Source organism: Argentina anserina, chromosome 1, assembly GCF_933775445.1.
Source record: "Argentina anserina chromosome 1, drPotAnse1.1, whole genome shotgun sequence".
Lineage (NCBI taxonomy): Eukaryota > Viridiplantae > Streptophyta > Magnoliopsida > Rosales > Rosaceae > Argentina > Argentina anserina.
In genome coordinates, this window is record NC_065872.1 from 24,069,980 (window position 1) to 24,141,115 (window position 71,136).

Genomic DNA, 71,136 nt, shown 5'->3' on the forward strand with positions numbered 1-71,136 from the left:
GGTGACTCCACAGCACCTTGACTAGCTCAACTTCTTTTCTCCAAAGTTGCTTTGTGGGTCTATCCAAATTTCCGACCGGCTTAATAACAAAAGTAGCATTTTTCTTCACCTCCATGATGCTATGATCGATCACATGCGACTCATTTGGTACCTATTTTCTTAACATGGAAATGTGGATGGTGTTGTGAATGCCCAACATGTTAGTAGGCAAGGCTAGTCGATATGCTAGTTCTCCTACCTTCTCGAGACTTTCAAGGGCCCAAGAGATAGGTGATCGACACTGTCTACCATAAAGAGTCCCATAAGGTGCCCTGTCGACGCTAGAATGGTAACGGTTGTTGTAAGCAACTCAATCGATCCTCGAATGATCTTCCCAGTTACCTATAATATCCAGCATAAATGCTCTCAGCATGTCCTCCATTGCCTCAACTCTCCTCCAAACACCCAATCTGTCACGTGTTCTAACATTAACCGCCACATGTGAGTCACCAAAATATAATGGTGGTCTCGGTAGAGATGTCAACATACCCCTTTGTCTAATTCACCCCTCCCTTGCGGTTATCAGACAATTCTCCCGTCATGAGCTTGCCCACCCACTATGCATGGTCAAGACTCTCAATATCTAACACGAGTCAAAATAAATTTTTAACACATACCTACTACTTGCATCACACACATCGATTTCCAAGGAAATCGTACTTATATCCACAACAGTACCGTTATGATTTCACCTCAACCCATCACTAGAACCATGAATCTACAAATCCTTCCAATCTACAAACAATCTCCGTTCATGATTATCTTTTACAATCCTCAAAGGTTGTTGTGCATGTTACTCATCCAGCACCTCCTTTGTAATGGTAACTCAATAAGGGTCTTAACTCACTGAGTCCACGACCACAACATAACCCTACCTTTGACTAAGAATTACTCTCGAACAGTTCACCAGGGATTTGACTACTATTCTCACAAGCCAGTAGAGAATCACCTTCGTTATCACAAGAGCGACGCATCATGCATCCTATCATCCTCACCAAAACTCCCGTCGAAGAGAAGTTACAACTATCTGCTTCAAGTCGCAGGACAGGTAAGAAAATATTTATCTCCCGATAGTGGAACATTAAAATTAGATGGAATTACTGTGCAAAATAAACACAACCACAACTAAGATATACCATACCCCTTGGTTCATGCATACCTCAAATGTATGACCCATGGTCCCACACAACGCCCCAGTGGCATCATCCATAGTATTGATTTTTCCCACAGTCGTAATACAATAAATTCAGTAACCAATTCAACAACTGAATCCTGATATTGGGTCCACCATCTCCTCCAGACTAACCCAAGATGATCGCTATACCACCACTCTAAACAGTTGTTTCTTTACTTTCATTAAGAACTCTCATGGCCGACACATTCGGCCAACATAACTTCTCCGCAAACAGCAATATAATCGATTACTCTTTATCGTAGAATTATCCCTTATTGAACACTTCAGTCAACTTCGCCTTATCCAACAATAATAATCTGATGCATAGAGGGAAGAAGAGCATCTAAGTCTCCCCATACTAACACCACTTGCACTTGAAAAGAAAATTTGATTCTCAACCATTTCTTTACCGGTTGGAATGTGCTTGTCACGAAAAATTCGTCAAAACACCTTTAAGCTAAGGTCATCTCATACCTTACCTTCAATAGAGTTACTTCACCGCCATTGCGTCTCATTTGGACTTGTGGCATTGTGAAGTTCCAATCCCCAACACCAAATTAATTAAATCCTGAAAGGCCAGCGTTCTCATTTAAATGCTCATCTAGCAAATAATTAATTCATATCGCCACATTGAGATTTCTCCATCACCTTATATTTCTTGCTCAACCAAGAACAATGCGTAACATCAATTGTCTATAGTCGAACCAAAACAAGTTTGGAATGTCACGTCGACAAAAAGTGAATCTCAATTCAATAATTGTATTACCACTTTATGGACGTATCATACGCCCTACCACTCTGTTACCAATAGCGTTAGAGATGCTAGTCATGAAAATTTTCGTTAACCACCTCCAACCTATGGTCTACACATCTCTAGATTAGTTGCATAACTAAAATCTAGTCCTCAACATTTAAACACTGAACCTCCCTCAACATAGGGTCAACGTTCTCCATCGAGTCTCCTTGACAGTTCTCTGCCCTGATAGGAAACTATATACTTAAACCTGTTAGCATTCCAGTATCTGGATCGCTTGTCAAACTCAGAGAGTATTGTAGCCTCTCTAAACTGATTGCACCAGTCATTTAGTCTTGAAATTCATTTGTCCCATCCATACGGCGTCTTCGTTATAGGTGCTAGAACACAGTGTCTCCGGAACGTCTCACTTTACTCAGACATCACAACGATCTGTGATAGTTACTTCAGATCCACATACTCAACATATGCTATGACTCAAGCTCTCATGGCATTATCCGACTCGAGTCAGAGATACGACACTCTGGTTTCCTGGGTCTACGAAAGAACCCACCATGTCAAAACAAACAATCACTGTGTACTGCGGCCTCAACCAATCGATTCCTCAGACCACATCATCACCGAGTTCTGCGGCCTCAACCAATCGATTCCTCAGATCACATCACAGGGTGGTCCGGAATCACTATCAAATAAGCAGAGAACTCTCTACTTCCAATCACAAGAGGATAAGCCTTTCATTGTCTCCAATTTCGAGGAACACTCCAAAAGTGAAGTGACACGTAAAGAGTTCCCATAGGCGTAGGAATCAATCCTAACCCCTCCACTGCCAACTATCAATAAATGAATGTGGCTATCATCGTCTTCTCTCACTCAGAGTACTCAGTCATTACCAAGTAAGTCCCAATACTCTCGATCCGATGGTCCGCTACCACATGATCCAAGCGTTATGAAATGACAGCGCTAGCAGCTCACTCATGTCCTTGATCAACCTCAACCCACGACTATCGTTTCTAACGATAGCAACAAGATCAACTCGTCTTTCCAGTGGAGCAGCCTCCTCATAAAGGTTCTCCACATTGCGGACTCGGCCTGCAGCCCTAACTCGGCCTCGACCTCTCGTCCGTCATCGACCCTGACCACGTCCATTTTCTAAATTCTTCACCATTCAACAATTAACACTCAGTTATACATGTGAAGTCTCGAATTCAATAAAATAGATCCAACCAATATCAATCATGAAATTTCAGAAGAAGGTGAATCATCGGAGTATTGTCACAATACTTTCTACAGGACCAAACCATAAGGTGTGGCTCCTAACACTCTCGCGTACCCGACGACATATCAATACCGAGGAGCATGTGATGGGTGCCCGCCTGCAGTCGGATCATCGCTCCCGGATGGTATAGATAATCGCCAAATGCGCACTTAGGCTCTGATACCAACTGTAACGACCCCAAAATTTCGAGCTTAGAAACTCAAAATTTTAAAGTCGTTAAACACCAAATAATCTCAAATAAATCGAAATCATTAAAGCGTAACAGCGGATCACATCTGAGTTTAAAATATAACTCAGTCAAGCCGATTATTACAAACCCAAATGATAATTCAACATATAACAAATGGAATTGTATAATCCTCACAACAACCTCACAAATAAAATCACACCAAATCACACACACAATCCACGCTGGAACCTCACCACGACTGGATGCGATCGACTTCGAGTCTTCGGAGTCGTCACTCAATCACCACTACTCAGCACCTGCGGAAGTATCCCCTACACCATTGAAATTGGTGCACCGGGATTGCAACACAAACCCGGTAAGCTTTGCAGCTCGTATGAGTAAAATATTAAAATAACTCTCGTCTCATAAAAGATACAACTCCACATCAACACAGTATAATGAAAATCATGAGAAAACGAGCAACCCATCTGGTTACTCTAATACTTTCACAAAATGGTAACTAATGAGCGCTGGTACACATCCGTTACCCCTCACTTAGTATACCGCTGATGTTGGGTAACCACCCGCCACCCAACATCCAAAACAAGCTGAGTACCCATGAGCAGATAACCACCCGTTACCTCCATGCAGTACTATGGCAGACAGACTAGAGCTCTAACTGTATCGTAACTTTCGCCCGGCCAAAGGCTAGGTTCCGACTTGCCTCACATGTACAATAATCTCACATCATATTGTACCACACATCACGTCCGAAGACAAATCACAATATTTCACATTTTCCGTGATAAAATCATGTACAATAATCACTCATCATATTGTACGTTTTAAAACTTTCACAATATATCATAATAAAAATCATAACAGTATATTATATAGCAAACCATATATATTCGTATTTATTTACCATTTATACAATATATACATAGTCCACTATATCATATACATGTCATATTTCATAAACACCTGAAAAATTACGTACAATAATCCCACATCATATCGTACCATTAAAATCACACATGCACAATTTTTCTGTCACCGAAATGACTATTTTTAATGAATTAATAACAGTATGTAATTTAATGAACTATATATATATATATGTATTTATTACCATTATACTATATATATATACGTAGTCCACTAAGTTATATACATGTTGTAATTCATTAAATAAACACACTTGCAAAAATGTTGAATCACCACGAGGGTAGATTCGTAATTCAGTGAGATTTTACTCACCTTATTGACTTGAGCGTGAATCCCACAATTTCCGAAGATAATTTCCTTCCCTCGCTAATAGATCACCTTGAAAAGATAAGAAAGGAGTTTAGAATCGTTTCGTTAAACCTTTAAATGCCAAAACAGTAATAAACGGTTACTGTTCAGCAATTTTGGTTTATACGAAGTTACTGTTCACTGTTCACTATTCACGGTTACTGTACAATACTCAATTAATACGTATTTCTGTACGTATAAGTACTATATACGTATTTCTGTACGTATAAATACTATATACGTATTTCTGTACGTATAAATATTAATACGTATTTCTGTACGTATAAATATTAATACGTATTTCTGTACGTATAAATATTAATACGTATTTCTGTACGTATAAATATTATATACGTATTTCTGTACGTATAATTATTAAATACGTATTTCTGTACGTATAAATATTAATACGTATTTCTGTACGTATAAATATTAATACGTATTTCTGTACGTATACGTACGATTTAAATGTGAATACAATTCAGTAAATAAAATTTACTAAATTACCCTTTTACAAAATTACTTTTTACATTTACTGAAAGTAATTTATATTTACATTTACCGTAGGTAAAATTTAATTACATTTACCGTAGTAAATAAAAATTACATTTACATTTACCGTACACAGTAAATTACCAAAATACCCTTCTGTCAAAACCGTTCCCACCGCTGCACGTGGCGGCGCGTGTGGCACACGCGCCACCTCCGGCGGGCCGCGCGTGGGGCCCACGCGCCGAGGCTAACCACGGCGCGTATCGCGCCACCGCCGCCTCTAAAACCACCCTCTTCCTTCCCTCTGCCTTCCCACAGCCTCACACCGTGCCTAGCCCCCTCTACTCGCCCACACGTGCCGCCTAAGGCGGCGGCATCTCACCCAAAACTTCATCCTCCGATCTCCCTCTAAACAACTCAAAACAACCACAAAAATCTCAACAAGCATCACCACAATCATCCTAGGCTAACCCTCACCTCAATCGCGTTCTTGGATCGTCGGATTGTCGCCGGAGAGCTCGCGAAGGTTTCGGTGGATTGCAGGACCTTGACGCCGTGGTGGAGCTCCGACGCTGCGTGCGTGAGTGTGTCGACCTCTGGGTCAGCACGGTGCTCTCTGCGTCGGCGGTGGTCGACACGCCGGCTGGAGGTGGGGGTCGGGGGAGAGAACGATTCGGAAGGGAGAGAAAGAGAGAGGAGGGTCGGGTGAGAGAGAGAGAGAACCGAGGGAGGCGGGGGAGAGAGTGAAACGAAAGGGTTTCCAATTATGGGAACCCTAACTAAAACAATTTCCTTTTATACCCCCTCCCAAAATCGGAAACTAACTTCCGTCGTTAAAAACTTTTACGTACGTCGTCCGATTAGAACGCGTCACATACTCTCGAACTCGTATCGACGAGCTCTACAACTTTCGTGAAGGAAGTTTTCACAACCGAGCAACGGAATAAAAGTCGATAATTGCGTTCGGAAACGTAACGTTTTACTTATTAAACGTTCCGAAGACGTTTCCGTTTTCGATTCCCGATGTTACAAAACGGAACAAACACGATTTAAATCATTTCTAAAACTCAAAACTTTAGAAATAGTCGATTAACTCGTCCCGAAAAATCGGGTTATTACAGATTCGAGTTTTATACATCATGATGAGCTATGTTAATAGGGAAATACCTATATTCTAATTTCAGGATAAATAGACTTTTCTACTTTTTTGATTATTTTTTTCAGTTCCTTTCTAAAAATCTATATTCTCGCTTTTGTTTTTGTTATGATTCTGTATACGTACAGTTGATTGACTTGATTCACATTCACTCATGTTCAGTGCTAGAGCTATGTAGTTCCTTCCCTTATTAATGGCATTTGATGCTTCATTAGCGATTCTAGAGTTTCATACTTTTCCTTTTCCATTTTAGGTTATACTATGTGTTGTTCTATAGTGACAGGAGTAATCAGATTCAATGAGAAATTAATGAGGTACAACATTGATCAGTAATGAACTTAGGATGATAGTGAACAAAGCTTTGATGTTATATTATTTGATTGCTACTCTGTCCATCCCTCTTCCCTATATACAAAGAAGGTTCAGATTTACAATTTTCAGTTTTTGGGTGTAGGGTTGTTGATGGGATAATCTTGGTGAAAATTTTGGTTGATTCAGAATTGAACCGACATGAAGCATATGATGATTTTGGTAGTGCGTGAATCCTGAGAATCAAAGATCCAGTTTTGAGCTTGATTCGAATCGGGATCAGAATAACTCTCTTGAGCGGATTGTGTCGTCTAACACGCAAGGGCCTTGCTTCTTTAGGGTAAAAGCCATTCTGGACCACAATTTTTAAGGAGTTTGATACGTATCTATTTGTATACAAGTTGTCAATATTGATAATTTGGAACATATTTGAAATCAAATATCGTCCATTTATAATTTGGAAAATTTGATTTTAATAATTATGTTTTGGATTGATCGGCGTGTAGTTACAATTTCAAAAAGAAAGATTAGAAAATACAAATTCGCACGTGCGAGAGCGGCTTTCCGCAAGTGCATCGCATGTGCAGAAAGACTAGTATTTATTAATTAAAATAATTTGGCATATGGAATTGTCAAGGTGCCAATTCATTTTTTTGCCCTTAATTTATTAAACAACTTAATTTCAGAAATTTCATAAACAAGAGGTAAAAACAAGAAAAAATCATTGAAATTTCTCACGCATATAATTCTTCACCTTTTAGAATTGTTTTTGACAAACTCACCTTTTAGAATTTGAGATCTCCTCTTATCCAAAAAATTTACTGAATCACGTTTTCACGAACATGAAAAAAGGAGTAACCGACTTTCACTTAAACTCCATTAATAACTTCTCTGTTCTGAGAGAATTATTATTCTACCATTGTGTGTGTCTTAGCCTTATTAGGTTTCCTGTTAGAGATAGATTTGCATCTCTGTAATAGATTAGGACTCCGAATCCAGCGAGATTCAGGTGATGTAATACCTATATATAGGCCCCCTATCATTCAATAATACACAATTTTTCATCCTGAAACACGTTATCAACACGTAGTTCTAACCCTGTGTTCCTAGGTCTAGAACCCTAATTTCTGGAAAATTTCGACATAAGATGAAGAAAATTTTCCTTCTGCTAAAAAAAAATCACAGAAAAAAAAAATCAGAAATCGGAATTACTGTGGGCACCCCATCTTCTCCATCGACTTACGTCGACCGTCCCCGCGCTGGCGACCTGCTGCCATGCCGCTCCGACCTACGCATCGCTACCCAGACGCGCAACCAACGACGAAATAGCATAGAGAAACCCAGAGCTCCGTCGACGCCTCCCTCATCCCCGTCTCACTCCGACATCGACGACGTTCGTCCGACATCTTCCCGACCTATGTGTCGTCCCGGCCTGGCGTCGCCGCTCTTGCCCCGTCCGTCCACCCAACCGACGCCCCATGCTTGCAGATCCGACGTCTAGTTTTGCTAGACCCGACGCTGCCAAGATTCGGTGAAGACATCCAGACATCAAGATTGACCACCCCAGTCCGGCCCGGCGTCGCTTGCATCCTTTGACTGTCGTCAACCCTAGTCCGGCCTTCCCGGCACTCCGATGAAAAATGTTCAATTGTTGTACCACTGTGATGACATGCATGCCTAAGACGGACGTTACTCATGCGCAATTTATGACATCAATACGAAGATCAAAAAGGAATTCATCAAGCAACTTCTTGCATGACGATCGATTTACAGAGCAATTTAATTATATGTGGTCTATTTAGCAGACCAACAAGTATGTTTTTTCGTAAAGTTGCTGCTTTTGAACATATATATAAAAATTATTGGGCGCTATTAGTCTTTTTCATGTCTTCTTTCCGGCATTTCTTATAACGCCGATGAGACCAAAGAGGGATATGATTCCCCTCTTAGTTGACGTTTTTCGTGTGACGGTCCTAGGGGAGTCACGTTATTATTTAAAGGGAAGAAATCGATTTCGTGTGGTCGCCTGAGTGCACCGCTGTTTTGGGTGCGATCATGAGAATCGCCGATATGCATCGATTATTTTGTGACCATATACATCACAACTCTTTTAATTCCGGTTACATACTCGAATCGTTTCGATTATTCGAAACCTATACAGCCCTCGTTTCTTATGGATGCGTCGTCCTCGCGACTGTTATTTGAATGTTTGAGTTTTCTTAAACTCATGTCTATAAACAATAATCTCAAGGTCTATGTACTCATTTATTTGAGTTGAAATTTATTACTCTGAAGCAGTACTATTTGCTGACAAAAGATCCCAAAAATAACGAATTCTATAGGACACACTGAAAGTGATTCAATAAACGTCTATGACGTTGTATTATCAGAGTTGACCTTGAACCATGCTCCACATCCGAGAAACACATGTCATTTTTGGCACCTGTATCTATTTTTTGAGGGAATTTTAGAGATGGAAACGTAACATTCTTTCATTCTCAAGTAAGCACTTTTTTTGGCCTCAGGCTAAGGCTCCGCCCGATCCGATATGCAAGATTTTGTTGCTACGGACTTTTGATTAGTCAATTTATTTTGACTATGTTTTCTGCTTACTATTTTTCAAGTATGACATTGGCATTGCCATGATTCTTGCTAGACTTTAGCTTAAGTCGTTTATTAGAATTGAAAGCTTGTTTGTGTTATATTAAATATTGGCATATTCAATAAAATTTCTCATATTTCTTGTAAGCTGAACTCGTGAGAACTTTATTTTCTTTAAACCTATCATGAATGGTCAACGTTTGCAACTCACGTGGTTTTTAAATTGGCCACTTTTGGATTACATGAGACTCTAATAGTACTGCATTGTGATTTTGGACTTTGAAATTTGAAAAACGGACCTCGAAACGTCAAAATTGATGTCATTTTTCCCGGTTACTGTTCTGGCGTTACCGGAACGTTTTCTGGCATTTTGGCCGCCTTCAGGCCACTTGCCGGCATTTCCGGCACCACCTTCCGGTTCTTGCTGGCGTCCCGTGTCGGACAGCAGCCCCAGCCTCCTTGCCGGCCAGCTCCGATTGCCGCCAACCGGTTTTCCGACAATGGGCGCTGTCGGTTCCGGCAAGTTTTCAACGATTTTTTTGTCATTTCTCATCATTTTTCCGGCATATTTCCACGTTTTTTAGTCTAAATTTCAACCGGTTTTGAGTTATTTTGACATGGTTTTCAGGTTTTCTCCAAATCGTTTCATAGCTCAAACGATTTTATTATTATTGGTGACCACCCACACCAAATGGATGGTTTTCCACTCTAATTGTTTGGTATTCAACTGCTCCAACACCATGTTTTTCCAACTCTTAAGTTGAAGAATGTAGTTCTATTGCCATGTGATACACTCGATGGGATTGCACATTTGTTTCAATCTCCTCTCTTACAATATCCTATGGCGTATTGTCTAGAGAAGTTCATCGTGTCGTTGACTCTCTTAATTTTATTTTGAGCATGTCCCGCCGTGAAATCGAGTGTCCTGCTAATTGCGTAACTACCCACACTGTTCTACGACACATGTAGTTGTTTTACGGATCTCATGCGGAGATTGTGTTTTATATCTTCGTACCTTGCTAAGTTTCAGAGGCCCTACATGCCAATGATGAATTTACATCTTAATATTTGTGTTAAAAATGGAGAGGAATAAATCTGTCAGATTTCATTTACAGTACCTTTTTCAAGCTTAGACAGTAGCTTTATGTAACTTAAGATTCTTTGAATCATGGGTTCGGTTTTACTGTCTTCTCGGTTTTGACATGATCATTTTTTGGTCATTCTGGACTATGATGATTAGAATTCTTAAGAATTCACATGGTCATCCATTTTTCAAATCCCGGAAGCGATTGGAGGATCACCTCACCTCTGCTCCATGGCATTCAGGCCGTCGGTGGCGGCATCCCCTCCTTCAGAGGAGCTTGTGATGCCTCCCGTGTTTTCTAATGCCTTCATGAGAATCTCTGATGCCCATCGCTCATTTTGCAAAGATTTTTATCTTGCTAGATTTCAAGGAAGTCCTTATTTGCTAAGGCTCTAACCAAGAACATTCCATTCGTACAAAGTATTTAAGGTGACATTAGTGGACCCTATCCAACCGAATGCGGACATTTTTCGGTATTTTTATGGTATAGGTTAAGAGTATTGACATGTTGGTCACACGTCGCTTTGCTTTCCACAAGAAACGCTGCATTTGCTAAAGTTTTAGCTATGATTATCATACTAAGGGCTCACCACCCTTCCCATCCTCTCGAATCTATTTGATTGGATATCGTTGGAGAGTTCACCTCCACGACTTTGATGATTTCATTTTGCATGTCTACTGGGATTGTCGTTGAACATATTATTCCTCATGTTCATTCACTGCACGATCTAGCAGAGCTTAGACTTGGTAATGGGTACTAACCTGCCGATTTTTGCATGGGGATATGTAATGATGTTGCATGCAGCGACACTTATTCGTTTCAGACCCACAACTTGCCAAGCATTTTTTCCTGATTAAATTTCCTGCGCTTCTAGCGAATTGGCCTAGAGCCTTCTAGGATGTTGAGCTTGTGGGAGATGAAGTCGGTAGAGATCCCTGGCATGTCTACATAGGACCAAGCAAACACATGTTGATGGCTCTAGAGGTATGCCACTAATTGGGCCAGGAGTTCTGGCTCCAATCCGGTCCCGATCCAGGCCTTCCTATCCGAGAGCATGTCAGAGAGACTTATCAACTACTATCGGCTGTGCCCGTACGGTACTAGTTTAACTTCCTAACCCGGACCAACTCTTCTATGGCAGACCTCAGTGTGTAACAAACATCTGTGTTGTGCCCCAAATCAGCGTAATAAGCACAATACTTCCAAGTGTTGGTTCCAGATAGGCCTCTTGTCATACTTCCACCTCGAGGATTGCGGCAAGAGGTCTTTGTGGCGCTCATATATCTCGGCATAGGACATGGTGAGATTTGTGAAGACCTCGTTCCGAGGGGGTCAGCCTGCCTGTATCCTATCAGGGATATGTGACTCTTGGTCAGATACATGTCGGTACGACCTCGATTATCCCAGCGATCTCGGCGCCTATCTTTCTATTTCCATCCCGGGCGTTTTGTCCGCTAGTCCCATGGGGTGGGTCTAACTTGTCCTAGGTGGAGCGATGTGTAGCCTGCGCTGAAGTACCTGCTCCATAAGTGCGGTACTCAGCCTGCGCCCACCGAGTGGCCGCTTTAATCAACTCCTCGTATATCCTCGAAGGGTGTTCGTTGATCCGATGGAGAAATGTCCCTGACTTGATTGCTTGCCGGAATGCCGCCTCGGTGATAACACAATCCAGGTCATGGCACCACACCGTGGGGGTCTGCCATCGACAAGAAGTCCCGGAGATTATCATCTCTCTGCTATTGTATTTTGAACATGGAGTTGGTGTCGTGGTGCACATTGGCTTGCAGGATGAAGCTACTGAAAACTTCTCTATAAGCTGTGTGAAACTGTCAACTGAGCCCGGGGGTAGGCTGAACCAGCTCAGGGCCTGATATGCTAGTGTTTCTTGGATAGCATGGCACGACTGGGTGTACATGTACCGTGTACTTGCCAATGCCGACTGGAAGTTTTTCAAGTGCGTGTACTGGTTAGAACGCCCGTTATACTTCGTGACCTTGAGAGGCTTATCTCCTGATGGGCGCCGCTTTGCCTGTACCTGGGGGGTGAATGAGCTAGTACGGCCTCCATACCCCTCATGCAGTGGGCGAGGGACGTTTTATTTCTCAATTTCATCTACCCTGGTGGTTAAACTTTCAAAGGTTTTGTTCATCTGGAGCAGGGGTCGAGTTTGGAGTTCTTGTACCGATTGTGACTCCACTAGGGCCTCCTGGACATTCTCATTCACCCCGGGATCCTTTAGGTCAAAGTCCATCATATATTGGGGAGGCGGCGATGGCCCATCCAAAAACGTGGAGAGCAGCGGTTGAGTGATCTGCTATGTTCTTCATTGCAGCCGCAACCATAGCGGCGCCTCAGGAGCTTTTCTGGCGGGCACAATCTGCGGCGTTAGGGTGAGAAACCGCCATCGTACCATTTCCAGAGCTTTGTATGTCTCGATCTAGCTTTTGAGCGCAGTTCGGAGGAGTTGTTGTTCCTTCTCAAGTTCAGCCGTTCATGCCATGGCGGCCCAGGTCACCCGACGTTCTTCCTTTTTTTTCGACCTAGAGCCTTACAACATCCCGCAGTGCTCTCTCCAGTATCGTCTGGGAATCAATAAATGGGACCCGGGACAGCCCTCTGGTCGTTGGTTCCGAATCAGGGAACAACCTTAGCAAGAGCGAGGTGTACGCCTCCCGAGGAGGGAATCGGCGGGGGGACGGGTGTAAATTAATGACAGCCATTTGTCGCTCAATCTGGAAGAATCGTGCTGATGAGGACCCTCCTTCTAGCGCCAAATGTTACGAGTGCTAAATTTGGGGCGACTTAACTTCTCGTAGCCTTGTATTCCGATGTGTCAACTTAGTGGGACTTGCACACAACACGTGTCAAGTTAAAGGGCCAGCGGTGTGTCAGCCTTTGACCTTCCAAAGCTTAAGTTAGGATCCGCAATGAAATTTAAGTTCGAGAGTTAAAGACTTTGGAATGTGTCACATTTTTCTGGTGGTCTACGTGGACCTTTTATAGGCGCATTTGGAGACATGATAGGTTCTTCCTCCAATGTGGGAATGTGAACTAGCACAAGATGTATTTATTGTTCAGGTGTGCCACTTTGGGCGGCGTCAATGGCAAGGTTCAGATCGGAGGTGTTGCTATCATGGCTTCCGGTGTTACCGGGTTGCTGGTTACCGGTCTGGCGACTGGAATTAGAGGAAGTTTGGCATGGAATTACCACGTTCATGGGGAGGTGTTAACAATGGGGACACTAGAAAAATTAGGGCAGACAGAATGGAGAAGAGGGCTTGGATGACCATGGTATCAGGGGCAGTTTTGGAAGAAAAGGAAGATAAGATCTAGTGAAGCAATGAGCGGGTGGCGTCCATGTAAGTGAGGGGCGTCAGAGTCACCGCCGTGGGCGATTCCAAGAATGATTCTGCGGATTTCTTGTGATCCTTACGAGTTGGATCGGTGAAGCGCATCAGGATGGCGCTACTGACACTCAATTCGTCAGAGATTAGGGTTTCCATCCCCGGTTGATTTTGTTAAGAGAACCAGAAAAGGAAAATGAGAATCGGTTTGTTGAGATCAAGAGAGAATCGCATAGAGGAAGAAAGAAGAAGAGTATTTTTCCCGATTTTAGATCTCGGCAAGAGTTTATATAAGGATTAGGGAAGCCGCATCATACTTCCAGGCTGTAAAGTAAATTCCACGAAGGATCCAGGTAGGCACAAATGCCAGCTAGGACTGTTGACTAAATGACTGCTTGACACGCTATTCACACGTTTTTTTTCTTTTAAATACCAAAATTACCCTCTGTTCTATTGTATATATTAATTAAGAACTATTAAATACATACCTCAAATCTTCAAATACACACTCATACTTAATACGCCAGCAATCTGTATATATTAAAGCAATTTGTCATATGGAACTGCCAAGTTGCTAATTTTATTTTTTTCCCTTGATCTATTAAACAACTTAATTTCAAAAATTTCATAAATAAAGGGTAAATATGAGAAAAGAAAAAGACTAAATATTGTAATAATTTTCCTACGCAATAGAATTCTAATCTTTTGGAATTTGAACTCTCCTCTTATCTAGAAAATTTAGAGGCCTATTGTAGGAGAATTATCTATGTAATCTTCTGGTGTATCTTGTCCTAATTACTATAGGTTAGTCTATATAAGGAATTATATATAATCTCTTATTTTACATGATACTCAATGTAATGCCTATATATAAGGTCTCCTTATCAATTAATAAAGATAATGTTTCTCCCTTTTTTGATGCGTATTACATTCTTCTGTAGCAAGACCATGTTTTTAGGAACATGAAGAGGAGTAACTCACTCCCAAACAAACTCAATTAATAGCGTCTCAGAAATATGACTTTTTCTGAAGAAACAAATTCTACACACATCGTGTGTAGTAAAAATGCTAGTTTAAATTATAGAAAATTACAAATTAGTACCAGACAATATTTAAATTAATTAAAAACTTATTTCTCATATTTTTTATATAAATTAGGACATAAACACAGACCCAAAATGGAGTGGACCCAAAACTAACTCAAAACTCATTACGAGGACCGAGTGGATATCAACTATGCCAAAAGCATATGGATAAGGTCTAAGAATGTGTGTCACTGAGTTACTATTTTCTTCTTAGCATCGAAACCTAACTCGGATTCCAGGTAGGGTCTCTTGGGGAATCTCTCTTTAGTTTGATGATTAAATTATAATTGAATTCAATAATTTGAGTGATCTTGTTTGATAACTCTTGTTTGTTATCGTTTTCGATAAAAGCATGTGTAATCAATATGTCTTATTTGGCAATAACATTGTTTTCCATAAAAGCATTAGTATTTAAATTGGCATGCATAGTGCATTGTGAGATACTCTGACTATATGCATTTGAGAGATGAGAACGTGAGCTGAGAAATTAGATTGAGAGAAAAGAATGTCTTTTGCATAGTTAAATTTTCTCATGGGGGTATGTCATGATCTTTACTCAGCCCAACGTGTACAAATGTGGGAAATGTATGCCCCACCATAGGAGTTGATAAAAATCAAACGCTCGTGTTTCTCCCAGGTTGATACAAGTCATGAACACATCATCATGGTAAATTCTCAAGCAACCACTCTTCGATGTGCATATTAGGCATTGACGCACATATTAGGGAGAAGGGAGTTTGGTGATCAAAAGCATTCTAGCAAAACAGTGTTTGGTTATCAAATTGTATATGACTGTCTCACATTTTTTCCACAAATATATTATTTTCCTGTTCGGATAGTTAGCTTGCGAATGTGCATGTGACAATGTCATTTTTCTCTTGGATCAATCGGGTGGAAAACCAACAAATTTCTTCCTCATCCTAAACACTGAAATTGAAAATTAAAGTCATATGGGAATGATCGGATATTCAGAAATATTCAAAAGCCAAACCGAATTTCTTGATCTCTTGTTAACATATAATTAATAAGATATATAAGATAATTGGGAGATTCAATTTTCAGAGAGTGATTTGGGTAGTTGATATATTCCTATCAAGCTTCATCAAACCCTATATTAAGTACATTTTTCACCTTGAGATTTGAGAAGGCTCCCTCAGAGCTAAATCAATCAAATCACATCATTATATTATATAGGGTTTAAATTTCTGGCGTATTAAACGAGCTAGGATGCAATGATGATTTGGTTCTCGAAAATTGTAAGATAAACACAAAAGTCCCCATTAATTACTTTGCACTGTTTATGGGTGCTCCCCTCCTGTTTAATCTTCCTCAGTTCATCACTTCTCTCTCTCTCTCCCTTTTACTCTCTACTCTTTTGTTTGTACTGTTCTCCCAGCTCTCCCATATTTCTCCTAGCTCTGAAATCTCTCTACCAATGGCTCGTGGACAACGTAACCGCCCTTCTCCACTAAAAGTCCCACCATTTTCCTCTTCATCGGAGGAAGCGCCGACCGACTCCGGTTCCGAGTCCGCCACCGAGCAGCCCGACAACACTACTACTGTGGTGGTCACTCCCCACAAGAACTCCAAGCCTGATCAGAAGAAGAAGACGGAAGCTTCCCCATCAAAGCCCCCCATGCAGCAGGAAGCCCCCAAAAGTACTAGGTCAAGGTTCGCTGCAGAACCCGGCACCAAGTGTGTATCAGAGCCTGATCTGCACGCCAGGAAAAGGAAGAGAGATCAGGAAGAAAAGGAGAGAAGAGGAAAGAAGAGGAAAGAAGAGAGAGAAGAAGAAGGTTATTGTACCTCCTCCTGCTCTGTAAACTCAAAACAGGTTAGTAATGCAAGCAGGTTTCTATTTACTTCGCCAACTGAGCTAGATACGGAGGAAAACGTGATTTAGGAGGAAGAATGTTCGTTGTTAGTTTGTATCTTAATAATGCATCAAATAGACCTGAATAACAATAACGAGCACCCAAAATCATGATTCTGATCCATGAAGTGGAAATAACAATACGTTTTTCAATAGGTAACATGATCGAGATATAATATTGTATTTCTTGTTATTTATCTCAAATTTAATCAAATATTTGTCTTAATGAATATGGATAATGTAAAGTCCAATATCAGAGTGTAACTGAAAAGATGTTTCATCATCAGTTGCCTAGAAATCACATATCACCAACATTGAGTGCTACCCTTGTCAGTAAGACTCATGATCTTAACTGAGCCAAAACAAATAAAAAAATTAACCAAATTACATGTAAACTTCATTAGCTGAATCAGATCGATCAGGACTAAAATTTTCATATTTTCGCACCAAAACAAGAGAATATACGAAATACAACCTCTATCAGGCAAAACTGGGAGTTTCAACAAATAGAAGACAAGTAAAACATTTTACTCCCACTGTTTCCTACTCTCAATCTATACTGAACAAACAGAGAAAACAAAAAGAATATGTTTGTCCATATACAGTGACAAGTATTGAGAATAAAACAAATTGAGTTGCAGGTTTTAGAAGACTGCAATCACATTTGTGAGGATCAATTTCAAGTCTGAAGTACAGTAAAACAAGATACACCAATATGACAAGGCCAAAAAAAAACTGCAATTGATTAAATCTGCAAATCACTAAAATTTTACTAGAAATTTTGAATAGATCCTGATTTACATACTACTTGAAACATAGATATGTCGCAGAAATAGGCTCAATCCTTTTCTTAATTTTCCATATAGTGACATATAACCTGAAGCTCAATAGGCTGACCAAACTTGCCTGTAGCTAAATCTTGATAAAATTTTCTGCATTTCAATACATTAAAAGCATGAGTAACCTCTTTGTAACAAAAGTGTCATTACCTACTTTTCATAACAATGAGATGCATTTAAACAGTTAAAACCAATTAAACTGGTTAGATCATAGTGTTTTATGCTACTCTAGAGCTCAACGTTTTACATTGAAATAACACCAAAAAGAGGAACATCTCAGTCTTATAAAGTCAATGTCAGCATGCATAGAAGGCAAAAAACTTTAATATTAATTCTCGTACGTTAATTCAAGTTTTGCTGAAGTCATTTCTAACTCACCAGCCCTTTAATTTAGCCACAATCATGTGTATATGTTGACTACAGATGCTATGCAACTTGACAAAAGCCAAAATACTGAAACTAGTTTTCCTTCCCTTGAAGCCATAATTAACAAGTTTATGCATGTATAAGATATATACGTACACACACATATAACTGCTTGATGCATCACCTTTTGACATGTGTAAATGCTATGCCTATATGAATGATTGTGCATATAATGAAGACTAATTATAAAGGTTTTCAAAACAGCACACAAGTATATGGAAGGGACCAATTAGATAATGTAGAACGATCTTTTACATCGCATTACAGAGACTCTGTAATATGAAACTTCTGTAACTCTCTTTATATGTATATGAACTAAAGGTTGTCTAGTAGTCATAATAAAATTAATTCACTGAAAACAAGTGATCAAGCCAAATACCGAAAACATCAATACATATATACAGTACTCCATACATCAACAATGCGGCCTAAAGTGGCATGAAACAATTCCGTGTTAAATTATTTTCATGTGTTATTTGAAAACAAGAGTTTTGTGCTCAGCTAAAAGTTCAAAATGAAGTAAGCGATCAGTCAATATAGTTTTAAAAGTTTCAATAGCATAAGCACAAACAAAATAAGATCATACATCTAAAGATAATGCTAAGCAATGCCTTACTTGCATTGATGTTCTGCACACATAATAATAACACCTTACTTGCATCAGCAAAGCAGATTACTACATTACAAGGAACTAGTGAGCGTTTTCACATACCAAATTGTATTAATTGCCTGAAAATAAATATAGGATTGAGAATCTTTTGATGACAGGTTGCAATCAGAAGGCATGAAATGGGTTCTGCCGCTGACCCAGATGCGTTGGATGTCGCCGAAGTTCGAATACATCAATTATGTCTTGCGAAGTCACTGCCTAGGAAATTCTATGTTATGGCTGTTGATTTTTTGACGGGAAACTTGCGTGAGTGCTCATGGGTTTCAGGGCTGGACGATTTAGAAATTGCTGAATGGCTGAGGTACCGAGTGCAACATTTGTTGCCTAATGGGCTTCCAAAAATCAATCATTGGTTCGCTGAAAATTTTAAGTAAGGGTAACTGCATTTCTGTTAGTTCCTCTGTGCGAACAAATTTTAATTCCAGAACATTGTTATTTCTGTTCTTAATTTGTATGAGCAAATTATGTTTGAATGTGGTGGGGCATTTTAATTTCTGCATTTTCTTGCATTTTAATTTTATGTTTCATGTTACTGATCTTTATTATTTGGTTTTGTGACATTCTGATGGAATTTTCGGTGTATAAGAGGTTTATGCAGTAGATGTTTGAATGTGATTGGAGTTGTTACTGATCTCTATTATTTGGTGTTGTGGCATTCTGATGGAGTCTTATACAGGTTTATGCAGTTTGGGATTATGTTCAAATATTGCTTACTCCTCTTGTTAATTCTTCTTTTTCTTGACTGATAAAGAAGATCCATCTACTCGAATAATTGCATATGCTGGTGCTGAGAAAGTGTTTTGCTTCTTGCCTTTTGAGTTTCAATTTTCCTAGTTTTCGAAAGAATCATATGAGTCGATTACAGTCGATCCTTGCACTGTTATCTAGATTCTATTTGTTCATGGCATCATGATCATTTTGGTTATTACATTTGCTACTTTAGTTAAGAGTTTCTTAAACTGTTACAGTATAAACCTACTAGATCCTCCCAGTTTGATATTTGCAATAAAAAGAAAGAGTGGGAGGAAAGAAGACGAGAGAAAATGGAAGGCAAGGTCCCAGAAATAAGGAGAGACTGGGTCACTAACCGGTGGGTGATATTCTCTCCGGCCAGAGCCAAGCGTCCTTCGGACTTCAAATCCAAATCCCCGGTCATATTCTTGCTTCCTGAGATTTGAGGTACCATCACACTTCCTCATTGGGTCAGGTCATTACTGGGTTCGCGATCGAGACCCCTCTTCACTCCGACCTTTCCCCACCTCAGATCGCCCAGGTTCTTCTCGCCTATACAACCAGAATCCACCAGTTCATCACTTACCCTTGCATCAAATACTCACTCTCTCTTTACCAAACACACACTTAATTGTTATTGGTTAGATTTACATGTTTGTTCCAACAACACTGTACTGTGTGTTGAAGGTGTTTAAAAACAATGGGGCTTGAGCCGGGGCATCAATGACGCACTATCACAGTCAGATGATGGCTCTCCCTATTGTTCCTACTGCTGTTGCTGCTCGACTCGACTGTATGAGAGAAGACTATTTCAACCGTACTGGCAAGTGTAGTATCTATGAATCAAAATCAAAGGACCTTTTGATCCATGAATCACCCCATTTCGTTTCGATTGTGCCTTATGCTGCTACTTATCCCTTTGAGATGTGGATCATTCCTCTCACTCACTCTCCTCATTTCCATCAAGTTGATGAGGAGATGATGCCATCTGCCCGTATCAACTGAATCCATTCAACTTCTGTGACAATAATTTCATACGGGGATTATGTTTATTTCAAAATATCACATGAAAGCTTTTGTAAAATTTGAATATTGAAAATGGTGACAAACATTGGTTTACCTGTCTGGTGAGAAAGGAAACGCAAGTATGTGTTTTGTTACTTTTGTATCAGGCCATTTTAGATTGCAGTGTGAATGACTTCCTAGGTTGGTTTCTTGTTGTGCCAGTTGCTTGACTTAAAGATGCTTTCTGTGTTATGGTATGTTCGGATTTGTATAAATCTTGAATTTATATTCCTAAGAAGAAATGACTTTCTATTATAAGAAAAAACAAACAATTAGTTGTTTGAAAGTTGTTTGAAAGGGGACTTGGCCCAATCAGTTCTGAAGATTTAAAGACTGGACAGAGATAAATCATAAAGTCATAAACAATAGGCACACAACTCTAAATGACTTGGTTTAGATCTTTGGCATGCATCTACAATCATGTTAACCATAAAGATTAGCTGATCCAATGATGGTTCACTTAGATTGCTTTCTTATTAGTTACTGTGTAATTTTGCAGGCAGTTGACCATGGGGGCATCCTGAAACTCATGCTTGAGAAAATGGCTCTGCAGTTGAATAATCCACCATTTAATTTCATGATTCAGACTTCTCCTCTTCGGGACAGTGCTTCAGAGTTACCTCACTCCCATTGGTTCTTGCAAATAATACCCCAGTTAAGTGTTGCAGCTGGTTTTGAAATTGGAACTAGCTGTTACATAAATCCAATCTTTCCAGAAGATGCAGCAAAAGTTTTGAGGGAATTAGTAAATGTTTTACCTTCAGAAGAAGATGATCAAATAACACAGTAGCATATCACGTCTTATAAATTACCAAAAACAAAAATTATACTGTTAGAATAATCCTTACTTGTATAAGAAAACCAATGTGCTCATATTGTTTTATCATGAAATCTCCCATGAGTTTTGATGCTTGAAACAAGTTATCCGACCACAGCACATAAATGAGTACCTGTTAATCTGTTTTGTCCATTGATGTGGATGCGTGTAATATCTGGATCTGTTCCACTGTTTCATCTCAACTCCTTCCATCGCTTGCTTTCATCTTTCGTTTCTTTTGCACATCTGCTTTTCCCCTATATATCTGTTCAATTCCTTTGGTGTGAATCAGTAGCGAAGTTATTATAAAGCATTAACCATGAGCATAGCTCTATAGTCTATACATCTCCAATTTTCACGGGAAGGCGGGAAGGTTACATATTTTATTACAAATGGGGGGGGGAGCCATCTGTTCTTTAGGTGTGTGTCTGGTTTTCTTATTCGTCCTTATTAACATTAGTAGTAGAGTTGTTAGTGAAGGAGAAGGGTTTTTGTGATCAATTTTCCCTTAGAATTTGTTACCAGAAAGAATCATCAAAAGGCTGAAGACAGGTGCATCGTCTGAAGATCGAAGGAAGGAAGAAGATTCAGAGATCAAAGGTTAAGCAAGCTTTGCCTTCATCTTCCTCAGCTTGAGTAAGAAGAGATCACAAAGGAAATGCCGGGAATATCCAGTTTGTCCTGAAAATGCACCGATTGTAGTTTAGATGATTTCTTTTTCGGACTACAAAGAGCATGCAACACGAGGAAGTCGTAAAATGACAAATCATACCATTATGTCCCACGTTGGGCCTTACTTTTATATCTTGAAATGGGCCTTCTCCATTGAAATCTTACAGGAAATGTGTCTTGTAGCAAGAACATAAATATCTCCAAGCTGTATCATTATCCTACCAATTGCATCTTATATATCATTGATTGGTATTTCATGTAGAAGAAGGGAAAGAATGGCAATGGCCACCATGGCTTCCAGTCCAATTTTCTTCTCCAAATCCAGGTCTTGCTCTTCTACTAGTTACAACAAAAGGGTACTCCCACAACGAGTTGCAGCTGTGGCCTCAATCCCATTTCAGCAACCCATCAACGTGGACTACCTGGAGCAAGAGTTCAGTGGCCATGGAGTCATATTCAAAGGCATTGGTGATGATTGTGTCGCCAAGATGAGCCTCGACAATGGCAGTAAAGCCATCTTGATGCTACAAAGTGGCCTCATCGCTTCCTATAAGGCCTCCATGTGGCATGGTGGCACAGTTGAGTTGCTCCAGTCCTCAGTCTCCCAAGAAGCCAATGCCATCCAAGGAGGGGTGTCTGTGGCTTTGGAATGTCTCACTCTCAATCTTGGTGAAGAACAAGTTTCATGGTCTCCAAGTAAATGGGGTCTTCATAACATCATAGGAAATCCTCAGGACTCTATCCAGGTACTTCCATCACTCATGACTTGTCTGATTACTTGGAGAAAAAAAAACACCACTTCATACAAGCATGTCAATGCAGGTAGAACTGATCAGCACTGATTCCCATGACATGGTTCAAGTGAAGTACATTGTGACTCTACAAGACGATGCCCTAATCTCACAGCTCATGGTCTCTAATAACTCTGATTCATCGTCACTCCAACTAAGTGGGTGCATTTTAAGCCATCTGACAGTGAGCTCACCTGATGCTACTTTCGCAGTTGGTTTGGAGAGGTCAGATTTCTTTGGCAGGTTACCCATTTTGACAAGTTCAGCTATAGTCCCTCCAGAGTATGGCCAGAAAAGTGAATCTCAATTCAGCCAACTATGGAAACAATTGGCATGGGGTCCTAGGAATGGCCACCAAACAGAAACTGAACGACAAGAAGAAGAAGAAGAAGAAGGAGAAATGGAGGAAGGGGAGGAACATGACAATTATAAGAACTTGAGGGAGCAAATGTGTCGAATATACACCAGTGCGCCTCGAGACTTCACAATTATTGACAGGGTGAGTACTTTTACAAACTTAAAGAAACAATTGCGCTATGTTCCCACAAAATCAATCCTCTGTAAAAAAATCTCCTAATTTATAGGATGATTGTTAACTGTTTTCTTGGCCATTGAATTGAACAGGGTAGACGAAACTCAGTGGTGATTGGAAGAGATGGGTTTGAAGAGCTGTACATGTTCAGCCCTGGCTCAAGTCATGAATACTATGGTGAATATGCTTATGTCTGCATTGGCCAGTCGGCGGTGCTTAATCCAATAATCTTGGGGCCTAAGGAATCATGGACAGGTGGACAACGTTTGCACAATCCAAATCCGTAACTGTGGTTGTGAGAACATAAACGTCATAGCTATGAGATTATTAATGTAAAGATAAACTAGCTCTTCATTATATGGATGCAAAACTTGTTCCAATGTTGCTATATTAGCAGGCTGAAAAACACACCAGAGAATGTTACCAGTTGTTAATGTAGAAACCTCACCATTTTCAGGTAACTGTAATATTGCAGACGTAGTTGACCATCCATAAGATTCCTTATATAAGTTCCACAAGACATAGTAAATGATAAACAATCAGATCTCAACAACCTTGTTCTTAAACTGCTCAAAACAGACTGCATTCTTCTATCAAGGCAAGTTCCTTAAACATCAATTCAACAACTTGTTCTTAAAATGCTTTTAAGGAAAACCACATTCTTCCAGCATAATCAGCATCCGAATCTATTTCAGATAGTCAAGTTCTAGTATTACAACATACATAGCTAGTTCTTACCGTTGTTTTCTCCATCAGGACACTAAGTTGGGACAAGATACATTTCATAGCCTGGACCTTGATCAGTAATCAAAGTTAATGGAACACCTACTGCAAGTATTGCAAAAGAAATACCACAGAACAATTTTAGTCCAGCCTTGCAAAGGGGTTTTCTGATGCTAGGTTCTTGAATTTCTGATTTTATTTCAGGAACCACATTTTGAAACGCTTGCAAATCACCATCTTTAGGACCGTCTGTTGATGATACAGATTCAGGGCCACCTTGTAACTGCTCACCACCACCATTATAGAAGCTACCATTGCATTCACAAGTCACACCATGTAAGAAAACATTTTGATTGTACCTGCCATTTGGGCTACAATCTTCCAAGAATAAACTTCTAAATCTTCTAGTTTGCTTCTCAGAGAAGTCTGAGTTGGCATTATTAGGATCCTGAAGAGAATGAACAAGCCTCCTCGGAGTTTTGAAGATGATGTTATCAACATCCATTGGAGTTCGTGACCCCTGAAGCACAACATGAAAATAGTTGTCAGAATCCATACCAAATCAATACACAAAAACATCAAGAAGTTTGCAAGTTTAGTTCAAATTGAAGCTTCAATGGACTGAACAGAACATTATAAATTCAATACCATCCCAAGATTTGTAATCCATGGATCAGAGATAACAGAACTTAAGGGCAAATAATTTTGCCGACAATAGAATCTGTTCAGCTGTTGCAAGCTAAGTAGCAGCCTTATTGGCAGACTGCATGCATAACTTTCAGATCACCTTCTGACTCATAATCTAATAGCTAATTTGATGAAGCTAGTAGCCCCATCTAAATGAACACATTCAATAAAGTAAAAAATAAATTGATATCAAAGAATAACACTAAAATTCTACTGGAGCAACTTACCAGGGGACTAGTTGTGGCACTTCCTGATACTCCATTTCTATGATTTCTTTGAAGGAAACCTGACAATTCTTCTGTGCACTCTCCTTCATTGTTCATGAACTGATTATTTCCAGAGTCTGAATGTGCAATGGAGTAGCCATTTTCATGAGAGATCCCTGAGAACAAACCATCTTTGAGAGAAATATCAACTCCTCCACGCTCATGACTCCAAAGTTTCCGGTTGACACTCCTGCTATCATAATTTGAATTGTGAGAAACCTGTCCCACTGCAACAGGGGATTCAACCCATGATTCATATTCTCTGAAGGAATCAAGGGTTTGCGACTCAGGTGACACTGAGGAAGGAGACTGATCGCCAGCACTGGATAGATTTTGCCTCCTGCTATTGTCCCTCCTACTAAAGTTTGAGCCACTGACCGAATGAGACTTTTCAAGTTTTGGGCCTTTATCTGCAGCTATTCTCCTTGCAGTCTGTAGAGCTTCAAAGGCAGCCCCAGCTACATAAGCCATCTGATCTGACTGGCTCTTGTCCATTTCTTCAATTACCATATCAAGCTCTGATAAAATACTCCAAGGATCTAAGCATTTCATCAAGAAGTTCACCATTTGAATAGCTTCCAACCGTTTCTGAGAATTCCCTTCTATTAAACCATTGTTTAATATCTGCAGTCCAGCATGAATCAACAACCTAGCATATGGCTCAACAATTATAGAATTGCGCTTTGCAAGTGACATGACCAGACCCATGTGTGCATTTGACTGAGTAGATTTCTCCTCCAAAGCCCCAGAGACATTCTGACAGACCTTATTAACCATCTCATCTGAAGCAAAACGCCAATTATCCGAATCCACAAGAGCCTTCAAGCAAAGAGCAGCTCCAGAAGTCAAGCTCTCTTGAGAACCCAAGAGGGAATCCGCAAGGGGATTGCAAAGTGAATGAATAATATGCCGCTTCTTGTCTTCAGCGGTAGTTGAGTCAATCCCATATCTAGCAATGGCCGGAACCACCTTTGAACATGCTTGTTGAAGAGGGAAAGAGCCCGCACTCGAAGCTAGTGTCTTTATTATAGTTGCCATGATGCTGTTAATGAGAGGGACGATTTTGACACCATGAACTCGAGCAAGAACCTCATAAAGAGAAATGGTGCATTCCCCATTCAAAGGACCAGTTTCTTTAGACTGAGAAACTTGGGCAAGAAACATAGGGATGGCCTTGGAGTCCAAATCTTTCACATAGGATTTCAGTGCTTTCATTGCTGACCTACGACTATCAGCGTCTTTATGAAGATTTTCCAATTCTCTCTGTACTACTGGGGCTAAATTTCTACCCATTATTGACCTAAATCCAGATTCAAGAAATTGGGTTACTGAGTATCCTATGCCTGATGAAATTTAACCATCACAGAAGTTAATACAAGTATTCAAGATCCTGGTTTGGCTGTTTTGCAAAGTAACAAAGCAAGAAACGCAAAATTCATGAAAGCCCAAGTTTTTTATAAGGCAAAAAGTCCTCAAATCTCAAAGACTGAGTAGTAAAGTTGGGTTCTTTAATCACTACTTCATAAAAATCAAACTAATCTCAAGTCTTTTGGTACAACAAACCCAGAAAATGTAATCTCAAGAAATGGGCATCTCAAATTTGACACAAATCAGCGAAAGAGACGAAATTAAAGAAGGAAATCAAGAACAAGAGATGAGAATTTACCTGGGGGAGCTTCTTGAATGAGAGATGTGAAGAGCAGAGAAGACAGAGAGAGAGAGAGAGAGAGTGAGAGTTTGGGAGTTGGGAGTTTGGGTTTATGAGTTGAATCCCTTCAGTCATTCATAGAAATGCGTGTTTTTAGGGCTCTCTTAAATGAAATTTCCAATTTCAAAACATTTCTCCAAATCCCGCCGCTATCCCAGAATTTTTCACTGGACGATAAATACCTCTCTACTTACATTACCAAGCAGCAATTTTTTTCGAAATTAAAAAAAAAGTAAGCTAAGTATATAAGATTAATACGAAAAGAAATAACTAATCAAGTTCGGATTAGAGGAAAGGAAATGGAAACGGCTTCAATGCTCTAGATAGATAGGTGAATCACCCCTGTGCTTGATTTTGAATCAAAAAATTGACATGCTTTTTGGTTTGTTGCTTAATATGGTAAAAAATCACGTGTTAATCGTAACGATCGAACCATGTGACCTATCAGTTCCGTCCTTTATTTGAGGTATACTTGATCGTGCATTGCTTGGCAGCTATCGTATAGTGCGCAAACACAAACAGAGATAGTTTTGTGGCCAATTCTGCTTTCAAGGGGAAGTAACAAAATATGATGGGATGGTGTCGCTCATCCGATTAGGCTTAACTGGGTCTGATATCCATTCATCTAGAACTCAAGCCGATGGTTGTGCGGTTGTGCCCATATTTAGGCTGAAATACAATCACCACACTAATATGGACACCCAAGTTCAGGGCGCGCCCAGTGGCGTTTGACCACCACCTTCTTCGACCTCAACTACAGAGCCGACATTTGCCGCAAGCATAGCTTGTTGAACATTCGGTAAAACTAGAATTTGCCTGCCAACATCAACAATACCAAAAGTCGAAGAATTTGGTGAATTTTGGGATAAAAGCATGATGAGTTTAGATTTTGACTAAAAATGAAATTAAGGTCAAAATAGTTTTAAATATTCAAAAAAAAGAGTGGGAAGAAAGCAAATGAAATGAGGGCATACTACATAATCTTCCGTAAAAGGCAATAACTTTTGTAATCTCAAGCATATAAAACCCAGCTTTCATAATGGGGATAGAGAAGTGTGAACTTGAAAAATAAATTTATGTTACAGAAGAATGTAATACGCATCCAATATGGAGAAGTATCATCTTTATTCATTGATAATGACACCTTATATATAAGCATTACATTGAGTATCATGTAGATTCAGGGATTATATATCATTCCTTAACTAGACTAACATATACTAATTATGACAAGATACATCGGAAAATTACGGAGAGTAATTCTCCTACGACACTCCCCCTTGTATTGCGATCATAATGTGTCATGGTGCATAACCGTTGCCTCGGTAAAAACCTTGTCAAACAAAAACCTCTTGGGTAAAATAAAAACTTGGTTGAAGAAAGAGCACAACGCACCAACTACAATTGAAGATAACATGTGGTATAGACTCCCCACGAAGTCTGCAAATCAACTCCTCCTGATCGGTAACTCAATCTCAGAGTTTAGATAAATAGCGTATACGAACGTTCTTCACATTCTTCAAAAGTAGCAAAGGGTCAATGATATGAATATCAAATCTCAAACATTCTTAAATCAAACATGTACACTCATCCGTACATGGATCAAAAGAAAGAGAATTGCATAACAACTCAAAACAAGAGTTTGCAATGATAAACAGATTCACGCGTGGTATGATCTTCATGTACTTAAACAGTCATAACTTTTTCGATTCAATAGGTATGGATGAACCGTAAAACGTTCTGAAAAGTAGACACCCGTGGATTTCCAGTGATATATGGCTCACAACCTAGTTCGTTCTGAGCTGATCACAAAGCTTTGTCAAAGTTGACTCAACTGCAGGTTTCAGACAAATCCGTCATATTTTACTAAAACAACTATAACTTACTCAATATAATAGATATCGTTAAATGGTTGATGTCCCTGGAAAATAGACACATAGAGCTTTTCCAATGGTACCAAATTCACCATTTTCCTACAAGTGACCTACCTTATATGTCTCGTGGAAGTTGACCTACGAATCTGGGTAGATTCTGACATCGCTTCATAATGTGTCATTTGTGTTGGGATATAGGATTTGACATCATAACGTGTTGTGATCAAGCATTGACATATGTGTGGGCGCACTCAGTCATCATCTTGGTCTTACAGTTTAAACCGAATGAGATGTCGAGTCATGTATATTACAACAAGTACATGCATACACATATCGTACTTAAATGGAGAGTTTCATCTCCTGAGACTTATCATCGCTCAAACAGCGGAAACATGTCTTCTCCTGACTTCGAATGATTCAAGGAATACTTGTAGGCATTACTTTAACGTCCTTACTGCCTTTTAGTCAACCGATGAATATCATTAATAACGGTCATCACTTTCGAGACATAGTATTCTCATGTTCATTTCATTCTAGGTACAGTTGCATGCACTATTGCATATCCCCAGACAGTTATGGGTAAATTATTTATGCGTAACGAGGGCCATAGCTATAAGCTTTAACTGCTTAATTGTCGCTCCTGCTCATTCATTCATGTAGAATGAACATGGGATTAGGGGATGTCTAATCCCGGCTATGCAATAAAAAGTCTTCGAAGTGAATTCTCCTGCATTGTCAGGATGGTGAGCCCTGAGTTTTGAGCAAGGAGCTTCGGAAAGTAACATTTGGCTCTTAGTTCATCAAGAGTCAATCACACTTTATTTTACTATTCCTACCTTAATCAAGTTATCGCACTCCGTGGTCTGGAGGCACTTGAATTAGGTGAAAGCCAATCCACTTAGGATCTTTATTTACATCTCTTAACTATTATAACAAAGATGATATGTGACCATAAGCTGCAAATTCAGTTATTTTGGAAACCACTTAACTGACAAGGTATTATGAGAACAAGCCTTCTCATATTTGATTCCAGAGCATTTTGCTAGAGAGTTTGCGCCACAAGGTGAGTCTAAACTCTTCTCTTTTTCACTACGCCTAACAAAGGTATAACTGATAGGATTTACATATGCGGTGTTGGCATTACCTAACCAATGGCCTATCTCTTTATTAAAATTGGATCCTACGGCTTTCCAGGAGGTTATGGTGGCGACATGGGTCAATCATCACCATCAATTCCTACTGGATAGCACTTTCCATGTAGGCAAATCTACAATGTTGGAATTTTACTTCAACAGAATATGTATAGTTCGACATTTAACATCGTCATTCTTCGAGATCTCTCATTGGGAATAGTATTGACATTGAGGCGTCCCCCAATGATAACCATCATCCAAGAAAACAGACGAGTGAGTATCATTGATTACAGATCAAGTTGTGTCATAACTCGCATTCAGTAAGTATTATCGAACAAAGTGGTCTCTCTACACTTTCGTAAGAGCCACAACCTAGTGACACCATCTACCACATTTGTGGAGTCACCACGTCACCGAAAAGTGACTACATGTCCATTTGTCTGACATCAATCCTTGCATGCATAGTTGCAGCATGTATCTCTAATCTCGTCACTTCATTTGTATGACTATTAGGAACATGATGAGGCACAATGAGACAAACCACGACAAAACCAAGTCATTTAACTTGAACAAACTTATTCTTCTCTCCCCTTAACGACGGGGAGACTGGCTCATCAAAAGTGACTAAACGAGATCACTTGTTAAGGTCTTTATATAAGCGGACATATGTGGAAGTTCATGTCTTATTCAAAGACAAAATTCAACATCAAATAATCCATCATTATGCGCTTGTGGAGGTGCAATTTGGCACATAAAATATGTGGACAATAAATCGTTAACATAATCCGTTAACAAACATGCATATTGTTAGACTTGAAACACTAACATGCGAATCGTCAACCGTAACGTCAATGATGGTAGCATAGATGGATACGTAAAACAAGACATGCATATTGTTCGGCTTCCATCTTATGTCTCATTCTCTTTAGCGTATGAAGATGTATGTGATTCCTAAATTTTGTTAAAGAATAGGCTTTGAGATTGAGCATAGTCAATGAATGATCGTAGAGGGGGCTTATGCACATGATAATGCATAGATTACATCTACATTACTTTGGAGGAATATTATTGATTCGTAAAACATCTTTGCTCTAAAGAATATCCTAAACGAGTCATCGATTCATTATTCTGAATCATAGTATCGTGAAAGAATACAATTCACACTATTTCGACTCATGAGATGCGCTACATCATTAGAAGCGATACATAAGAACTCGTTCACAATGAGTTTGTAAGTGATAATGTTGGCACAAGGATTATCTTCAAGTAGCTTATCGTCTCATCAATTTTTATATATGGTATCGTTGTGAATTCAACAACGTAGACAACTACTATGACAAAAACCATTTCATAGGTTCAATTGCTTTCTTGATGCATAAAAGCATGTGACTTGAATCATAATGCCATAAGGCATTTAAACTTGAGCATCTAAACCGCTCTTGATTCTAGTCTTCGTCGTAGTCCAGTCGGAGAATACTGACCGGGTCGGACCTTAAGAATCTAGGCAGAGGATGCAGTGGTGCTCCAACGAGGAGGAGGCTCGACGAGCGTCGAGGTCAAGGCTCGATCTCCAATCTGGAAACAGTTCTGTCGTTGGCAATTTGTCATCGCTTGGGTTGCGACGTTGGGTCGATCTCGATCCGGTTTTAACCGGAACCAATCCGGGTTCGAGCGGAGTCCGGAGTACTGGGTGACGTCGGGATCTAGCGTGGGTTAAGCCGGACTGCGAAGACCACGACGACATTCCTTGTTCAAATAAGGAGGAGGGGCTGACGGGCTTGCAGTGGCGCTGCTAGGACGACGTCGGGATTCTGTTATGAGCGTCAGGAGAGTAGGTTGTCGGCGTTAGGCATTGATGCTTTGAGGAGCGGTCGCCGTCGTCGATTGGCTTTAGCCTTCCTGCTGCTTGCGCAAGGCTAGGCGCTGGCTTGGTTGCCGAGGCTAGATGCTGAGGCGCGTGCAAGTCGTCGTCGACGCAGGGGAACCACCGATCAAGGCATATCGGAGGAGGAGGACGGGTGCCCAGAGAGAATTTATGGGTGCCCACTGATCAAACCGATTTTGGTTTTTTTTTTTTTGCGATTTTCTTTTCAGCAGAAGAAATTTCTCAGAGTTTTTGATATTCTTCTGTCAAATTTTTCGTGATAGAAGGATTTTTTTTTCAGTCATCTTTTGCATGATTTTTCATGGCAAAAGGAATTGTTTTCATAATTTAGGGTTCTAGACCTAGGAACTCAGGGTTAGAACTACGTCATGATAACGTGTTATAGAAAAATGTAATACGCATCCAATATGGAGAAATATCATCTTTATTCATTGATAAAAAGGTCTTATATATAAGTATTACATTGAGTATCTTGTAGATTCAGTGATTATATATCATTCATTAACTAGACTAACCTATACTAATTAGGACAAGATACACCGGAAGATTACGGAGAGTAATTCTCCTACAATATTGATTAATTTCATTTTATCAAACAGCTCAACCTGCCTAAATTATAATTGAAGTAGCATGAGTTGCTGCAACATCGGGCCAAACTGGCCCTCAATTGTGTGAGATCCTCAAGTCTCCCACACAAGATCACCGGCATCAACAATAACATAACAATACTACTGCATGCACCAAGATCAACGATATCACCAAGTTTACAATGGAATGACCAAATTATAAATATGACTGCTTAAGTGACTTGCGACTTAAGGGTGAAGGGCTAATTTGGTCAATCCAAATAAACTCTTAATGGTTATAGTATTCATTTGGCGTTTCACGGAAGGTGTATCTCCCGCTCGTATTATCCATCAAAAATTTGAAACAGAAGAAAACAAATGAAAAAACCCAAACATCACAATCCATTTCCCTCATTTACGTGTGCAGTGGACCAGTTGTACAAACAAGACAACCATATGGAGGATGAACATCTTACCCTGAAAAAGGAAAGGGATAGCATATTCAAAATTCAATTAAACAAAACATTATTCAACCAATTTGCCAAAGAATAAGTATGTAAACTCCCACACTTGTGGCCAATTTCAATGCAACCAACATAATTCAAGCAAAAAAATATACTTTGATGTGTGTAATCAATTCCATAACAAAGCCTTCTAAAGGATCAGGGTCATGAACAACTCTTCAGTATGTGTTGAAGCCTCTTCGAAAAGTCATTAGGTTATGTCAAGAGGCTAACGATTAGAGAAATTACGGATTTTCACTTGTTAAGCGACTATAACCCGCCCAAATAAAATCTGAGGCAAATTTAAGAGTGCTGTACAAAATTTTGTGGCGAACTTATCTAAAAGACAGATGGGAATGCAAAATAGATTGATGCCTGTGAGAATTATAGTAGAGTTAAGTAGCTATTACTATCTCAAACTCTACAGAGTGAAGTCACAAGACTTAACGCTAAATCTTAGAGGAAAAATATAACTTGGGAGCCAGTATAGTTTCTTTAAGCAACTTGACTCGTACATTTAGATCATAAAACTAACTGTTAACCTTGTGGGTGTTGTCTGCATGTTGGACAATACCACTTTCCCTTGAATCTCGTCTCTGGCGTGAGCCCAACACATGCGTAATGGAACCATTCGCCTCCTTGACACTGTTAAGAAATAAAAGAGAGACATTAAAAAATATTTTAGCGAAATGCATAAGATGGTAGAAGAGTGTCGTCTTCAAATCATTCAATTGGTTTTCCAAGCAGTGACAGCTACATATTAATGAACAAGCAAAGACACCAATGTTCTTTCTCAGTATACCATTACCGATAGAATGTGGCATGAGAGCCACTAACCAAAGGGCCAAAGGTTAACAAAATCGAAATCCAAATGACAGTAGAAAATAAGCAAAACCCGCCAATGGTTTTTTTTTTTCTCACAGTACTATCGATAGAAGTGGCATGAGAACCACTAAGCAAAGGTTGACAACATTGATATCCAAATGAGGACGGTCTATACTCTACACAATAAGCCAAACACACCAATGTTCTTTCTCGTACTACAATAAACCTAAGATAAGATGTGGTTCCATAGTTCAATAATGTGGATTTACTTGAAATTTACAACCCACCGTTGACCTATTAATACTCATATTCAATCTAAAATGCACTAGGAACTAGCTCTGCAATTAATTATCCCAGCAATATGTGCATTTAAGTTTGCTTGGCGCATTTTAAGACAAAGATCCTTCAAACCTCAAACTTTTTAGACCATTCTCTACTTGATGTGCAGACTACTAGAACTTCTATACCTACTGACAAATAAGTTCTAAGGCTGAACTGACTGTATTTTTGTAAAAGATGATAACCCAAAAATAAGAGCAAGAAATGAACACAATGAAGCAAAAAGCACTTACATTTTCATTGTCACAGGCAATCATATCTCCAAAAGACACCTGAAGAATCATGATACTTACTAGTTCAATAGATGCAACAATTATAAGAGGAAACTACAAATATTCATAAGAGGATAGCTCAAATTGATATTAGAAAAAATATATATAAAATAAGAACCTGATGGCAAACACAGTAGGTAGGTTCATTTGGATCAATTGGTTGATCAGCATCCATGGGAATAGCATAATCCTTCCTATGGCTTCCCGGGGGTGGCATAAGCTCGAAGTCCCTGTCACGCTCTCGATCCCAATAATCAAATCTTTTTGACTGAGGTGTTACATAAATGGGCTTCCGTTTTTCAGTTTTGGGGATTATAGGCAGTGGAGGAAGAATTGCTGGTTCATCAGGTGATATTTTTCCATCTGAAAAGAGTTGGAAAACACTGAACAAAGTTAGCTTTCGCAATCATGGTTTTCATTTTAAGGATCCTTAAAACAACAGGAGTGATATATGAAGTAGCTGATAAATCAAGGAAAAACAGTCCCAGTACTTGATTTAAAGGTTCGGAAGGGCAGCATGTAGTGTAGTAACAAGCATTCTGATATCACGTTTTTATCTATAGTCTATGAATGGCCTTGACTTTGAATTATGTTGCTCATATACATTAGGCTTAATGGAATTCACCCGAGTTTTCTAAACTCTTCTATTTTTCTTCAAGCCATTGTCTATTTAAAGTGATCAAATGAACAGAAATACAAAAACATGTAACCATGTTTACAGAAGCCTAAAAAAAAACTGAGTGTAGTAGGTACCTTGCTTTAAATCTTCAGCAAAATGATTGAGATCCTCATCGAGCCGTTTGACATGACTATCAATCAGGTCATAAGCTTGTTTAGCAAGCAAAACCTTCTCAGTACAGAGACTGACAGCATTCTCCTGATTGGCTTCAATCTCTTTGCGCATTTTGTCAACGGCGGCCTCGTCTTCTTCAATGTTGTTCCATTTCTTGGACAAGCCCAAGGTCTGCTGCCTCGTCTGGTGTATCATTGCTTCATAACGATACAAATTCAAAGTCAGAAATAGCCTCAAACTCATACAATTGAGAAGAAGAAGAAGAAGAAGAAGAAGAGGAAGAGGAGACTTACATTGAGAACGTTCGTCAAGTTCCCGAATAGTGTTGAGAAGCCTCTGCAGCTCAGCAGGCAACGTACTTGCGTCTTCAACAAATTCAATTCAGATTTTCAAATTCAAATTGAGATGAGAGTTCCCAAAGGAATGAGAGGGCGACTTACAATCGAGATAGTCGTCGACGTACACTCCAGTCCTTGCGATTGCCATGACTCCAAATTCAATTTGGGGATTAGGGTTCCTCTCGATCTCCCAATAGATCAAATAATCAGATCAATTCGCTCCAAATAGTTCGACCCGATTTTGTTTCAAATGTGGGCTTAAAATGTCCGTGACACCGTTACCATCAAAACCAGAAATAGGCTAATTTTAGCCCAATAGCACAAACCCAACAGAATTTTCGACTTGTGGCCTAGCTTTTTGTCTTTTTATTTAGTATTGAAAAGCCTCTAATATATGGCATAGTTGCATTGCATCAACTGAATGATGAATTGAGGATACAGTGAGGTTAGATTGATCATGAGCGAAATTGGCTAATCTATCTGCACAATTGCTTCCCGATGTACGTGGCCAAGAATGAGGAATCGAACTGAGTTACCAGATGATAGATATCATGAACTAGAGTCTGAGTTTTCTAATGTACACCAGATTGACAGTCAAGACAGAGTTTGGAGTCTCCTTCAACAACAACAATTCAAAACTATTTCAGAAGCGTTGTGTGCAACCTTCTCAAAGACCAGCTACTTCAGCGACCGACACACCAACAATGCCAAAGGCCATGCCAATTAGCTTATGAAAGGGAGTGGAACATTTGTGAATTTTATTATGGATAAACGAACATTGTACGTATTAGCTATCTCAATATGATTCCAATTTCTAAAAATCATTTGTTACCTATTCAGTTGATATTTTCACTCGTTATAGAATACACCACAATACGAGTAAGTTCTAAAACGCTACACAAGATCTAGAGGACTTTCAAGCCCACATCGCTCGCACGCACGCTAATCGCACCTTAATAACAAAAAGAGAAGTGTGACCACTCGTTCTTAAAGGATTTTTCAAGAGGAATGCGGTGGTAAGTTGAAACATGGATTCTTAAAAATTAGAAAGAATTATATCAATGGTATCTCACCATTTTCATTATATGCATTTTGGTATCCAAGGTTTCCCAAATATCAAAATGGTGTCTCATGTTTAGACTTTGATACAGCTTTGGTATATGTAATAGTAAATTCGGTTAAAACTCCGTTGACACCGTTATATATTTTCTGACGGAGCGTACTGGGCTCATATTTGAGTTTCTTTTGACATTTTGCAGCTAAAATCTATCATCTGCACTCAAAGGTAAAGAGTTATTTTTATCATTATAACAATTGCAATAGCTTCTAGACTTGAATTATTAGCATTTGCTAAAATTTCTCTTAAAGAATTTTAGGAAGAAAAAGAAAAATATATAAAATATAGAAATAACCCTCCCAAAAATACAAAAAATTACTAGAATATTATATACATAGTTCAACGTAGAATCTACGAAACTGAAGAAAATATTGAAGCTATTCGAGAAGTCTTCGAAGAAGATCAAAAGCCCCTTGATTTTTTGAGCATCGGTTAGATCCGCCCTAACTAGTATCAGAGCTTGTTTTGCTCAAAAACATGTAAAGAACAAGCTTATGCCACAAAGCTGGCACATTTCAGCCAATAAGAAAGAATCCAAACAAATATTTACCAGTCCTTTTGTATATAAAAATGAAGTGATAAGTGGCAAGTGTGCTTTCATTCAAGACATATCCAAGAAAACCAATACTTCATCGAATACGTCTGTAGGATATTAAATACTCTATATGACGAACATATTGATCTCCAGCAAGAGATTGGAATAGCATAACTTGATCCATCAAGACCAAGTTTGATTGAAATCCTTGATCACATATCTAGAGAAAAAAGGACAAACAAAGCTAAAGTTTCATATCAACTCGAGAGGTTTAGCCTTCGAATAGATCAACTCGAGGAGATTAATTCTCGAATAGCTAAGCTTGAAGTCAAGCTAGATTACCTAAAAGAAAAGGCAATATCTTTCAGACATTGAAAAGAAGTTAGCTCGGACTCAGAATCTCGCTAATAACATTCATCAACAAATAACTGAATTAAAAGATATACAAGAAATCCTGAAAAAGCTTTTAGAAACTCTATTTTCCTGAATATGATAAATCAAAGAGAATATCTAAAAGTAAGAAAGGAAGACTGTAAAGCCATACGTTTTCACCTTCCTACAGAAAAACTTGGCAAAAACGTTGAAGCCATAATTCACCAACAAAATTACAGCATAGCCTACCTCCAAGAGATAGGAAGTACTCTCGAAGAACAATTTCGAGAACTAAGTAGCAAAGTCCTAAATCTACAGAAATTTGTAGAACAAATGAAAGAAGGAGCAATTGAAAAAACTCGATGAAGAGCTTAAGTTTAGTGAACCTAAACTACTCGAGTGGAAAAAATCCAAATATAAAAGAGACATAAAGATGTTGAGTATAATCCTCAATATGAAGAGTATTGTTACAGTACAACTCATTAATGCTCAAGAATTTGAGTACAATGAAATTGAATCTAGTTTAAGAGAAGCATATGCTCCGAGATTTAGATTGAATGAGATATATAAGAGAGGATCTTTCATCTTAGATTCTCGTAGGTTCAAGATTCTTGAACTAACAGTTCCAGCCACTGGTGGAGAAACAAATATCAGACTGATTACTCCTAAGGAAGTAAGTGAAGCTATGCAGAAAAGATACTCCTACATGCATATAGGAGCAGTTCAAGTAGGCATCAAACTCTTAGCAAGAGATAGAATAAATTGTTATGTCCTGTGTGTTTAACAGGATGAGAGAATAACATATTTCAAAAAAAGTCTGTTAGGAACAGTAGAAGCTTCTTTGTGCATCCAAGTTGCATATTCTAATGTCTTCCCGAATTTTACTACACATCTGAGAGATGCAGCTCATTGCTTGAGACTGAGATTGAAATCATATGGAATCTCGATGAAGAACAAGATGATGGAGCTTGCTATAAATTACCGAATTTATTACAAATTAATAAGTTTGAACGTAGCACCCAATACCAAATTTTTAAATAGCCCTGGTGTTACTACATCCATACTCACCAATCCCTAAAATAATTCGCAGCATAAATGTCACATCCCGGAAAGAATGCAAACATTATATTTGAGTTAAATTAGAGATTAGCAAGCGAGACAAACGAAAAAGTTTGTTTTATACACTCACTAAGATGATAAAAAAAACTGTGAATAATTTACCACAAGAAAGATAAATAAAACTAATAACTGTAAACATTTCCGCGAATTACAAGAGTTACAAATTCAACAAAACAAGAGACGAAAGATGGTGAAATGTCACCGGCCCAAGTTATGACTAAACAACAACAACCCAAAAGTAGAAATAAAACAAATGGTGACAACTGATTACAAACAACCTCGAAAACTACAAATTTATATAACAAAGAAGCAAGATCAACTAAAGGCACAGATAGAACAATGGTTCTCTAAGGAAAGACTCCTATCTCTGAAATATAGATTGACATGCAAGAACACTATAGTAAGGGTGAGCGTCGTCCTCACTTTCCCAATAGGAGGCCAGCCCACCCATGAGTTTGAAAACCAAAACCGGGTAAGGATAAAAATTGGTTTTAGAACCGTTGAGGGTAAGTTATTAGGCAGCCAGTAAAATCATTTAATAAAACAATGCACGTTTTACAAATATCAAGCTAAAACAGTAGGGCTTTTTCATAAGATTGTAATAAATATAATGGGAATGCATGACCGAACCTAACGACTAGGAAGCGAACGAGTCACATCTTAAGTCGAGACCAACCACCCTTATTGCTAAAAACAATAAGGGAGCAAGAGTGTCCATTTACGACAATACCCTAAAATAAATGAATAGTGCGCAAGGTGGAATGGTAACAGGGCATTGCCCCTCCGGAGGTTTTACGGTTTCGACACCGAGGGGTCCTAGACCGGTATCCCACAGCCCCATTACTCTCATGTCTATAACACTCTAACAATCCTATTTTAAAAAGTTGTCTAGCCTCGGGTTTTCACAAGCATTTAATGCATCAATAATAATTTGATCCCGAGTCATAAACTATGAATTTCATATAATTGGCCAAAGCAACATGTGAGGGTTAGCTCCCCTATCTGGAATGACATGCAGAAATTCCCAAGTCCATAACGTATGCTCCCGCTTCAATCTTGTTACTACTCTAAGGATCGAACAACTCTTGTAACACCTTTTCTGAAATCCAACGAAATGTAGAAGAGTCAATCTCAAATCCGAAACTTGTAGATTAATGACTCGACCTTCTTTCCTAATTTGACAAAGGAAGTCAAAGTTTGACTTTCCGTTGACTAAGTCTTTCATAGTTTGACCAAGAGTTGACTATGTTGACCTCGTTTGACCTTTTATCGACTAATTTTTGGATAACCCGAAAATAGTCAAAATAGTCTAACTTAGTCGTCGAATGATACTAAGCATGCTTTAAGGTTATTAAAGACTCTTAAAACCATATCGACGATTTATTTGATTACCGACACATTTTCTAAGTTAAAGAGATCTCGATTTACGAACCGTGCGGAAATCGGAACTATCGTTTAATATTCGTCGCCAAGTCAAAATTATATTTTCACTAAGTTAGCTCTAGTTAAAAAGTAAAAGCGTAAAAGCCATTTAGTAAAACAATAAAAAGGTAACTTAGATTAAATTACAAAACAGTAAAAGTAATTAGTGAAGTAGTAACTCTTTGCCAAGGGAAAAAGAGTAATTTCACATGAATAGTAAACCGATAAAAGGTTAAACAGTAAATGTAAACCCATGTTTCCACCCTTATTTCTCTGTTTAGTTTCGGATTTCCAAATTCAGCTACGATCGACACAAGAACAACATACATAACGATTCTAAGCTTTCCAACAAGTCCAAAACACAACCAGAAATGTAAACGAATGATCTTCTTACCTCAGCTGAACCCAAAATGCAAAATTAGTATCTGATGGCTCCTACTTGCTTTAGTTCAAGTCGCCGCACCACCACATCCTTCTGCTGTTGCCCAGAAATCTTCCTAGGTCTCGCATTGGTCGTCTAAACGTCAAGGACTTAAAGAATCGATTTATTAGAAAAATGGGTTCAATGGCAGAAGGAACAGAAAGAGTGGGAAAATGGAGTTTAGATTCGATTCTCTACGATATAAGGTTTAATCAAATTGGGAGTCGAAAATGGAGTTTCTTACCCAAAGACGATGGAGAGGAATGGTTTGAGCCTTGATTGCAAGTCGGAATTGTCGAAGCTCCATGGCGGAGGAGTGGTGGCGACGGGGTGATGATGAGAAACAAAAAGAAAGAAAAGGAGATTTAGGCTTCAAATTAAGAAATTTATGATGGAATCGAAAATGGGTATAAGAACATGAAGCTAGACTTACCAAGAAAAGTCAGAGAGGCTTGCCGGAGTTAAGAATCTCAGGTCGGATTCCATGGTAATCAAGGTTGATGCGTCATAGGTGAAACCGGAAATTGGAGAGCAGTGATGATCGATGGGCATGGCCAAATGGAGGAAGGAGAGGTGACTTTGTTGGTGAGACTGCATGTACCATTCTTGCCAAAACAGTGATGGTGCGAGCTCCACAGTGGAGGAGCAGTGCGGTCTCAGTGAGAGGAAGACGAATGGGAATGTGTCGAACTGAAGCTAAAGATGAGAGAGAGGAGGTGGAAGACATGACAGATTTGGGCCTGGTCCTTGGGCTCGGGCTACAAACCTAAGAGGAAGAATTGGATTTTCCTTAATACACTTAAGTCAATAGTTCAACTCTGAAATTCATAACTTGATCTAACAAGGGGGACTCGATATTACAAGCGCGACGGTTAACGTAAAGTCGCATACAAACAAACTAAGTAAAACATTTTAAAACACAAGAAAATATTTCTAAAAGTTAGTAAAAAAAATAAATTTAAGCGTTTCAAAAGCTCATGACGACGTATAGTTTAATACTGATGTATTAAACTACATTGTTCGACTAATGTTGAGTAGTTAGTCCTAATGTGTTGGTTAAATAAGATAAAAAATCTCGGGTATTACAATAAACATGTCACAAAATGGCATGAAGTAACATTTCCAAGAGAATGGAGATTCTCACCCACAGAAAGACAAGTTCAAAGGTCAAATGCTTCAGTTTACGAAGAAATGGGAGGAAAATTAGCCTTCAATTCCATCATAGACACTCCTTTGTTGGATATGATGAGGCTAGTACATCTGAGTCAAGAGCCACAACCTTTCACAAAAAAGCATTCGAAGAAGAAGATTCTAAAAATGCTTAAAACAGAGGAATTAAAAGAGCATTATGCACAAGCAGAATCTTGCTAATCCATAGAAAGATTAGAAAAAATCATGAGGAGAATCTCTCAAACCCAACAAAAGAAGAAAAAGAGGAATATTTTTCCTTATCAAGAAGCACAAAAAAATGAGCCTGATGGAGAATCATCCATGAATCCAGAGCAAGGAGAAACTGGACCAGTACCAGTAATCCAAAATATTATGAACTATCCAACAAGGATTATTGATATGAGCACTTTATGCGACATTCGTAACATGTTTTTACCTCTATTTGTACTTTGCTTAGCCCTTATTATTATACTATTGACTCATTGAGTCGTAGTAAGAGTCTTGGGCGGTATTGGATGCATTTTTATGGTTATATAAGTTAAAAACACAAAATTGGTCTAAAGTCCTAGTTTGAGTAGGAATCCTTTTTAGGACTAGGAAACCTAGTTGGATTAGGAGTCTTCATCTTTCTACGTTTTGGTCACATTGGCGATATTTTGAGAGTCGTTCTTGCACTAGTTATCCTTGTTAGGTTTTGAAACTAATTATCTCTTACTTATGATTTTATTTTCTTATTTTTCAGATTGGATTTAAGAGATAATACTAGAGGAAAACAAGGAGAAGTCATGCACATGGAGTCCTTTCATCAACAAGTCATGCAACAATTAAATAGCAGAGATAAAAAAAAGTGAAGAGAATTAAGAAGTTGAGTCATTGTCGTGGGAAGAAGAAAAAGAAGAAGGAAATAAATAAATGTGAAAATTAATTAAGTGAAAAGAAGAGAAATGGAGATATGCATATGCAACCTAAAAGCTAGAAGATGGTCATTAAAGGAATAAAACATGACATGATTTAAGGAATAAAATATGGCATGATTTAGGGAATAAAACATGACATGATTTAGGGAATAAAACATGTCATGATTTAAGGGATTAAAACATGGCATTATAATAGGAAGAAAGAGGTAAGTTCAAACCAAGCCTACCATCCCTCTTTCCTCTATATATACATGGATTCACCTCTCAAATAAGATCACTTCTCATTAACATTCAAGAGCCAAAACACTACCAAAACACCACCATAAACGTCCCTCACAAATTAGCCAAGCCGTCCACCCAAAAACCATCATCATCTCCACCGAGTTTCACTTACTGCAGCCGTACATCTAAGGTTCCTATAACGTGTGATTCTCGCAACTCATCTCCATGGCTTCGTCTATTTGTGTTAATCTACAATTCTTTGTCTATGAAGATGGTAAGTTGTTGTTTATGTGGAAATATTGGTTTTGTATTAAATTTAGAATTTTCATATTGTATTTGATATGTTTTGGAAACTATGCCGAATCTATGTTCTTATAATTATTGAAGTTTGTATTTCTATTGTTGTGTTCTAATCATCTTTCTCATACGTTTAGATAATTTTCAGATATGTGCATATGAATTTAGTGCTTGGATGCAGTCTCTAAGATTGTGTTTGAGTGCTAGATTCATCTACCATGTTGACACAAATCGAATCATGCTCTAAGTAAGGTGGGTTTGTGTTGATTAAAAGTGATAAAAATTCTGGAAATTTGCATGGGAACCATGGTGGGTGACACCACACATGAAACATGTCTCCAACAAAGATTTGGTGCTTAAATGTAATCTTATTTAATTTATACTTGAAGTGTTATTGAATTCGATTACATGCAAATTTATATTAGGCCCTAAGTCAATCTAAATGTTAAATGAAATCTTGCATGATTAGATGATCCCTTAAGGCTCTAATTGTATTAGTGTCTAAAAAATATGTAATTGGTCGAATTAGAATGCATGATAGGTTCGAACTTGTAATTATTTGGCGTAATAGTAAATTTGGTTTAAGTTTGTTAAATTGAAGTCAATCATGTAAATAGTAATTTAGGTTTTCTTTTATTAGTTAATATTGAATCTCAAACCCCCTATTATTTGTGAACACTAAAAGTTTAGAGTTCCCTTCAATTCCTCGGACTAAACGATCTTTGCTTATTCTATACTAACGATGACATTTTACAATGTACATTATAAACGTTTTAATTAACGCTCTATTATTTTGGCGCTGTTACCGGGGAATTGAGAAAATCTCAATTATTTGAACTGTTAATTTTGTATTATATTGTATATTTGTAAAAATAAATTCCTGTAAATAGTACGGTGAACAGTAACATTTAATAAAAATAATTATAAGTATTTTTTACATCTTAAGATATAAAGTAAATCTCTGTAAAAAAATTTTACTTTTTATTTTGTAAAGTGTAAAAATGTAAAAATATTTGTAAATTGTAAAAAAAAAGTTAAAATAAATGTATGTGAACAGTAATCGGTAACAGTAAAGTACGCACAGTAAATTAAAAAACGTGAACAATACTTTGTAAAAAAATTAATTAATTTTTTGTTTTGTTCTATATTTTGTGATAAATGTTTTAATTTTGTTTTAGTATGCATATAAGATACTTGTTACACTTAGATAAATTTTGAAGGAAGCTAAAATGTTTATATATGCTTAGTTTATTGTAAGTTATAATGTGAACGGAATATGTAAAGTCTATTTTGTTAATATTAGCCTTAACCCTCCATTTGTACCTTGCTAAGGTCACTTGGGGTTGAGGGCGGCTTTTATTAACACTTTGGGGCCAGTATTACACATAAAGTTATTCCTAGCAAAGTAAAGGGCATGCTATTTTCATTACCCTGGTTCAAGGTTTACAAAATTAGATCTCAGAGGCCAATAGACTGACATACATCTCAGTGATGGAATCGATTGGGAAATCATCTTTTCGAGGATGTAGCCCTCTTGGTGTCTAACAGATGAGTCATGCCTTGTGACTATTTCTGATTCTAGCTATTCAGTCTTTTGAAACAACGAAATGAGTTGGTGTCTAGACGACGTACTGAGGCCGCATTTCCACCTCGCTTTATAACTTAGAAAATAACTTTGTATAAATAGATGTATTTTCAAAAGAAAATCATATTCTAATTTTTAAGGTATATCGGATGAAGAAAGACCCTTAGGGGCTGTTTCAGTCCATTGCACAATTAGCTCATCTGCTCCACGTACCTTATGTTAGGATTGTGTGTGAATAAAATCAATTAGACTTAGTAATACTTTACACTTGTAGATTTCGTAACAAAAAAAAGAGAGAAAAAAAAACAATCAATATGTAACAAACAAAGAAAAGAAAATGAAAGTGAGAGAGAAAAAAAATGAAAAAAAGAAAAGTTTGTATTTACTTATACTTGTATTTCATACTTTGTAAAATTACTAATAATTGTTTTTTTCAGGCTCATGAATGTTCAAGATTAGTGGTTGGTCCAAATAGTTTATTGCACGCCTGAAAAGAATTCAGCCTCAAGCTCAGTTTGATAACGTTTCCATTGAGTCAGATTCATTTCACGAAGAGAGAGACTTTGAGTTCATTTCGCCATTTATAGGTTCATCAAGTTGCAGTGGGCTCAATCCATTGTTCTTTGAGGATCCAGAGTTAGAATTGTTGACAAGTCCATGTCCCTTGAGCCAATTGAATTTCGATTTACTTGATCCAGTGCCCACAGTTCAAAGCCGAACAGAGGAAAACCTAGTTCCAAAACCAGAAATGACATCGATCAGAGAGCAGAATGGCCAAGTAGAAGGAGCAGTTGGGGGGACATCATCCTCTAACATAGCGTACCCTGTTCTAGAGGAGGGCAAGACGAGTGATTTTGAGTTGAAGAGTGGGTTCCTACATTATTTGCCTAAGTTCCATGGACTCTCAGGAGATGACCCCAATCAACATCTCACTATGTTTCAGTTCAACTGTGAGACCATGTGCCCCAGAGGAGTTGATATTCAGATAGTGAAGATGAGGGCGTTTCCATATTCATTAGAGGATCGAGCCCAAAAGTGGTTGTTTTAGGTGGTTACTGGTCGTATTACTTCATGGACAACAATGGTGAATGAGTTTTTGTCGAAGTATTTTCCCTCATCAAGGGTGACACACATCAGGAAGCAGATAGCAGTAATCAAGAAAGGACCAGATGAGTCATTCTATAATTACTATGAGAGGTTCAAATCTCTTGTAGCATCATGCCCAGCCCATGGGATTAGAGACAGTATGTTGCTTCAGTATTTCTATGAAGGATTGCTACAAATGGAAAGAGAGTTCCTTGATTCAGCTGCTAGTAGATCGTTTTTGGACAAGAGCAATGTAGTAGCAAATGATCTTTTGGAGAAGAGAGCTATGAACAACCAACAATTTGGAATATCCGCTAGTTCCACACGGCAAGTACATGAGATCAACTCGAGTTCAAGCTCTACTCTAGAGGACAAGGTTGATAAGTTGTCCAAGATAATGAGTCATTTCATGAAGACTAGTGGAGCTTAAGTTTGTGGAATCTGTTCGGAGGGGCACCCTACTAATCAGTGTCCTCAAGTTGCTTCTAGTGGAGGGTTTGAGGAAGTCAATGTCCTTGGTTATCAAGGAGGTCAGAGGTACAATCCATTTTTGAATACATACAACCCTGGCCTACGTGATCATCCAAACTTTCGGTTGTCCAATAATGAGAATGTACTAAGGCTACATCAGAATGCTATGCAATTTGGGCCTCGTCCAGCTGGTTTGTTTAAACTACAAGCTCCACTACTCAATGTTCCACCTCCCAACGTGGCTAGTACTCCTAATTATGATGAGATGTTGAAATCTTTAGCTGCTGGGCAAAGTCAATTGAATATCGTGACTCAAACTTAGGTAGTGGGTCAACAAGCGAATAGCAAGGACATTGCAGAGCTAAAAACGCATGTGGGCTAGGTAGTAGACTTCATGGGCCGTTTTTCTGAGCAAAAGAAGTTGCCAAGTGGTGTCATAACTAACCCAAAGAATGAGCAAGCCCAAGCTATCATGACAAGGAGTGGGCTCGAGCTAAATGAGCGACCTAGTGTTACTAGGAAGGCCCAAACATCCCTTGTTCTTGAGGAGGGTGACGAGATGACTATGATGAATGACTTGGAGAAATATCCAGCTACCTCCAAGAAGGAAGTGTGCCGATCCATGAAGCACACAAAGGTACAAATGCTAACTCAAATGAATTAGTTAAAACTAATCATATTTCGTGTGTACCTTTCCCTTCTAGGTTTGCAAAGAGCAAGAAGGATAAATGTGATGAGGAGGTGTTGGAGATCTTTAGTAAGGTGCAAGTTAACCTTTCATTGTTGGAGTATATCAAGCAAATCCCAAAGTATGCAAAATTTCTTAAAGAGCTTTGCACTTCAAGAAGACAAATTAGGGAAGAGAATGTAGTGAACATGAATGAGACAGTTTCAGCTGTCCTCCAAAGGAAGCTACCCTCTAAGATGAAGGATCCGAGAAGTTTTTCTGTCCCATGTAAAATTAGTAACACATTATTTGATAATGTATGCTTGATCTAGGTGTTTCGGTAAATGTCATGCCATATAATGTTTATCAATCACTAGAATTAGGACCTTTGAAGAATGATAATGTGATTATCCAATTAGCAGATCGATCTAACAAGTACCCTAAGGGGTAGGTTGAGGATGTCCTTGTGCAGGTCAGTCACTTGATTTTTCATGTAGATTTTTATGTGCTAGACATGGAGGTATCACCCTTGGAGACAACTCCACTGCTTTTGGGGAGACCGTTCATGAGGACTGCAAGGACATGCATCGATGTTACAAATGGGAGTTTGACGATGAAGTTTGATGGAGATGTTATCAGCTTCAACATTTTTGAGGCAATGATGTACCCAGTTTCTTACCTTAACACGTGCTTTTTTGTGGATGATTCTATTGCACAGGTTATGTCAGAAACGTTGGAAGCATAGCAATTAGCTATTGAGGAAGGGGCCTGATTTGACAAGCATGGAGACCATGTCCCAAGAGAGGAGTGGGCTGATTTTGAGCCCAAATTTTTCAAAATAGTGAATGAGCTTGAAGCTCAACCATACAAAAGGTATCCCTCTTTCTTGACAATTCTCATTTCCACTAATAAATTGTTACCATCTGTGGTAGAGGCCCCAAAGTTAGATTTAAAATAGCTTCCAGATTATTTGAAGTATGTGTTCCTTGGAAAGGATGATACTCTACCAGTTATTGTGTCATCAACACTGAGTAACCAGCAAGAAGCTAGATTGATTGATGTGCTTAAGAGTAATAAGACTGCTATTGGATGGACTTTGACGGATATCAAGGGGATTACCCCTATAACTTGTGTTTATAGGATACTTTTGGAGGATGGCGCCAAGCCTACACGTAATGCTCAGAAGAGATTGCACCCACCAATGATGAAAATCGTGAAAGATGAGGTGATCAAGCTGCTTGATTGTGGAGTGATCTATCCTATCTCGGACGGTTGGTGGATTTCACCAGTGCAAATTGTGCCTAAGAAGAGTGGGGTGACTGTTGTGAAAAATGAGGCGAATGAGTTGGTACCCCAGAGGTTGGTGACCAGTCATAGGATGTGCATTGATTATAGGAAGTTGAATGCTACAACACGCAAAGATCACATACATTTGTCGTTCATGGACCAGATGTTGGAGAGATTAGCTGGACACGAGTTCTATTGTTTTCTATATGGGTACAGTGGGTACAACTAGATATGCATTCATCCGGAGGATCAGGAGAAGACGACATTTACATGTCCATTTGACACTTTTACCTATCGACGCATGCCTTTTGGGTTGTGCAACGCACCAGGTAGATTTCAACGATGTATGCTTGCTATTTTCTCTGACTTTATCGAAAATATCATTGAGGTCTTTATGGATTATTTTAGTGTTTATGGAAAAGACTTTGATGCATGTTTAGAGAACTTAGAGTTAGTCTTGAGAAGGTGTGTAGAAACTAACCTTGTGCTTAATTGGGCAAAATGTCATTTCATGGTGAATCAAATGATAGTTTTGGGACATATTATATCTGCTAAGGGTATTGAGGTAGACAAGGTTAAGGTTGATATTGTGCATCACTTACCCTCTCCCTTACCCTCTCCTACAACTGTGAGAGAGGTTCGTTCTTTCCTTGGTCATGCAAGATTTTATAGGAGATTCAATAAGGATTTTTCCATGGTGGCGAGACCTATGTGTACCCTATTACAGAAGGAGGTGCCATTCATATGGGATGATGCATGTGAGAAAGCGTTTGTGAAATTGAAAGAGTTGTTGACTAGTGCACTCATCATTTGTCCTCCGGATTGGAACATGCCCTTCGAATTGATGTGCGATGCTTCGGACTATACAGTTGGTGGGGCAGTGTTGGGCCAAAGAAGAGAAAAGAAGCATGCAGTGATTTACTATGCGTCTAGGACTCTTAATGAGGCCCAGATAAATTATTTGACTACGGAAAATGAGCTTTTGGCTGTAATCTTTGCCTTAGAAAATTTTTGATCATATCTTTTGCATTCTAAAGTTATTGTGTATTCTGACCATGCAGCCTTAAGATATTTGATGACTAAAAAAGATTTTAAGCCCAGGTTGATCCGGTGGATACTGTTCATTCAAGAATTTGACCTTGAGATTCGAGATAAGAAGGGAAGTGAGAATGTGGTGGCTGATCATTTGAGTAGGATCGTGCGAGATGAGGAAAGAGAGCCATTATGTGAGACTTTCCCAGATGAGCAACTCTTTGAGATGGAGGTAAGTGTGCCTTGGTATCCTAGTGCACTTTCACATGCTAATAAGACTAAATTAAAGAAAATGGCTAGACATTATATGTGGGATTAACCGTATTTATGGAAACAATGTAGTGATCAAGTTCATTAGGAGATGTGTCCTAGAAAATGAGCATAGGTCAATTCTTAACTTATGTCATAATCAGTCATGTGGAGGTCATTTTGGGCCTCGTAGAACAGCTTTGAAGGTGTTGGAATGTGGATTTTATTGGCCTACTATTTTCAAGGATGCATACATGTTTTGTATTTCTTGTGATAGGTGTCAATGGATAGGTAAGATTGGTCCGAGAGATCAAATTCCCCTTACTCCTATTATTATTGTCGAAATATTTGATGTGTGAGATATAGATTTCATGGGTCTATTTCCTTCATCTAGAGGATTCATGTATATCTTATTGGCTGTTGATTATGTGTCGACGTGGGTGGAGGCAAAAGCCACTAGGACTAATGATTCAAAAGTGGTTGCAGGTTTCTTGAGAACTAACATATTTTGCAAGTTTGGAGTACCACGTGTTTTGATAAGTGATAGAGGTTCTCATTTCTGCAACCGGACAATCGAGGCATTGCTCAAGAAGTATGGAGTAACCCACAAAGTTTCGACACCATATCATCATCAGACAAGTGGCATGGCAGAATAGTCCAACAGAGAAATCAAGTGAATTCTGGAGAAAACTATAAGTCCAACAAGGAAGGATTAGAGTGATCGGTTGGATGATGCATTATGGGCCTACAAGATCGTGTACAAGACGCCTATTGGGATGTCACCATTCATATTAGTGTATGAGAATGCATGTCACCTTCTAGTGGAGTTAGAGCACAGAGGATGGTGGGCGGTAAAGAAGTTCAACATGAGCTTGGATGAAGTAGGTCTACATCAAAAGTTGCAGCTCAATGAGCTTGAGGAGATTAGGAATGAGGCTTACGATGCTTCGTGGATTTACAAGGTGCTTACCATGACAAAATGATTAGAGGAAAGAAGTTCCAAGTGAGCCAAAAAGTTATGTTATTCCATTCGAGGCTTATGTTATTTTCAGGGAAACTTCATTCGCGTTGGGTTGACCCATTTGTTGTTACTAACGTGTTTGCTCATGGTGCAGTTGAGATTAAAAGTGATACAACAGGGAAGGCTTTCAAGGTGAATGAGCATCGACTTAAGCCCTATTATGAGCCATTTAGGGAGCACGCGTATAAGGATACAATTGTTATTTGAGTCAATTGAGTCTTAGGATGCCCCTAAAGTCTAGAATGATTATGTCTCTAAATACATAGATGATGGTTTTGCATTCCATAAGAATTGAATTGTAAGTTCCATTGATGATGTAGATTTGGTATGAACATGTGAGATTTGGATTGAATGTAATATGACATACATGTTTGGTTAGTTTAAGTCCATAACAACCTGTGAGTTTTTGAGCCTATATGTACTTTCTTCATGAGATGTAATATGAAATTTCGTGGTTGTTCATGAACCTCACTATTCTTTGCATATTCAATAACTATGTGTCATAGCTTTTAATGGACTCTAGAATTTACTAGAACTCATTTTTGTGATTATTGAAACTTTTAAGTCGTAAAAAGCTCTGATTTTGAAAATGATTTATGGATCATTTTTAGGAATACCACCACTTTAGCCAAACAACCATGTATCCTTTTATGTGCCATGTTTGGGACCCCTTAGTTGAATCACATTTGAGCCTACATTGAACATTTTCTTCATCACATATGTTATCTTCATGCTTAGTATAATTACATCTACCTTGTCCTATAAACTTGGCAGAATTCTTGTTGAGATGATGTTGTGATAATACATGAAATAAGTGTGGGGTGGAAGACATTTGAAAAAAAAAAAAAGAATCAATAAGCTTTTAAGCAAACAATGCCGAGAAAAACAAGAAAAAAAATGTATGATGAACTCGGCAAGAAAAGAAAAAGAAAAGAAAAATGCTATGTTGTCTTCCATTTGTGATTTGGAGTTGAGTTGTAATTGAAGGTCTAAAATTTTTTACTTGACCTTTGTCCATGTTCACTTTGTGGTTAGAATGATGATTATGCCCAACTTATTATACTCATCCCCTGATAGTGTGTGGTGTCATAAGGATAATGTTTACTCGGCTAAGTCTATAGGATTACCTTTGTGATTCCTTGATATTCCATGCCTTTAGCTAAGCCTAAACAGTTACCTTATCGAATGATCCTAATGATTTTTAAAATGAGCAAATCTTGGTTTGTGGAGATAATCACAAGAGTTGAGCATATGGTTTTGGTCCATTTGTTCATTTGTTGAAATATGCAAGTTATTTGATGTCTTAATATCCTTTCTCTTGCATACACTTGTGTGTGTCAATGATAACTATGAATCTGAGTGAAAAGAAGAGAGTATGCCTTGTGAGGAGGATTAGATTGACTAAACATGTTTAACTACTTATTATCTCGTATCTGAGTTATTCATACTATGAAGTATGATTATGAAACTTATAATTTATGAGCTTACATTCAAATGCTTAAACTTAAAAGCTATGTGTTTTGAGATTCTGAGGCAATCATTTAGGGGCAATAGTGTCTTGTTTAGTTTTGTTTTGTTTTACTAAGGGACTAGCAAAAGCCAAGTGTGGGGTAGTTGATAAGAGCATTTTTTAACATGTTTTTACCTCCATTTGTATTTTTCTTAGCCCTTATTGTTATACTATTGAGTCATTGAGTCGTAGTAAGAGTCTTGGGCGGTATTGGATGCATTTTTGTGCTTACATGAGTTAAAAACATAGAATTGGTCTAGAGTCCTAGTTTGAGTAGGAATCCTTGTAGGACTAGGAAACCTAGTTGGATTAGGAGTCTTCATCTTTCTACGTTTTGGTTGCATTAGCGATATTTTGAAAGTAAGGATCCTTGTTAGGTTTCGAAACTAATTATCTCTTACTTATAATTTTATATCCTTATTTTCAAATTAGATTTAGGAGATAATACTAGATGAAAACAAGGAGAAATCATGCACATGGAGTCCTATCATCAACAAGTCATGCAACAATTAAATAGAAGAGATAAAAAAAGTAGAGAGAATTAAGAGATGGAGTCCTTGCCGTGGGAAGAAGAAAAGAAAAGGAAGAAATAAATGTGAAGATTAATGAAGTAAAAAGACGAGAGATTGAGCTATGCATATGCAACCTAAAAGTTAGAAGATGATCATTAAAGGAATAAAACATGGCATGATTTAGAAAATAAAGCATGACATGATTTAAGCGATTAAAACATGACATTATAATAGGAAGAAAGAGGCAAGTTCAAACCAAGCATACCCTCCCTCTTTCCTCTATATATACATGGCTTCACCTCTCAAATAAGATCACTTCTCATTAACATTCAAGAGCCAAAACTCTAGCAAAACACCATCATAAACTTCCCTCACAAATTAGCGAAGCCGTCCACCCCAAAACCATCATCATCTCCACCGAGTTTCACTTATTGCAGCCGTACCACTAAGGTTCCTACAACGTGTGATTCTCGCAACTCATCTCCATGGCTTCGTCTATTTGTGTTAATCTACAATTCTTTATCTATGAAGATTGTAAGTTGTTGTTTATGTGGAAATATTGGTTTTGTATTTGTTTTAGAATTTTCAGATTGTATTTGATATGTTTTTGAAACTATGCCGAATCTATGTTCTGATAATTATTGAATTTGTATTTCTATTGTTGTGTTCTAATCATCTTTCTCATACTTTTAAATAATTTTTAGATATGTGCATATGAATTTAGTGCTGAGATGCAGTCAGTAAGATTGTGTTTGAGTGCTAGATTAATCAACCATATTGACACAACTTGAATCATACCCTAAGTAAGTTCGGTTTGTGTTGATTAAAAGTAATAAAAATTCTGAAAATTTGCATGTGAAACCATGGTGGGTCACGCCACACATGAAACATGTCTCCAACAAAGATTTGGTGCTTAAATGTAATCTTGTTTGGTGTCATTGAATTCGATTGCATGCAAATTTAGATTAAGCTCTAAGTCAATTTAAATGTTAAATGAAATCTTGCATGATTAGATGATCCCCTAAGGCTCTAATTGTATTGGTGCCTAAAAAATATGTAATTGGTCAAATTAGAATGCATGATAGGTTCGAACTTGTAATTATGTGGTGTAATTGTAAATTTGGTTTAAGTTTGTTAAATAGAAGTCGATCATGTAAATAGTATTTTAGGTTTTATTTTAGTAGTTAATATTCTATCTCAAATCCCCCATTATTTGTTCACACTAAAAATTTAGAGTTCCCTTCAATTTCCCGGACTGAACGATCCGTGCTTATTCTATACTAACGATGACATTTTACAGAGTTTATTATAGACGTCTTAGAACGCTCTATCTTAATGACTCAACCTTCTTTCCTAGTTTGACAAGGGAAGTCAAAGTTTGGCTTTTCGTTGACTAAGTCTTTCCTTGTTTAACCTTTTATCGACTAATTTTTAGATAACCCGAAAATAGTCTAACTTTAGTCGTCGAATGATACTAAGAATGCTTTAAGGTTATTAAAGACACTTAAAACCATATCGACGATTTATTTGATTACCGACACATTTTCTAAGTTAAAGAGATCTCGATTTCCGAACCGTGCGGAAATAGGAACTGATGTTTAATATTCGTTGCCAAGTCAAAATTATATTTTCACTAAGTTAGCTCTAGTTAAAAAGTAAAAGCGTAAAAGCCATATAGTAAAACAATAAAAAGGTAAACGAATGATCTTCCTACCTCAGCTGAACCCAAAATGCAAAATTAGTATCTGATGGCTCCTACTTGTTTCAGTTCAAGTCGCCGCACCACACATCCTTCTGCTACTGCCCAGAAATCTTCCTAGGTATCGAATTGGTCGTCTAAACGTCAAGGACTCAAAGAATGGATTTATTCGAAAAATGGGTTCATTGGCAGAAGGAACATAAAGAGTGAGAAAATGGAGTTTAGATTCGATTCTCTACGATATAAGGTTTAATCGAATTGGGAAAATTGAAATAGAAATTTGCTTACCCAAAGACGATGGAAAGGAATGGTCTGAGCCTTGATTGCAAGTCGGAATTGTCGAATCTCCATGGCGGAGGAGTGGTGGTGACGGGGTGACGATGAGAAACAAAAAGAAAGAAAGGAGATTTAGGCTTCAAATTAAGAAATTTATGATGGAATCGAAATGGGTATAAGAACATGAAACTAGACTTACCAAGAGAAGTCGGAGAGGCTTTCCAGAGTTAAGAATCTCAGGTCGGATTCCATGGTAATCATGGTTGCTGCGTCTTAGGTGGAACCGGAAATTGGAGAACAGTGATGATCGATGGGCATGGCCAAGTGGAGGAAGGAGAGGTGACTTTGTTGGTGAGACTGCATGTACCATTCTTGCCAGAACGGTGACGGTGCGAGCTCCACGGTGGAGGAGTAGTACGGTCTCGGTGAGAAGAAGAAGAATGGGAATATGTCAAACTGAAGCTGAAGATGAGAGAGAGGAGGTGGAAGACATAACAGATTTGGGCTTGGTCCTTGGGCTCGGGCTACAAATATAAGAGGAAGAATGGGCTTTTCCTTAATACACTCAGTCAATAGTTTAACTCTGAAATTCATAATTTGATCTAACAAGGGGGACTCGATATTACTAGCGCGACGGCTAACGTAAAGTCGGGTACAAACAAACTAAGTAAAACATTTTAAAACACAAGAAAATATTTCTAAAAGTTAGTAAAAAAATAAATTTAAGCGTTTCAAACGCTCATGACGACGTATAGTTTAATACTGATGTATTAAACTACATTGTTCGACTAATGTTGATTATTTAGTCTTAATGTGTCAGTTAAATGAGATAAAAAATCTCAGATATTACAATAAACATGTCACAAAATGGCATGAAGTAACATTTCCAAGAAAATGGAGATTCTCACCCCCAGAAAAGACAAGTTCAAAGGTGAAATACTTCAGTTTACGAAGAAATGGGAGGAAAAATTAGCCTTCAATTCCATCAGACACTCCTTTGTTGGATATGATGAGGCTAGTACATCTGAGTCAAGAGCCACAACCTTTCACAAAGAAGCATTCGAAGAAGAAGATTCTAAAAATGCTTAAAACATATGAATTAAAAGAGCTTTATGCACAAGTAGAATCTTGTGAATCCATAGAAGGATTATAAAAAATCATGAGGAGAATCTCCCAAACCCAACAAAAGAAGAAAAAGAGGAATATTTATGCTTATCAAGAAGCACAAAAAAATGAGCCTGATGGAGAATCATCCATGAATCCAGAGCAAAGAGAAACTGGGCCAGTACTATGGGTTGCCAACTTAAAACGGACTCTAGCTTTCGTGTTATCCAAGTATTCATATGAGGATGCTTATGCATACTATGAATCAATCTTGACAGGAATTGTCCAAAAATGGTATAATTCCTATAAACAAATCTCAATGTGGCCGAACTGAGAATCAGAGAATCAATTTTGTGGAGACATAATAGGGCATAGTGAGCAAGCGAAAGAAAGAGCTAGAGCAAATATTCAGAAACTAAATATTTGTAATATGAGATTTTTCGAAGAAGACAAATGAATTTCAGAATTACTACTGCACAATTAGAGACATAGAGAATGATGATCTCATCACAACATATTATAGAAAGCTTCCAGAACCATGGAATGATGCAGTAGCTCAATTCGTTGAAGAAAATCCCCTTTCTCAGTTTTTACGGTTGGTGGGATAGCATGAAGAGTCAAGGATCTCCTAAAAAACAATACACATATAACCTAAAGTCAAAAAGGCAAAGAAACAACTCAGAGGAGTTGAGAATATGTGTCCTAAAATTATGGATACTCTGAATTAGTGGGGTTGCCATATCTCAAGGGACAAGAAGCATAAAAGCATGTTTTCAGGCAGTTTATCGAGCAAAGGACGTGGATGAAAGTTCGGTTCTAAAAAGTATAGATTCAGGAAGAAATCTTCCAAGCCAAAATCTTATGAAGAAAAAAAAATCATCTCCTAAAAAGAGATTTTTTTAGAAAGAAAAAACCAAAGCACAATAATTCTTCCAAAGATGTAAAGACATGCAGATGCTGACTCTGTAAAGCTAAAGGCCACTACGCTAATGAATGTCCTAAGAAAGATAAAATGACTACTAAGACTTTAATGGTTGAATATGAAGCCATAGAATATGCGAACCTAGCTAAAAGGGTTTGAAGTAGCCTATTCTGATGAAACGACTCCATATACTCTCTCGAATACCCATCAGACAATGAGACATATAGCAATTCATAAGATTCTTCTTAAAAAGATAAAGATATGGGATATCGACCTACATTTTTGTTACAAGTCCAAAATTGGAAACAAGAGGAAACTGATATTATCAATATTTTTTGTCCAAAACCAAGAGCATTTACATGTGACTATTGTAAATGTAAAGATGACATCACAGTACCTATGAATTGTGAGAGAACATGAGAGACATATCATAAGGAATGCTTCATCACAGAGCTAAGAAGAACGACAGGAGAAAATGATGCTCATACCTTTGTTGATCAAGAATATGAGATGTTCTATGAGCAGAAAAAAGAGCAAATCCTCAAGCAGAGTCTTAGAAATGATATTGAAAAAATGAAGATAGTAACTTCCTTAAGTAATTCTATATCAACAGAAGTGGAAGAGTCTTCCACACAAGAAGAAGAAATGATAATTAATCTTTTTATCAAAATATCTGGTGATTCACCAAAACCATTCAAACAAGTCCAGACAAGTGGTTATAGCAACTACATAACCATATGACTGAAGTTTCCGAATTACAAGAAATATCATCTACATGCATTTGTAGATAGTGGATCAGGATACAGTCTAGCAATGAGATATGTTATTCCTAAAGAATATTGGGAGCAAGCTGACAAACCAGTTACAAAAATTGGAATGGGAAACAATAAGATAAACATGAACATCTTCGCTAAGAATGTTAAAATTTCCTTGGGAGGAGGAATGTTTATTGTTAAGCAATATTGGCAGTGTGAAGCTCATGAAGCTGATTTTGTTGATTGGAAATGATTTTCTCCTTCAACAAATTGTAACTCAAACTCCAGCCATACTCGGGTTTGAGAAATATAACAAGTTCTACTGGGAATCCAGACTTATAGTTGCAGTCAGAATCACAGGAGAAGGCTTCACAGAGCAATATCAGAGATCACAAGTCAAGAGTGGTGATCGCAAACCAGTTATGAACCAGAATTTCAACCAGTTTTGTTATTAAAAGATCAACTAAAGGAGCATCAGGAAATAATAACAGTTGAAACGAGTTCATAAGACTTGGAAGATTCAGAATCAGAGGAAAATCCTCAAAGTTCTGATAATGAGAGTTCAAGCTCCGATGGAGAAGAAGATTTCATCTTGGAACACAACCTTAAGGTATATTCCACAAGGTTGAACATAAGAAGATTCCTACCCTTACGGAGATTGAGAATTTACTGAAATTTGTCATCAGTGAAGACCCTCAATTATTTAGGGAAAAAGATCCAGTATATTGTGAACTAAAGATGCATGATGCAAATGCTATTTGCCATGTGAAAGCTATTACACATTACAGAGAGTAAGATAGAAAATAAATTGAAAGCCAGATTCAAGAACTTTTTGAAAAGAAGTTAATCAGGCCGTCCAATAGTCTTCATCATGCTCCAACTTCCCTTATAAGAAATCATACAGAACAAATAAGAGGAAAAACTAGAATGGTGATAGATTATAGAGATGTGAACAAGAAGACCATCAAGGATGGATATCAGACAGCTCAAGTGAGAGTCCTCATCAACGGACTTAAAGGAGCAAGAATCTTCTCCAAGTTTGATGCAAAATCAAGTTTCTGGCAAGTCAAAATGCATCTTGATTCCATACCTTTAACTGCTTTTGGAACTCCTCAAGGACACTATGAATGGCTAGTCATGCCATTTGGGTTAAGCTCCTTCCATTTTTAAAGAAAGATGGATAATATATTCAAGCCTTATGCAAATTTCTGCATAGTCTATATTGATGGCATTCTGGTTTTCTTCAAGAATATGAATGAACATCTAAAACACCTTGAGCAAATTTGCAAGCTTATTGTCCATAAAGGAATCATCCTAGGACAAAAGAAAATTCATCTTATCAAATGTGAAATAGATTTCCTCGGCATACATGTTAAGAATGGAGAGATTCATCTCTAAGACCATTTCGTCAAAAAGATTAGCCAGTTTCCAAACAACATCCCAGACGCAGAGTCTTTACAAGACTTTTTTGGAGTTGCTAATTTTGCAAGAGATTTTATTCCTCAAGTCAGTGGTCTCACTACTCTTCTCTCTCCCAAAACCCAAAACAAGTTCTAAAAAGAAATGGTCTTTCAAGACAGATGATAGCAACACTGTCAAGAAAATTAAAAAGCTAATGAAGAATCTTCCACCCCTACAATTACCAAAAGAAGGTGATATGATCATTTTGCAAACTGATGCAAATAATTACTAGTGGGCAGGAGTAGTCTTAGTTGTTGCCCCAGATACAAGTCATGTAAAGATTTGTAAATTCATGTTAGGAAAGTTTAATCCAGCTGAATAAAAAGTTTCCACTGGAGACAAGGAAGTCCTTGCCCTGATCAAATTCATTAAGGGTGTACAAGAATTCTTAGGAGATAAAATTATGGTCCGATCAGATAATAAGAGAGTAAAAAACTTCAAGAATTATAAATTAACTGATGCCGCTGATAGAGGAAGAGTCCTTAGGTGACAAATGTTTTTATCTCAATATGATTATGATGTTGAAATAATTGCAGGAGACAAAAACTACTTGACAGACGCCCTTACAAGAGAAATGACAATGTTCCAAAGAGAATGACGTAACCCCAGAAGCAAGAGACTGGATCCAGAAGAAGAGTCTGAACCAAATAAGAAGACTCTATCTGAAAGATACAAGACTGGAGACAAAACTGTTGGACTGTTACATGATGGACGTCATTACCAGTATATAGTCTCATACGATGATGCTGAATCAAGCAAACCAGCTGGAAAACAGAAGCCAAAACCAATGAAGAATTGGGACAAGCAATTGGATGATAAATCCACATCAAAAGAAGAAGCTCAATCGGCAACCTCTGAAGATAAGAAGAAACTCTTAAATGAGTTCTTGCTGCATTCTAAGCCAGCCACAACTGTTCAATCGAAGGGTAAATGATTGACTAGCCCGTCTCAAACGGCAAACGGTAAAGGCAGACCAAGTCCGTTTGTGGTTGATGCCTTGCCAAAATGCAAAAGAATCCCTTTTAGAACAAGCAAGCTTCTTGAAGTCACTGGAATAAAGAAGATTTTCCACCAGCATTTGAAGGTTTTCAACAAACCAGTTTTCAGAACTGAAAGGGTATTATCCTTTAAACATAAAATTATTATTGATAATGTTTTGTATGCCTTCCGTGATGATAATGAATTTCATATGCTTTAAGCCCTTGAAGTTTTAACAGAAGAATTGTATGGATCTCATACTAAAGACAAGAAGATTGCTACTGAAGAATGTCAAGTTCCAAAGGTAATATTCCTTGAAAATCTTGAGAGTGCCAAGCTTCCTATCTTAGCATTAAGAGAAGATAAGTGGTATAAATTTCATAACATTTTAGGAGATTACAGGAAGAGATCTTCTCTTCACGAAACTCTATCAATAGTTCTTGGCCAATATTATGGGAGGTATTTAGTTGATGTTCAAGCAGAACATCCCCAAAATCACAAAATGTAGCTTTTGGAAAATGGCTTTGTTCACAATATCTAGACAAAATCAAATGAAGATCTGAAAGGATTCTCTGAAATAATTTCTGGAGCAGTTAAGCATATCAGACCCGACAGTTGCATTCTGAGATTAAAATTCATGTCCACACCAGCAGAATGGACAATAATCAACAAAGAGATAAATTACATTTCTGCTTATCATTATGTCAGATTGATTCAGAGTTCAACAAAGAGGTCTTAAGTCACAGAGAACAATGGTAAGCCTAATCAAAGTATTCCATGGATGAAAGCCATGACCATTGCCAGCATGAGGAAGATAGTTCCGAGAGACAGAAGCTCAAGCCTTCTAGCAAGCGGGGAGAAGATAATGGTCACTTGTTACAACCATCCTCCACCAAATAATAAAGACTTCTTTACATTTTGAGGAAGAAAAGAGGTTGATTGCACTCTGGCCACCACCAAATGGCTAGAAACAGAAGAAAAACATAAGATTACTATCTATGATTCAGATCTTGAATCCGAGATAGAAAATTCATATACTTCAAATGACTCATACGATTTCGATGACGAAACATAGTTTCACATTATCAACCAGATGGAGGGCTGAGTGGATACTGACGCTACAAAACAATCAATTTACTTTAGGAGTTAAGTAAAATTATTCAAGCTAAAGAGGAATCCTCTTGTCTACCATTTACTTTTGTGTGCCACTGTTTTTATTTCAGTTTGAAATCTTAGTTGAAGTTCGGAGTCTATGTAAGGAGCTCGGTACGAGAAAGGAGAGATCAGGCGAACTTGGCATTGAAGTTCTCACTACTTTTCGGAAAGAAAAGAGTCAGTCTACTAAGAGTTCTAGTATAGTGAATGTATAGTATAGTTTGAGTGTGAGTATACTTACTACTGTGTGAAGTATCCTTCAGCTAGAATCATCTGATGTGGTGTGATTTCTCTGCAAATAAGTTTGTTTTCATTTCAAGTCATGTGTAACTAAACAACTTTATATGTTTACCCTAGAGTTGAGGCTCTGGGTTTTAGTTTGTACTAATGTTGAAATAAATAAACTATATTGTGAGCCCATAACGCCATCTATATGTTTATACCCTTAAGTCCCTAGATGTCCGACTACCGCTTAAGAGTGCATCTTAAGATAATTTGGAAAATTACTCAGCCCCCAAGTGGCGGTCTACCACCTAAGAGTGGAGCATGAGTGTTGTTGTTTAAAAAAAAAGGTTAAAAAACTTATGTTAGTTTTCCTTTAATCCTGGTATTTCTAACAGTCTGTCTCAACATTTTCCTGGTTTAGTCAGCAATGATTCCGCCAAGTCCAAGTAACCGTAGACAAGCGGTCGTTAGGTGAAATTTTTTGGCATGTTATAAGATAGTTCTTTTTCAGGGAGTGTGATAATTGATAGGATTACCTAAGTAAAACAAAATTGTTAATTTTAACGGAGCCGTTAGCTCTAGACACCAACTTGATATTAAAGTAGAAATGTGAGACACTAATCAAAAATGTCAATTTACCCCCCAAATTTAGTCATAATTGTCAGTTTGCACCCCGAACTTGCATTTGAGTCAATTTACCTCCTAAACTTGGTAAAACGTTTCTGATTTGCACCCCATCCGTTAAATTTAATGTTTTTCATCTAATTTTAAGTCACATATTATGCATTTGAGGGGCAATATTCTTATTATATATTTATTCATATTTAACAATGAAATAAATTAATAAAATTACTTAAGAGAAACATCAGCTACTATGTTTTTTTGTTTTTTTTCGAAACATGTTATTAATTTATATATTTATTATTTTACGTGATATGGTATGTTAAAATATATTAGAAAAATATAAATAAATACATAGAAAATTAAAAATAAATCTGACATATAAAAATATATATATATATATATATATATATATATACACAACACACTATATTTGAATGAGTGTGTATGTTGAATATATAATTCGAAGTAGAGGTAAGTATGTAGAAGAAATATGTAAATAAATAATTTGATTAAAAAAATAATTGTCATTTTAAATAATTTTTTTATTTTTGAAGAAAAAAATAAAATAAAATGACAACATTACCCCTCATGTGCATGACATGTGACACAAAATTAGATAGAAACAGTTAAATTTAACGTATGGGTGCAAATCGACAATTTTTACCAAGTTTAGGAGGTAAATTGACTCAAATGCAAGTTCGGAGTGCAAATTGACAATTTTAGCCAAATTTATGGTGTATTTTGGCAATTTTGCCAAAATTTTATAAAAGTCAAACTCCAAAATGCATATTTTTCAAAAGGTTGGATATGTTTCTAGAGAATTATTAATCTACAATTGTGTGTGTCTTAGCCTTATTAGGTTTTCTGTTAGAGATAGACTCGCATCTCTGTAATAGATTAGGACTCTGAATCCTGCAGGATTCAGGTGATGTAATGCCTATATATAAGCCTCTATATCATTAAATAATACACAATTTTTCATCGTGCATCAAGATACTGTTTTTATGATTTTCTCTAAAAATATATATAAAGTGAGAAGTCACCTTTAAAATTGTCAATACAGAGCGTCATATAAAGTGATAATTCAGCTTTAAACATGTACATTTGCCCATTTGGTGATGCTAATGCCATTTGGTGTGTAATAGAAGCCAAACGAAGTCGTCATGGGTGATGAAAAGGACCAACGCTAATGGGGTTGTGGCTCATGTATGAGGTGACGCATCTCTCCCGTTCAGCAAACTCATATATAGATAGATAAATAATCATCACATCTATCAATTCAATCCGCATTAGTTCACTCATGGCAAATCAGAATCTGAACGGGCGGGTAGCCATTGTCACCGGCGGCTCCCGTGGCATCGACCGTGAAATAGCAATCCACCTGCACTCCCTTGGCGCGAGAGTCATCATCAACTACGCTTCAAGTTCGAAGCAGGCAGAAGAACTGGCCTCCCAGCTCAACACCAACAGCTCAGAGCTATCCGCCATCGCTGTCAAAGCAGATGTCTCAGACCCAGATGAGGTCAAGCTCCTCTTTGACAAGGCCGAGCAGGAAATGGGCCAGGTCCATGTCCTGGTCAACTCCGCCGGCGTCTTGGATCCCAAGTACCCTTCTCTCGCCGACACCACCGTCGACGACTGGGACAAGACCTTCAGTATTAACACCAAAGGAGCCTTCTTGGTTTGCAGAGAAGCCGCCAACAGACTCGCTCGCGGCGGCGCCAGAAGAATTATCATGATCACCACCTCCGCTGTCGGGGGACTTATGCCCGGTTACGCCGCCTATGCTGCCTCCAAGGCCGCCGTGGAAACCATTACCAAAATTGTGGCCAAGGAGCTGAAGGGTACCGGCATCACTGCCAACTGTGTCGCTCCTGGCCCCGTCGCCACCGAGCTCTTCTTCGCAGGAAAAAGTGAGGAAACCATGAACAAGATGAAGGATGCTTGCCCTCTTGGCCGCCTTGGTCAGCCCCAAGATGTGTCTCCGGTTGTTGGGTTTCTTGCTGGAGATGCAGGGCAGTGGATCAACGGTCAGGTTCTTAGGGTCAATGGCGGATCTGTCATCGTCTGATATATTTTCTCTGTTCACTTCCATAGTTCCATTTCCATCTCTGTTTGTTTCAATCCTTGCTTAGGTAGATTCTGTGATTTCAATACTTGCCTAAATATGTTCTATGATTTCATTCTACCGGTATTTTTCAGTAAAACTAATTTGATGGATTCAAAGAAATGGAGAAATGGATTCAAACTAGTTTGATGTGTTCTTCAATTATAAACACGTTCGTTCAATCCATACGCAAATTATTTCATAAATACCGATCAGTTGTTACACACACAAAAGAAACATGTTGAACTGTTGAAACCGAAATACACACTCTCTTTCGAAAAGAATTGAACTAATTCATTAGCAAGGCACCATCGGCTTAGAGTTGAACAAGACGCTCGATCATCTTGTTTGCCTTCTTGCTCAGCTGGTATCACGATATCAACAAGCCACACACAACCAGCGAAACCAGCCGTCATTTGCATCACCTTTGTACTGGAAGAATTTGGACAAGTCTTCGGTGAGCCTGTCCACACTGGTCAGCCATTTCTCAACTTCAGCTCTCATTGCTACTTGGCCCCTCTGCTTGGCATGCTTAATGGCTTGGCGCACCATGTCTCTCGCGACCTTGAGCTTGGCCACTTGTTTCAACAGATTCTCGATGTTTGTCTTGTAGCTGAGAATGTAAGCAAGGTAGATGTCCAAGTATTTGGTGACCACATGGTCGCTGCAGGCAAGAAGGTACTTGGCCAAGTACTGCCCAACTGTGGGTTTGATGGGAGCGACCAGTTGATCAACAAAGCACTCGACAACCACAAATGTAAGGAAGCCAGCAGCCAAGGGCAGAAGGGTTGCAACAACCTTGTAGGTTAGACCTTCAACTAATGAATCCATCTATTGTTAGTTCAATTTTGGACATATCAGATATTATATGATATCATGCTTAATGTCATAATCTATTTCTACATGGAAACAAAGACAATATCAAATCTAGTTCCTAATAATATCGTGTATTATATAATTATGATAATGAATCTTATTCTAAGTCTAGAAGCAAGACTACATATCAGTATTGAATCATAAATCTAAATAAGATGACTTAACTCACAAGATATCATTAATGGAATGACTCTTAAGGGTTAAAGATTCTCTACATATATATGGTAAAAGTCTCCATGTTATCACTACAAGTTATTGTGTGAGTTTTTGTCAATTGAGAAAGCAAAAGAGTAGTGACTAACAAAAGACCTTGCCTAGCACTATGTATTCTCATATTAAGGAGTAATGTGTTAAAGATGAGTATGCTAATGTGAAACAACATAGCACACCAACAAAGAAGTCATACCAACAATAGCACACAATCATTGACATACAAGCACAACAACACACAATTCTTGACATACAAGCACAACAACACACAATTCTTGACATACAAGCCTACAAATATTTATCATTGACAACAATATCAATGTGTTCAATGCATCAATAAATTCTCAATTGTATATTGGTAGAATAGTTGTACTATCATCTCTATTTAAGAGCATCACCATAAGTTTGTAATAGATAGTTGAATATCAAGTATATACACCAATTTTGGTTTTAATCTCTCTTGATTTCATCTAGTTTAATTCAATGGATCACGGTGTTGTTGTTCATGAAGATTGTAAGTTTTCTTAATTTATCACTAAAGATACGATTAGATTGGTATGCATATGATCTTTGGTTTTATACTCAAATAATGTAATTTGATTTACATCTACAGCTCTCATTTATTTGATCTAACAAGATGCTTAATACTGAAGATGATCCAGAACCAGATCGATCAGGTATACTATATATGCTCCAGCTGATGCATTATATTATAAGGGAGAGAAGACTTGAGTGAATCTTCGATGAACAAGCAACAATAGCTGAGTCAATCAGTTAAGAAAGAGTGAAAGACATGGTTATTGTGTTTAATATAGAGTATACCATTGTGATTGTTGACAGTATGACCCGGATACTGATCCGAATCAATACGGTTTGAATGAGACTTCACATTGCCTCTGGCCTATTTATGAGCTACTCTATAAACTACTACCACAGTTGGGTGTTTTGGCAATTTGCATACTAACTCAATTAGCACCAGAATTATGATCTTATTGTTTTTTAAAAGCAGTAACTAGTAATATGATTCACATATCTCAAAGACTTGAATTGATATGAATTATTTAAAGTTAATCAACCATTTATGTCAGATTTGAACAAGAAACGTGCTTCTTCTGTGATATCAAACAACTATTTAGTTTTGCTTTCGATTTGGTTAGGTACTTGATGCAGTGCAGTTATAGTAATTGATTAGAGATGATGAAATAATGCAAAATTTGGTTCGTTATCTTTAAGTCAAGTAATTCACAACCCTGTTTCGAAAACGAAAAATTATCAAAATATAAATGTTATAATGTGACGTGGCAAATTAATACATATACTCAAAGTGGGTGAAATTTGATTCATATGTACTAGTAAGTAGTGTACGTCCAAGTAAAATGAAGAAATTTAGACTTTTTTCACCGTACCTAGGGGAATTTGGTGATACAAGTATGACAATGAAGCTAAGGCCGAAGCTGCTCAATGTCGGGCCATCTCGGCATCGTCTCCACAAGGGGCGCCAACAACACCACGGCATACAGTGGTGCCGCCGCCGGCCTCTGTCCCATTTTCAGGGGCGGTGCCAACGTTGCTAGGTCCAGGAGCTTGTCTTCCACGCCCGTATTTCAAGACATCCAACCGTGCCGGTACATTGCAGCGGGTATGTTTGATCTCGTCACTTTAGCAATATCTACAAAGCCGTCGGGCATTGAATCCGCGACTTTCTAGAGGTCGATAATGCGTTGCACTTCTAACTCACTTTGAGCAGTGCGGGGATCATAATGAGACATAGTGGGGACACACCACGTCAATTCCTGACATTTATTTGGAATGATAACATTCTCATCTCCCCCTAACGACAGGAAGCATGTCTCATCAAAGTGACAATCTGCAAATCTTGTAGTAAAGAGATATCAAGTGGTTGGTTCTAAGTAGCGGACAATCGTTGCAGAATTATATCCAACATAGATACCTAGTCGTCTCTGAGGACCCATCTTAGTACGCAGTGGAGGCGCAATAGGCACATAGACGGTGCAACCAAATATGCGGAAGTGTGAAATATTGGGTTCGTAACCAGTTACCATCTGGTACGCACTAAACGCTTTGTTAGCCGCAGGTCTGAAATGAATAAGTGTCGCTACATGCAACACTGCATATCCCCACGCAGAGACCGGTAGGTTAGTACCCATAACCATTGCCTGAGCAACAAGCTGAATATGCTTGATGGTAGCCTCTGCTAGACCGTTCTGTGAATGAACATGAGGAACGAGATGTTCAACTTCGATCCCAATAGACATGCAGTAATCATCAAAAGTTTTGGAAGTGAATTCTCCAGCATTATCCAAACGAATGGATTTGATAGGATAGTCGGGGTGGTGGGCCCTAAGTTTGATGATCTTAGCTAATAACTTAGAAAATGCAGCATTTCTTGTGGATAGCAAAGCGACGTATGACCAACGCGTCGATGCATCAACCAATACCATAAAATATCTAAAACGTCCGCGTTCTGGTTGAATAGGTCCACACATGTCACCTTGGATACGTTGTAAGAATGGAATGTTCTCAATCGAAGCCATAACAAAAGGACTTTCTTGAAATTTAGCAAGAGAACAAGCTTTGCAAAACGAGCGATGGGCATCAGAAATTACCATAGAGGCATTAGAAAGCACGGGAGGCATCATAAGATCCTGTGAAGGAGGGGATTCCGCCACTGACGGCGTGAAAACCGTGGAGCTGCCGAGAGACGCAGGCTCGGCCGTGTGGAGCACGGGTGAGGTGATCCTCCAATCGCTTCTGGGACTTGAAAAATGGATTACCATGTGAATTCTTAAGAATTCTAATCATCATATCACGTCTAGGGTCCCCGAGTCGGGCATGCCAAAGCATATAAGAGTCTAAATCACAAAAATGGGGTTCAACCGCATATGATTCAAAGATTTGAATGGAAGTAAGATACAAACCATTCCCGAGACTCTTCATCTTCTCTAAGATGCAGCACTGGCCTACTTTCTCAGAGGTAACACAAAGATATTCCTCTCCATTCTCAACATAAGTATCGAGGTGAAAACCATTGGCACATATGTCCTTAAAACTTAGCAAGGTGCAGGGAGACTTCGGCGCATAAAGAGCGTCAACGACGTTGAGAGTCGTACCATTAGGCAACTTAAAAGAAGCGGTACCTGTGCCAATCATTGTAGTCATCAAAGAAGTCGAAAACACTAGATTTGTGAACAACTGCCTGTGCCGTAAGACAGTGTGGGTGGTTCCGCAATCAGCTAGACATTCGATTTCGCCGCAGGACATCTACAAAATGAAAATTAAGAGAGTCAGCGACACGGAAACAATTTTATACAATACGTTGTAGGATATTGTAAGACATGGAATCATAACAAAGTGCGAACCCATCGAATGTATCACATGACAATAGTACTAAATTCTTCAATTAAAGAGTTGGGAAACATGGTATTGAAGCAGTGAAATACCAAAAAGTAAACTAGGGTGGTAGAAACCATCCAAAGACGGTGTAGAAACACACAAAAAGAGTGTCAGTGAGTGCATATAACGGACTTGGAGAAAACTGGAAAACCATGTCAAAAGAACTCAAAACCGGGTGAAATTTGGAGTGGAAAACGTGACAGCAAGGACTGCTGCAAATATGCCCGAAAAATGACGAGAAACGAAGAAAAAATCTTCGGAAAACTCGCGGGAAAACCGGCGGCACCGATTGCCAGAAAAACAGTCAACGGGGGCGGAGCTGCAGGTCCGACAAGGGACGCCGGCAGGAACCGGATGATGGCGCCGGAAATGCCGGTAAGTGGCCGGAAAGAGGCCGAACCACCAGCAAAATGCCGGAAAATGTTCCGCAAACACCGGAACAGTAACCGGGTACGGCCAAAGGCCAAACGACGTCATTTTTGACGTTCCATGGTACGTTTTCCAAATTTTGAAGTTCCAAATTCATAATGTAGTGCTATTGGGGTCCCATGTAAACCAAAAACGTCCAATTAAAAAACAACGTGAATTGCACATGTTGATCATCATGCTAAGTGTAAGGTAAATAAAATTCTCAAAGAGATCGTCTTGTAAACAAAAAAATGAGAAATTTTGTTGGATGTTAATCTTTAATACATCACACAAAAAATTCTAATTCCAAAATCAAAAGACTATAACAAAGTCAATGAAAATAACAATGGCGGTCGGCCATAACAATACTTGAAATCATAAAGCTAAAAACGACTAATCAAAGTCGGAAGTATCCATGGTAGTGGCCGGAGGCTTAGCCTTAGAAGCAAAGGGCTCGGGCTTCATGTGGATGTGGTGACTCTCGATCTCAGGGTCCTCATCCACATAATTCTATTTGGCTTGTAGAAACTTCTTGTAGGCGGAGTATGCCTTGACCATCTCTTTGCTAGCGCTGCAATCGTGATTAAAGTGCTTGAATGAGCCACATTTGAAGCATGGAGACTTGCCATTACTGGAATTGGAGGCATGAGGAGGCACATGGGCTCCTTGAGGTTTGGGACAGGGACGACCTCCCCCGGAGTGTGCCGCGCCGCCACCATCACGAGTCCATGTATTGTACTTGGGCCGAGACCAGCCTTGTTGCCTCCCACCACGAGAGTTGTTGTTTTGGTGCTGGTATGGAGCATTCCTGGATTGTGGCGTAGAAATCTTTTTAGTGTCAATAGGTCTATTGTTATTGTTGAGGAGGATCTCAGAATGCCTCTCCTTCTTAGCCAAGAGCTCCATTAAATTGGCGAAAGACCGGATCTTCCCTTCCTCTACATGAGTGCGGTACGTATGAGCTTGAACCTCATAGTTGATTGGAAACATGTCCATTGTCTTATTGAGAATATCTAGGTCAGTCTTGATGACACCAATGGTGCCAAGATCGGATTGTAGACACAACATATCCTGATTGAAGTCATCCACTCTATTATAGTCCAATAAACGGATGTTATCCCATCTAACGGTCAATTCAAGGAGAAGTTTATCATGAACGTTGTTGTACCGCAAGCGTAGTTTGTCCCATAATTCTTTAGGATCTGTTACGTTCAAGTATTGCCTCTTAAGAGTTGCATGGATGTGACATCTCATGAAGACGAGAGCTTGAGTCTTGGCTATGGGTGGGAAATCAGTAGGAGGGTCGGCAAACATGCATTCGATCCCTCGGCTCTCGAAAGCGAGCTCCATGTCCGAAACCCAACGGTGGTATTCCTTGCCTTCTAGATCAAGAAGGCCAAATTTCGGTCGAGATGGCGATGACATCGACAAAAATGAATACAAAATTGATTAGATTCAAGTATAATATGGTCACAAGAAAAATCGATGTAAACGACGATACTCACGATCGCACCTAAAACAACGGTGCACTCAGGCGACCACACGAAAATCGATTAACTTCCATTTTCAAAACAATCATGACTCCCCTAGGACCGTCACACAAAAAACATCGACCAAGAGGGGAAACTCATCCCTCTATAGTCTCACCGGCGTTATAAGAAAGGCCGGAATGAAGACAAAAAGAAGGCTAATAACGCCCGATATAATATATCTATATGTTCAAAAGTGGGAACGTTAATGAAAAATTTACCTTTGAAGGTGGTGGAGAAGACGGGAGTAGTTTCTCTTGAGCGAAGATTTTGCTTGTGAAGTTCACGTTTCTTGCGTGGATATGCGGGGAGAGCAATCTTGAATGCTTTGATGTGGGGTCTTGCGGGGTAAAAAGATGATTTTGCGGAGCGAATGCGGAAGAGACCCTGCGGAGCTACGGGGCTGCGTGCAAGGGCTGCAGGCAGGGGCAGGGGCTGCAAGGGGGGGGGGGTTTGCATGGGTGGTTGCAGGCAGGGGCAGAGGCAGAGGTTGCAGGGGTTGTCGCTGATGGGAAGGTTGCCGGAGACCGGAGACGAAGGCTGCTGGCGGGAGAGAAACAAAAAAATCTAGGGCTCTAAAAGTTTAGCATTTTAGGACAAATTGCGTGATAACGTGATGCATGATGAAATAAATGTATATTATTGAATTATAGAGAGGCTATATATATGTATTACAAAACCACAATCCCGTAGGATTCAGAATCCTAATTATTACAATGATACTAATCTATCTCTTAACAGGAAACCTATTAGACTAAGACACGCATAATGAAATAATAATTCTAACTGAACACATAATAAATATTTCAAAACCGATGCAGATCCGATGAGTGAAAAGCCGATGCAGCGTACCGGAAAGTTGGACGGAAACATGAAAGGAGTTTTCTTTTTGCAATTTTACGCATTTTGGGTGTGTAGGTAGTTTAGAGCTTACACAAAGGGACATAATATCTTCTTCCTCTTCTTTTGTTTGTATCGGAAGAAAGCAAGAAAGAACGAGAGAACGTTCTAAGGTTGGTTTGAATCGGAAGGAGATATTTGAGAGAGCCAAATCTGGAGCCTGCCGAAGGTAAGCAGATCCGTTACAGATCGCCTTCCTCGGCTGAACTGCTCGAGTCTCAGACTAATTCTCCGCCGTCCGATCAGATGCTGAAGCGCTCCGGCCGAGGGAGCACTGACTCCCTCCCTGACAAGCTCTACAAGTACCGCAGTCTCCTCCTCCTCATCTCCGTCCCTCTTCTCCTCTTGACCTTCGTCTTCTACGTCATGCCC

At 38.5% G+C, this 71,136-nt stretch overlaps 8 protein-coding genes across 9 annotated transcripts in view; 6 read left to right on the plus strand and 2 right to left on the minus strand.

Moving 5' to 3' along the window:
* Window positions 1-16,172: 16,172 nt before the first annotated feature.
* On the plus strand, window positions 16,173-19,095 carry LOC126793892 (uncharacterized). The gene is made up of 2 exons (XM_050520525.1): window positions 16,173-16,614; window positions 18,687-19,095. Exons 1-2 carry the CDS (start codon window positions 16,216-16,218, stop codon window positions 18,960-18,962), a joined length of 675 nt encoding a protein of 224 aa, XP_050376482.1. The 5' UTR covers window positions 16,173-16,215; the 3' UTR covers window positions 18,963-19,095.
* A 536-nt stretch (window positions 19,096-19,631) lies between these two features.
* On the plus strand, window positions 19,632-21,175 carry LOC126804677 (ADP-glucose phosphorylase). The gene is given in 4 exon segments (XM_050531981.1): window positions 19,632-19,739; window positions 19,796-19,925; window positions 20,006-20,299; window positions 20,883-21,175. Coding segments are annotated over 4 exon segments (825 nt in total).
* A 945-nt stretch (window positions 21,176-22,120) lies between these two features.
* Window positions 22,121-23,649, plus strand: LOC126787950 (protein NDH-DEPENDENT CYCLIC ELECTRON FLOW 5). The gene is made up of 3 exons (XM_050513873.1): window positions 22,121-22,620; window positions 22,697-23,164; window positions 23,290-23,649. The coding sequence occupies exons 1-3, from the start codon at window positions 22,150-22,152 to the stop codon at window positions 23,482-23,484; spliced, it is 1,134 nt and encodes a 377-aa protein (XP_050369830.1). The 5' UTR covers window positions 22,121-22,149; the 3' UTR covers window positions 23,485-23,649.
* A 125-nt stretch (window positions 23,650-23,774) lies between these two features.
* On the minus strand, window positions 23,775-26,608 carry LOC126787934 (protein SINE1-like). Of its 2 annotated transcripts, none has more exons than XM_050513862.1 (3): window positions 26,540-26,608; window positions 24,835-26,173; window positions 23,775-24,440 (listed from the first exon to the last, which is right to left on the minus strand). In XM_050513862.1, the coding sequence occupies exons 2-3, from the start codon at window positions 26,164-26,166 to the stop codon at window positions 23,958-23,960; spliced, it is 1,815 nt and encodes a 604-aa protein (XP_050369819.1). In that variant the 5' UTR covers window positions 26,167-26,173; window positions 26,540-26,608; the 3' UTR covers window positions 23,775-23,957. The 2 variants fall into 2 exon arrangements, with proteins under 2 accessions (XP_050369819.1, XP_050369827.1); XM_050513870.1 differs by having other exon boundaries at window positions 24,835-26,216; window positions 26,540-26,605.
* Window positions 26,609-31,994: 5,386 nt separating this feature from the next.
* LOC126790103 (PHD finger protein ING2) lies at window positions 31,995-35,342 on the minus strand. The gene is made up of 7 exons (XM_050516243.1): window positions 35,212-35,342; window positions 35,065-35,136; window positions 34,732-34,968; window positions 34,097-34,341; window positions 33,940-33,978; window positions 33,085-33,187; window positions 31,995-32,516 (listed from the first exon to the last, which is right to left on the minus strand). Exons 1-7 carry the CDS (start codon window positions 35,255-35,257, stop codon window positions 32,512-32,514), a joined length of 747 nt encoding a protein of 248 aa, XP_050372200.1. The 5' UTR covers window positions 35,258-35,342; the 3' UTR covers window positions 31,995-32,511.
* Window positions 35,343-57,804: 22,462 nt separating this feature from the next.
* Window positions 57,805-60,686, plus strand: LOC126804693 (uncharacterized). The gene is made up of 4 exons (XM_050531982.1): window positions 57,805-58,025; window positions 58,948-59,264; window positions 59,538-59,620; window positions 60,540-60,686. The coding sequence occupies exons 1-4, from the start codon at window positions 57,805-57,807 to the stop codon at window positions 60,684-60,686; spliced, it is 768 nt and encodes a 255-aa protein (XP_050387939.1).
* A 1,934-nt stretch (window positions 60,687-62,620) lies between these two features.
* Window positions 62,621-68,054, plus strand: LOC126804709 (NADPH-dependent aldehyde reductase-like protein, chloroplastic). The gene is made up of 2 exons (XM_050531983.1): window positions 62,621-63,385; window positions 67,998-68,054. The coding sequence occupies exons 1-2, from the start codon at window positions 62,621-62,623 to the stop codon at window positions 68,052-68,054; spliced, it is 822 nt and encodes a 273-aa protein (XP_050387940.1).
* A 2,637-nt stretch (window positions 68,055-70,691) lies between these two features.
* LOC126782344 (apyrase 2) overlaps window positions 70,692-71,136 on the plus strand; it is a 2,526-nt gene continuing 2,081 nt past the window's right edge. Inside the window, exon 1 of the mRNA XM_050507572.1 lies at window positions 70,692-71,136. This exon is cut by the window's right edge and continues 432 nt beyond it. Within this exon, the coding sequence (XP_050363529.1) occupies window positions 71,011-71,136 (126 nt within the window). The 5' untranslated portion in view covers window positions 70,692-71,010.

What these genes read in the sequence shown, in the direction of transcription:
- LOC126787934 (XM_050513862.1), bottom strand. Translation starts at nt 26,166, where the DNA reads ATGGGTAGAAATTTAGCCCCAGTAGTACAGAGAGAATTGGAAAATCTT. An exon ending in GTGCCACAACTAGTCCCCTG is followed by an intron (nt 24,441 to 24,834) that starts GTAAGTTGCTCC and finishes GTTGTGCTTCAG; the next exon opens with GGGTCACGAACTCCAATGGA.
- LOC126787950 (XM_050513873.1), top strand. Translation starts at nt 22,150, where the DNA reads ATGGCAATGGCCACCATGGCTTCCAGTCCAATTTTCTTCTCCAAATCC. An exon ending in ATCCTCAGGACTCTATCCAG is followed by an intron (nt 22,621 to 22,696) that starts GTACTTCCATCA and finishes ATGTCAATGCAG; the next exon opens with GTAGAACTGATCAGCACTGA. An exon ending in ACTTCACAATTATTGACAGG is followed by an intron (nt 23,165 to 23,289) that starts GTGAGTACTTTT and finishes TGAATTGAACAG; the next exon opens with GGTAGACGAAACTCAGTGGT.
- LOC126793892 (XM_050520525.1), top strand. Translation starts at nt 16,216, where the DNA reads ATGGCTCGTGGACAACGTAACCGCCCTTCTCCACTAAAAGTCCCACCA. An exon ending in GCTCTGTAAACTCAAAACAG is followed by an intron (nt 16,615 to 18,686) that starts GTTAGTAATGCA and finishes TTTTGATGACAG; the next exon opens with GTTGCAATCAGAAGGCATGA.
- LOC126790103 (XM_050516243.1), bottom strand. Translation starts at nt 35,257, where the DNA reads ATGGCAATCGCAAGGACTGGAGTGTACGTCGACGACTATCTCGATT. An exon ending in CGTCGACGACTATCTCGATT is followed by an intron (nt 35,137 to 35,211) that starts GTAAGTCGCCCT and finishes AATTTGTTGAAG; the next exon opens with ACGCAAGTACGTTGCCTGCT. An exon ending in TTGCCTGTGACAATGAAAAT is followed by an intron (nt 33,188 to 33,939) that starts GTAAGTGCTTTT and finishes ATTTCTTAACAG; the next exon opens with TGTCAAGGAGGCGAATGGTT.
- LOC126804709 (XM_050531983.1), top strand. Translation starts at nt 62,621, where the DNA reads ATGGCAAATCAGAATCTGAACGGGCGGGTAGCCATTGTCACCGGCGGC. An exon ending in TCAATGGCGGATCTGTCATC is followed by an intron (nt 63,386 to 67,997) that starts GTCTGATATATT and finishes CTAGGGTGGTAG; the next exon opens with AAACCATCCAAAGACGGTGT.
- LOC126804693 (XM_050531982.1), top strand. Translation starts at nt 57,805, where the DNA reads ATGGTGATAGATTATAGAGATGTGAACAAGAAGACCATCAAGGATGGA. An exon ending in CACAACTGTTCAATCGAAGG is followed by an intron (nt 59,265 to 59,537) that starts GTAAATGATTGA and finishes ATATGCTTTAAG; the next exon opens with CCCTTGAAGTTTTAACAGAA. An exon ending in AAGAATGTCAAGTTCCAAAG is followed by an intron (nt 59,621 to 60,539) that starts GTAATATTCCTT and finishes TTTTTATTTCAG; the next exon opens with TTTGAAATCTTAGTTGAAGT.